Genomic DNA, 72089 nt, shown 5'->3' on the forward strand with positions numbered 1-72089 from the left:
AATAAGCCAAGGCTGCAATGTGCTTGTGCTCTGATAATAAGTAGCATGGAACAACTGTCTTTTCTACAAAACCCTGGGATTTATGTCCAGTCTGCCTGCATCGGAAACTAGAAAATTAACTCATGAAGTCCATCCATCAACACGTGTAGAAAAGGAATCACAGTCTAGAAATGAAATTAGCATGAAATTAGTTAGCTGTAGGACATAAATAGAGGCACTGACATTTTCCTGCATCTTCTCTATCAGATGTCTTTGGAGAACTCACCGTGCCGGGACTGTGGCTGATGGCCCTTGTGATTTATGTCAGCATTTCCTATTCCAGGCAAGTTGTTTGCAAAGTCCTTCAAGTAAAATTAAGAAGAATCAGGGAACACATATAATTCTTCAAGAAAATAATATGATGATGGAAGGCACTGCTTATACAGAATAGCCACTGTGTATCACTGTGGCCTCCAGAACATCACAGCACTGTATTTATTAATCCATTGTTACAGAGATTACGGCAATCTGACATGGAGCTCTAATGAATTTTTGGCACATTTGGAAATTGTGACTGTTGCTGCCCAAAGAGCATCTCAAATCAACCCCTCTTTTACTGCAATTGCCTTTTCATGGTGTTTATCACATTGAGAAATGGACTACATGATATGTAGCTTTAACTACCCTGCATTAGTTGATCACGTACTATGGATGTGTACTGTACAGTGCATAAATCATAGGGGAGCTAGGATATGGGTAACATATAATTTAAACATGTAGGTGATGGTGCCTGGGAACTGGTAGGAAAAGACGTAGACAAATGAAGGCAAAAGTCAAAGCGAATGGTTGGGAGAAGCCAGATATTTGCAACTAGATTAAAACAAATCAATGCAGCACAGTGTTTAGAAAGAGCGCTATTCCACCACTCAAGGCAGTTTTTTTTTATACTTCCCTTTGACCTGCTGAGTGCTACTTCTTCTCTTCTATAATCAGATCCCCTTCAGTTTGAAGATGCACATTTGGGGGCGAAAGTAATTCAGTTCTATGAAGTCTTACTCTTTAAGACAAGCTGCATCTAAGATGAAACAGGACCATAAACTTCATTTGCCTAGCATGTAGACACATAGTGTGAAGTCAGAAGGTATAGGGTCTAGCTTAATACCTGTTACAAACCTGTTTTGAGAACTGGGCTGCCATTTAACTCATCAGTATCTCAGTTTCTTCACCTTCAAAATGGGATAATATAACCAGTCTTTTAAACACATTAATAAGAAGAAAATGATATTTTATATGCTGTCCTAACTAGGACATTTGGGAGGCAAGAGGCAGAAACCTCAAAGATACCTTGCGGAAAAGGGTGTTTGTTTTTAAGACAGACATAGATAGGAATTCAAAATAGCAAAGGAGCAAGCACTAGTTGAGTCAGTAAAGCTAATTTCCCATTCAAAAGTCATGTGGTCTTAGACTTCTGGCATCTCTCTTTCTCTCTGTAAGTCTGTTCCATCCTCTTTCTAACTGTAGAATCTCAGTGAGGTCTTCCCATGTATGTGTGGCCCTCAGTGGCTACTCTGGACTTGAATCTATCTCATGGCCTTTCAGCTGAGCTACTGTGGAAAGTCATCTAGCTTCCCACATCAGGGCCTTTGTATTTACACTTCTTCTTTCCAAAAAATGCTCTTCTCCCAATTCTGCATTGCTTGGTCCCTTCACTTTATTTAAATCTGTTCAAATCTCATCTTTTAAAAAAGCCTTCCCTGACCATTCCAAGTAATATTATACCCTCTGGTAATCTTTTCTCCTTATCTACTTTTATTATCATAATAGTACCATCACTATCTAATATATATATTCATTTTTGTCTGCCCTCCCACTAGAAATGAGCTCAGTGATGCTGGGAATGTCACTGTCTTTACTGCAGTATCAACCTTGCTTAGGACAATGTTTCACACAATAAATATTGATGGAATGTACATTTCCCCCAGATATGTAGTTCCAAATTTCTAAGAGAAGAATTAAAAGGACCCATTTTATTTTTTTCAATAGAAACTGCTCTAGTCAATTTCTGGCCATCCTGAGTTGCCATCCTTGGGTCAGCTGTCCACTTGCTGGTTTATCACACAGGGCTGAGATAGGACCACTTCACATGGTACAGAGCACAGGTGCTTACAGCTTGTGACGGGCAGATCACCCAGGCTGGGGCTAGAGTGGCCCAGTGCTAATGGCACATTGGGCTTCACGAAGCACCAGCTCAGCTCTAATAGAAACAGAGAGGCCATATACCTTTGGGTAGAAATGTCAAGGTCAAGAACTAGGTTGGCACCTCTAGGGACTAGCTCTCTGGCCTCAGTCATAAATTTTCCTTAATTTTAATTTTTTTATCTTTGCTGTATTTTATATTGAAATTTTATGAGCAATTAATAATCATGGGTAATATTTTTTAAATCCCCAAGTCTGCCATTTATATGAGCATATTTATATAGCTTAACTCCTGGAATCCTCATGACCATCCTCAGAGGTTGGTACTGTGATTATCTTCATTTTGATGAACAAATGTGAGAATAGAGAGAAAATAAGTTTCCCGAGATTGCTTACTGAGTAATTAATGATACCAGGATTTCAGCCCAGGGAGTCTGTCTGATTCTACCTCTCCATCCAACAAAACTATTTCAGACATTCATTCCCCTGTGGGGCTTAGCAAGAATTTTTATGTTCTTAGAAATAACATTCTGATATGGTAAACACATACAAATATGCTTCTAAAATGACAAAATATTCTGTGTAGGCTATTCTTGTGAAACAACCATTTAAAATACCTTAAATACACATTTGGGGTCTGTGCAGTTTCACAGACTTAAGATCTAGTATTCTCTATGACCTTTGCATCTGTTTTTATTGATGTACAACAGAAATTTTGTTTTAAATTTTGCCCAAATTGGCATAGTTTCTGATTAAGAAAGTTGCCAAATCTTACAAGGAAATTTCAAGGCCCTAAACTGCTGTGCTCCACTTAATGTTTTCTTTGGATTTTGGCAATGCTCCCTAACTACAAATTTGAGAAAGTATCAGAAACACTTGAAGGTTTATACTGATAACTAAGGGCAACAAAAATTTTGCTGGCTTCCTTGAGCTAGGGTTACAGGAATATAAATACATAAATATAAGACAGATGTTTGAGAAGAAAAGAATTCACCCAATACCCATTACTTAGCATCTTCCATAGGCACAGCACCATGTTAAACACTGGGAGGTATATAATGATGTATAAAGCAACATTCCAAGTTCATGTTGCATATTTTTTTTCTGAATCACAGGAACAAACCTGAAAAGCCAATTATGTGACTGCCCCAAATCCTTTGTAATACCATGCCGTGCAAGCTGTAGCCAGGAGTTCCATCCCTTGTCCTTATATATATAGCTCTCCACCACCGACTGGTAGTACTCATGGGGATTCTCTTTTAAAAAAAAGCTTGAATATTCTCATCACATTAAACAGAAGCACTGAGAATTTATATATCTTTGTATTTTATAGTAAGTGCTGTGTAGGGATGAGAAAAGACTATATTTATAAATATCCCTGGTCTTCTAACTGAGTAGCATGTTTGTTTTAAACATGAACTTTTTAGAATAGGCCTTAATTTGCTCTGTAGAATCTTGATTTCCATTCTTTGGGGAAAGTTTTTCAAGGTTGTCATGGCCCCTGTCCCATCAATCATGTGTGCCTTCACGGATTTCCTTTGTCAGTAGTATGTATCAGTATGATTAATGGTTCAGGGTTCATATTCAGGAATCTGATTGGATAAGTGTCATTTCATTTGTTGGAACTTATAATTCAGAAAACATTGATGAAGTTGTCCAAGAAAAGAGGGCAGTGCAAGTCAGTTTTCTTTATTATGAACAACAAAGCTTGGTCATTTGTTAGTATAAATGGGCTTTGTTCCCAATGTGTTGTTCCCTGCGCCTCTGTTAGGTTAAGGAGGGGCATTAACTGGTAAGTGTCTACACTGTAGCTTTAAGTGGTAGCTTGGTAACATCCAAGAGTGAATATCATGCTGTGGTGAAGGCTTCATCACTGGGAGAATGAGGGTTTATGAGCTCTTCAGTAAAATCCTACTTTTGTTCTGTTTCTAACAGGGAGTAATACTTATTCACTTACTTAAAAAAATGTATTTATGAATTGTAAATTACTTAATTTCTTACTTTTATAAAAAGAGCACTGTTTTTACCAGAATGATTGATGTTTATTATTTAAGATGAAATAGGGAATATCAAATGAGTTTTCAAAAAAGTCCCCTGAAATCTTACTGTCCAAACATGACTCTTGGTCTTAGAGGAAATCTTAAGACAGAGGGACATAGGGACTATAGAGTATTGAAATAGATTCAAGGTCCTTCAGAAAGTTAGTAAATGATAAAAGATGCATTTTAAATATTTGAAGTTTTCCCCCCCATTTTATTGATACAGTTAACTATCTTTTTGAATAAAAACAGCTTGTTCTCAATCTCACTCTTTACATTTATGTAAATTTCAAACATATCAAAACTATATTTTTTAAACAGTTACACTATAAAATGATTATGATAAAATATATTGATATTTTGAAACCTTGGTTTTAGAAGGCTTTTTAAAATGTGTCAGAAACCCAGGAAAAAAAACTAAATTTGACTGAATAAAATAGAAAAATGTTAATGTATTGAAAAACAAACAAAACACCATAATATCATAGTTAAATAGCAAGAAAACAAAATGAGAAGAAATGGAAGACATGATGAAGAGTTAATTTTGCAATATTCTAAAAATGCTTAATATGAGTAATCAATAAAAGTGAGATAGAAACTGCTAGAGGAGTGTACAAAGACAAAAACTTCTTCACAAAAGGGGAAAAATCAAATATATATTTCCTTAGTGTTCAAAGTATTGATAAATATATACTTTACTAGTATTTAAAGAATCCATACTACATACTTTGTAAATATTCTATAAAACTCCTGTACAATCAGAAAATAGAAAGGATTTTATTGTCAATAAGCCAATGAAACTTAATTTTCTCATTTTTCCAGGTTATGTGGTATTTAGCCTTCCTGTAGTCTCTTTGCCTGGAGAAAGGGTCAGATAAGAGCAAGAGTACCATGTACAATTCTACATGTATGTCTAGGAAGAATGTCTTGGAATTTTCTAGATTTTACACAGAAGAGACAATGCTCTATGTTATGTGTTTATAATTTTAATACAGAAATAAATGAATGATCAACACTGTTCAAAATATTTTTGAATACACCCTCATGGATTGATATTTATGCCTCAACCACTATGAAACTCAGACTATTATTAAAAAGAACTTTTCCCTCTTTCTTTACACTGAATTCAGGTTCTTGTAGATCTTTCATAATTTCTGCTTTGAGTTCAGGTGGTGCTGTTTTACTAAAGTTGCAGGTTTCGGTCAAAAAATCCCATAGCAGGTCTCCATTTTCATTGCCATCAATAAAACAGTCAGATATGTCCATGGTGGATAGAAGGTTGTAACATTCATACTTAATTCCTGACTTCTCCAGCATCTGAGTGAGGTCAGAGGATGTTACATACTGGCAGAGGTCATCCCGTGGCAAGCGGGATCCGTACTTTCTCCATAGCTTGTCCCATCCACTGGTTCCTGTATGATACAACAAAGTTCATACTTTCATTTATTCTTCTTTTCATTTCCCTTTTCTGCCAGGCAATACACTAGATGAGTGGAATAGAGCAGTCCAAAAAAATATACTCTTGCCTTTGTATAGCTTAATTCAAGAAGTGCAGGGAGGAGGAAGTTAAATAAATAAGTAAACTAATCATATATCAGGTGGTGCTAAGTACTAGTGACAAATCAAATCAGAGCAAGGAATAGGGAGAGTCAAAGAATTGGATGGATTACTGTTGGATATAAGGTGGTTGCAGAATTGATTATGTGACATTTGAGCAGAGACATGACAGCAAGCCATGAAGAGGGAAGATTATTCCAGGTAGGGAGGAGAGCAGCTGCAAAGTACCTGAGGCAGGAACATGCTTGACATCTTAAGAACTAGCCAGGAAGCCAGTGAGATTGGAACTGAGCGAGCAAGGGGGAAGAACGGAAGGAGAGAAGGTTGGCTGGGTGGAGGTGGACAGAGTGCCTAATCACATGGGGCAAGGTGGAAAGCCATTGCAGTGTTGTCTAATAGAACTTTCTGGACTAGTGGGCATGTTCTATATCTGCACTGTCCAATATGGTAGCCACCAGCCATTTATGATTATAGAGCATTTGAACTCTGGCTAGTGTGACAAAAGAAATGAATTTTAAGTTTTGTTTCATTTTAATTCATTAACATTTAAATTTCAAAAGCCAAATATGGCTTCCATATTGCACAATACAACACCAGAGTGACTTAACCTGATTTACATTTTAATAAGATCACTTTGGTGGCACAGAGAAGAACAGACCTTTGGGGCACAAAGGCAGAAGCAGGGAGAACAGTAAGAAGGCTACTGAGACAACTGGATGACGGATGATGGTAATTTGGGTGTGATGAGGGGGATTGGATTTTTTATATATTGCAGTCCTAGATGCAATGGGATTTGCCAACAATCTGGATATTGGGTGTGAATAAAAGAAGACAGTTAGTGGTGACCCCAAGATTTGGCCTAAGCACCTGAAAACAAAGAATTGCTACTACTGGAAATGGGAAGAATGAGGAAGGAGCAGTTTTAAGTGCATCATCAGGTGTCCAATTTTGGAAAGTGAATTAAGCACCTATTGAACATTCAGATGATGACAGAAGGAAGGTAGTTGTTTATGTTAGTCTTGAGTTCAGAGGAGAGGTTCTAGAGCAAAAATTTAAATGTTAAGAGAGAGCACAGTAAATACAATGATGCTTTACTCACACCAACAATAGGGTGGCTTCTAATGTCTATTCATTTATAAGTTGGATTTGGACTACCAATATATGTTGATTCCTACAAAGTTTGTCCCCAATCTCAGATGTTTTAGCAATGTCTATTATATTTAATTGAAAATCTAGCCCAGCATAGAAGCTAAGAGATGCAGCATCAGAGAGAGAGAGTCACAGGTTAGATTATTCTGCTACTTCACCAATAAGGTGAGGCTTGTTATTTAGTCTCTCAGAACCTCAGTTTTCTCATCTATAAAATGGGGATAGACATACTTACTTTGACTGTAATTGCAAGTACCAAATGAAATCATTTAAGTGAATCATTGCACAATGGCAGATGGATAACAAGTCTTAAAAATAACCGAACATTTTATGGAATGAGTTTGATAATGTATTTCCACTGGTTCTAACCTTGAAACTATGATAAAGCAAACTTGCTCTTCAGAAATCTATGAAAATAACAAATTTAATGAGTATTTATAGACCTCCTAGTACATGCATGTAATAGTGGAATGTTACATACACAGTCAATATTGTGCAGTAATTAAGAGGGTCTCCAAAGGCCAACTGCATGAGTCTGAAGCCGGGCTTTTCCTCTTGCTAGCTTTATGAACCTGTGCCTCAGTTTTGTCATCTATGAAACATGGAGAATAAGAGAATCTATTCACAGAATAGCTGTAAGAAAAAGTAGACGCTAAGAACCATGACTGGCACATAATAAGTATTGTTGAAGTGTTAGGGAATTAAGGTGGACTTGGCCAAAGCAACATAGGAGCTAACATATTTTTTATGAGTTTCCAAGATTAAAAGTGAAGATTTCAAAGGCTTAAACTTTTTGGATTTCCAAACCTCCTTTATGACCTAATGGAAGTAAATGACTCTCCAGAAAAGTACTCAAACAATATATACCCACACAGTTCTGCATGTAACTACGGGATGCTCAAAGCCCCCTGCCCCTCACATGGAGCAGGCTTAAGTTCCCTGACTTAACTCAACAGACGAGACCATGAAAGGGAGTAAATGGTAAATAATAAACAGCCTAGATAACCGGTGTTCCTCTAATATATCAGAAGAGGAAGCAGTAAGTGCAAGATGTGCTCTAGGAGGTAGAATTGGAATGAAGCAGAAAAAAAATGAAGTCTCTGCCCAATGAAGAAAAATGAGGGTCATGAGTATGTATTAAAATATCTTTCATTCCAAAGACAGTGATTGCCCAAATAAGAGTTTGCCTACAAGCAAGATTTTAGAAGAAAATAAATGTTTCAATGGTTGAGGAGAGGCTTTGTTATATCATTATTATTATTTTTAACCTGGCATAAAAAAACCAAATGCTAATTATAGAAAATGTGGTGGTGTCACTGTTCTGTGACTTGGTGCCTTTTCTGAGCTGAGCTATTATACACTTTCTGACTGATACATTATCATAATGGCTCTCGGTGGGCACAACATATGGTGTTACTTTTTTTTTCAGCATGATATAAAGCAGATTCTTTCCCCCCACTGTATTTAAAATAACACAGTATGATTTGCCTCCTTCCTTAGTCAGGTAAGGGGAGGAATGGACTGAAACTTTAGTGGATCTCCTTCTGGCTAATCTCCCTTAACCAGGCAAGCTGCATTTTAATTAGCAATTCTCTCAACTAATTCCTGGTTACTACCTTTGCAGAAAAACGTGCTGCTGACATAATTTTAGGTTAAGCTACTCCTCATTTTAAAAATATACCTCTAATTATTCTTATTTCTCTTCTTTTTTCATCCCCAAATAAAATCTTTTATCTTTATAACTGGGAACTTCTGCTAGCTCTAATTAAATGAATACTTACTGAGCTGCGCAGGTTCTGTAACCGATACGTAGAACACAGAGGAAAGTCTCTCTTCCCTAAGCAACATGTGTTCTAATAGGCTGACCAGTAAATGCTGTCATTTAATTCTGATTTCAATTTTTCTTTTCCTACTTGGTTTCACTTGCCTTCCCTTTATTGTTTTTGTCTGCCTATTTCAGGGTGCACTGTGTGTGTATGTGAATGTGTATCTTCTTTACGAGCGTTTTATTCCAGTTTAGATCTCCAGAACTTTCTATATTCTCTGACTTTATGTCAATCATGTAGAAAGTTTTCACTACAATTTGGCCTTTTTTTGGATGGACATTCAGAACTAGTTGTAGTTTAGATATTATAAGGAGATATAAGAAGCAGTTACTCAGTTCAATTGAAACATATTTGTTGTGTATCTTTTCGGTCAAAGGCTTTGCAAAGATCTGGGACTAAAGATAAGAGGCAGAGCTCCCTGATCTCAAGGAACTCTCCTTAAACTCTCATATGCCTTTGATAAGAAACTTAGCACACTGCCAAAAAAGTGTTTACATGTCTGAATCCTTTGATAGGCAGAGGAAAAGTAGTGATCGTCTTTGTAACCTTCATATCCTAGCAGTGACCATCTATAAGAGCTCAATAAAGGCTGAATGAACCAAATCTATACAATGACTCTCCTATGCAGTCTGCAGGGTACTAAGAGTAGAGGCTGTGTTTTGAATATGGCTGAACAGACATAGTACCTTGGCCAAGAAGGTGCTCTGCATAAATAAATATAGAAACTGACCTCTTACTTCATTATCTTACATTCTAATAAAATGCAAAATGACTGTCCATATGGTACTTAAATAACAGTAATTCAGTCTATGCAGAGAAATAACTCATCATTTCAGTAATAAGTCAGTGTCTGACTAGGATGGATAGATAAGAGCCTTAACTGTGTGGCACATTTAAGATGACCCTTTAGAACAAGATGGTAATCCAGATATACCATTATCTGCTTAGATGCAATACTGACCAGATGAGTGCTCTCAGAAATTTAAGTTAGTGACTAGTTCTAGGCTTGTCTGAATCTGTCCACAACGAGCAATGAGTTTTCTGCATTGCAGTGTATCTAAGGATGACGACATAACCCTGTAGAGAAGGAAATACACAAAAAGGCTTCTTTGTTGCTATGTAATTATGAAGTGAATCTCACTTGAAAAGTGACTGCAAGTAACTAGGTAAAAAAAAGAACCATTTTGGTGTGGGTATTCCACGTTTAAGGGAAATACTCAAGTTTAGAGAATGTTTTCTTTAGGTAAGTATGGAAAATAGGGTTTCAGGAATTACAGTTTGGACTGAGAAGGCAGTTTAGGGCAACAGTTTTTATACAGGGGCAAGGAGGGAAGTGATTGGGCACTTCACATGAGCTGGAAGCTGTTTCACATTGGTTTGTTGTCAACAAACTGGTCTGGCAGACAGGGATTTGAAGTTGATAGCAAATGAAAAAATGACTAATAAAAATGTGGATTGACAATATAAGACAAATATGATTGGGAATTTCTTACGATTAAATTGGTTTTCACTGTTGGAAACTGACCATAATCTATTTTTCTAAAAACTTCCCCATATATTTATATTGGCATTATTAATGCAACAAAGCCCTCTGTTTTAAAAGAAAGTAAGTTACAGCCAGTTCCATACACTGAGGGGGCCTTAGAATTTATCTGAAGGATATATACTGTTGTTAAAGCATGTTCATAGGTGCACAGGTTTATCTACAATAGAGAGGTAGAGCAAAAGGGAGTTAAACTGCTCTGTGTAATAAATAAGGGGGGAGGGAAGGGAGTAGGATCAAGGGAGGTCAGTCTCGACTGAAAAGGAGAAACAATAAAAAAAGGTTGGCTGTGGGTCTCTGATGCTGATTCTGTTTCTGCTGTTCTTCCTCCTTATAGATCTCAACATCTCCTAAAATCAAAGAATGGTGTTTTGGAGAATGAAGGAAGTAGGGTTATGTCCATGGTTGAGGCACAATAGAAGAGATTCAGAAAAGTTAGCTGGAGCACATGCAGGGTTTGGAGATCAACTGAAAGTTGAACTGGTAGCAAAAATTTGGAGTAATAGGACTGGCAACTATTAGGAGCACATAAGCATGACCTCCAGGAATCCTCAGGAGTCATGGGGTGAGGAATGGACTATACAAGTTACCTGGATGAGAGCTTTATAGTCATTTACTCTGAATTTTTAAGCGTTAGGTATGCGTCCACAGCCAGCAATCTGGAGACATTCAGGTTATATACATTAAGTTGATGACAAGATCAACATATTTGAGAATTTTATTTCCTTTTCAAGTAGAATATTTTTTTAATTGCAAAGACAACTATATTGAACAGGTGATATTTTTAAAAATTTTACTTAATTTACTTACTTGATTCTTCCAATAAATAAAGGCAATAAAGCTATCACTTTTAGTCTTAGGAGAGAAGTGGATAGTCCAAAATAAAATACCTAATCCTATTTTCTTCTTTTGCAAATTGGTTATTTAAGAAGAAATGTACACACACGTATATTTCTTCCATAGCTCTATAAATCTTTTAGGAAAAAAGTGAGTATGGTAAAGGAAGGAAGTCATTAGAGTCCCTTTAATAATTCAACAACTGTTATTTGTTGCATTCTTATGTCTAGGAACAGTATCTATTAACAATGTTTTTCTTTTTGGGATTCCTGTCTCCCACGGTATATGCAGTAGTGAAGAATTGTGAATTGCACACTGAAAAAATTAGTAAAATATTTCCACTATCAAACTACAGTGATTGAATAATTTTTGACTCAAAAAACTTTTTTTAAAAAGATAACTTATTTTTTAGGCCTTATTCCATTTATATGATTTTTCCCCACGAATATATATATATACATAGTACATATGAGCCACATTTATTCAGACATGCAATATGATGTAAGTATGATTATCCAGAAATGTCCCAACTAAGACAGACTAACTTCAAACAGTCTAGGAAGTGCCTCAGCATTCTTGGTTCATGTATCAGTGTACATTTCACTGTGCCTGCTTCTGATTTGCACATTTCTTGCCAATAAACCATGGATTATATTCACTTATTCATGATATAGCCAGTAGAATACTATATCCATATACTGACTATCCACTTAGTCAGTTCTCAGGTGCTTATTTCTAACCATGCTACTTTCTAACTTTAGGTTAGCTTTTTCTGATTGGTAGACATACAGAAAACTTTGGACACTCAAATACTTCTGAAATATTTAAGAATTAAAGAAATACAAGTAAGAGTAGATCTGCTATTGATATGAAATATATTCTCAAACATAAACGACTTCTGGATTAATTGCCATTTCTATCTGCAACACCTTTTCTGTATTACTGATACAAATTATCAAGAATAGACTACCCTCAATATTGATAACTAAGTTCATTTTTATATTCCTAAATGCAGTACCAAGTGTTTCACCCAAGTGTCTTAATTTAGAGAGAGGTTAGCAGGAAGCATCCAGTTTACATAAGCCCTTCTAAATGGGAAGACAGAACTTTCCCACGTAAATGAGTATTTTTAACTAAACAGAGATAAATATAGTATATAAAAATGTTCCCTTGGGGAAGAAGTTGTGTACAGGATGTTTCATTTGCCAAACTCTCACATGAATTCAAACTCTGGATTACAGGCAACAACCTGTTTGCCATCCTCAAGCCATTCCTCATATTTAAGGGCAATATAATTTTGTGGCATAGGGTTTTTGAATATTGGGTCTGGTATAAGCTCAGGAAGATAAACATGTTATGTATCTAGAATTAATCTGCCGAGCACTGCATGGACAATCCATAAAGATTGCTGAATGAAAGAAGTAATGAGTTAATGAATTCAACAATGTTAATGTTTAATTTACTAACATGTTTACTTCTGTTCTCTGTATAGTACTTATTGTATCACTGGAAGCAACATGACATGATCAAATGGCTACTTAAGTAAATAAAACAATAGCATCAAACAAAACAAGTGAAACATCTTTGATAATTATTTGGGAAAACCTATAATGAATAATATTCATAATGGCTCTAGAAATGCAAATTTATCAAACATGATGGCATCCCAAATATTTATACCTTTATTTACTTATTAATAAATATACAGTGGAAAGAGACAAACAAGGGACAAAAAGAAGGTAAATAGAAGTATTTACTATTTTTAGTCTCATTAAAATAATTCCTATCAGTTATATTTGTTCTATATTAGATAAACAACAAAGAAAAATTTTCCCAGGAGAAAGAAGTGAATTGATATGTAATTCCTTTAGACCCCTTAAACTGAGAGCTGTTGTGAAGGACTTCCCTAATTCTGTGTTAATTAACTGCTTATGACCAGAAGCCAAGTCAAGAATTTCATAATGAAAATGTAATACACCAGCTGCCTTCAAACACATGCATCCATATATATATGCACCATTGCTGTTTTAAAATTCAGGCTGAATGAAAATAATTTACCTGATACGAGAATAATGAGAATCTTAGCATTAGTAGCTAAGAGACTATGGAAGAATTTCAGGGTAGCTGAGATATCTTTTACATAATACAGCATCTGGAAATGAAGGAAAAGAGAAATGAGACACTTCTGTATGTCAATGTCTTTATTGCTTGAACTAGATACTCACTGGAAAGTTTGACTTTCAAGTTGAGTGGATTTTTACTCTACAAAACATTTAAGAATTTTGAAAATTAAAGACATATGGAAAAAGAGAATAACATGAGAAAATATTCAAGGAAAGGGAAAACTACGGTATTTGTTTAACTAGAGCCAAATAATCTTAAGTTTACTCTTTCGGGCTTCAGAAACACAGACCTTTATAGCGGGAGACATTTAGTTTCCACTCCACATGGGGGCATTAATTCCAAGCTTATACTGTATTTTGTGAATTGTGGTTCTGGGAGAAAATGGTGCTGGAACCATAAAAACAGACCCCATTTCATGGAACGCTGCTTTAAAATTAAGCCCTTTGCACTAGCTTCACCATATGCTCACAGATGCTTTTTTAAAATCACAGAAATTGTGACAGGCTGTGATGTTGACAGATTCTCTAGAAAAATGGACTGGATAAAGCATGAAGTTACATGCATGGTCACAAGGTGGTAGGGGTCAACCCACCCACTTTTAATAACTCAGGGCCATCTCTGGTGAAGTGCAGGGAGAGGTCTTTCCACCTAACACAGATAGAGCGTGGAATTATACACTGGCAGGAAAATTTTCCCTAATGGCTTACATCCCTGGAATCTATCCCTACAGAAACTTCCTGCTTATATCTCATCTTCCATCTTTCTTGATCAAGAACTCAATATTCCACATAAATGTCCATAATAGAATTTATTACATAAAACAAAAATAACTTACACTATGTGCTTCTCACATGAAAGAATGAAATAAAATGGAGTTGCACATGGCCTACACTGCCTTTGACAGTTGACTGTGAATATTCAGTTGAAAGCATGTCACAAGAGTGTTAGGACTCTAAGGAGCAGTGAAGGTACAGAAGCATAATAAAGGAAAATGCAGAGTGAATAAAGAAAGAAGAGGAATAGGATAGTGATGCAGAGGAAGCAGAGAGTTACTCTAAGAAAGGAAGAAAATGAAAGCTTTGAGAGAAATGGCAGAATGATTTCTGCAGTTACAACATTTCTTAATAGGTAAAGAATGGCATCCAGAGCATAAGTGGAGGGATTGGATTTTGATAAAAGGAAGTTTTTGTAATAAGATGAAAGAAGGAGGTGGTGGGCACAGGTGCAGCTGTGTTTGTAAATTTGGAGGGTGAAAGATGGGCTTCCATCTGAGGGTTCTCTTGCTATACAGTATGAAGCGAGGTCATCAGTTGGGAATGAGTGATAGGGCAGGAGTTACATGAAGTGTAAGGAGGAGAAGGAAGTATAAAATCATTGTATCATGACAGGGAAAGCAAGTCTAACAAGAAACATAGGCTTGCTGGGCAATGTAAAGCATTCCCTTGTAGGGTCAGCTGAGAGAGCAGAGATGTAGGTCAGGGGTCAGCTGAGAAAGCAGAGATGTAGGATTGCCTGCATATGCCAATCTTGAAGTCATTTTGTGCTTTGATGTCTTTTCCCTGGGGTGACTGTACATGTAGGCTATAGAAAGAGAGAAGCATCTTGTCGTTAATCATGCAGTATTTCCAAATACACACATCTTCGAACCGAAGCTGACACCCAAAGCCTGTACACCCATATGCTATCCAGAAATACCAGTGATTCCTGGAAATATGTCCCCATACCATCTACTGGATAGTCACTCCTTTTCCAAGAAATATATAGTATTTGACCATGGGAATAAATTTCTCCTGAGGGGCTGACTGAAACCAGTAAATTTGTATTTATCTATCTAAACTGCCCTTTCTGTCACATGCATATGAGCTCAATCATCAAAAGACGGTAAAAGCACTAGGACACAGAGAAACTCTGGGACATTGGTCCATCCACAGCATCAGAGCTGCTGGAAAGCAGACTAGGATATGTTACAATCTGCTCTCCTCAAATCTAACAACCTTCAATTCTACAAAAATTGATTAGGCCAATACTGAAAAAAATCAGTAACTGGAGGTGTTATGAGTAGAGACAACTGGCTTTTTGATGTTACAAAGAATTTCTTAGAATTATCAATATCAACATCTTTATCCAGATAAAGATAATGCTCACTTGTAAAATCAGAAGTCTAATTATCCTTTTTCTTTTTAAAGTTAGAATATTAGGCAATCTTCATACATTATTTCTTAAAAGTCTCCTTTCTGGAAGTGTATAACAGTAAATGTTTCTTACTTGAATCATATGAATAAAGTCCCATTTCTGAACTTCTTTTTTCTCCATCATTCTATTTTGATATTCAGATGATGTCTCCTTATGCCAAGCAAACTTTATGTTCTCGAGGTTTGATGTCTTGGCTACAAGCTCTAAAATACAGAGAAGAGGTGGCACACCATCAATTTTAATTGCAAATGAGGAATCCATTTCCATTTCGAATTTTAATGCAATCAATGTTATATACATAATAGATATAAAGCATATTTTTCTTTTTTATGTAGCACAGGAAGACCATAGAGTTCATCCTGATTTTTTTCTAGTATTAAATGAAATGAGACATAAAATAAAGAGTCAGAAAGAAATAATTATGAGAACGCTGATCAGACATAGGTTACATTTTCTTGGCATTAATGGGTAGTCAACTGGTGAAGCTTATTAGTGGAAAGTTGATGTAAAATAGGTGATAGAATTCTGTAACCTAGGAGTCAGTAAACCATGGTCCATGGCCCACATCTGGCCTACCACCTATTTTTAAATGGACCACAAGATAAAATAATATACTATTCTATTTCCTGACTGTTTTTCCTTCATAATTTTTTATTGAAGTATAGCTGGTAAACAATATTATATTGGTTTCAAGTATACAACATAGTGATTTATCTACATTGTTAAATGCTTACTCCAACTAGTGTACTTACAATCTGTAAACAAAGAAAGATGTTACAGACTATTGACTATATTCTCTATGTGCTTTCATCACTGTGACTAGTTTATATTATGATTGAGATTTTGAGCCTCTTTATTCCCTTCACCTATCGCACCCACTCACCCCAACCCCTCCCCAATGTAACCACCAGTCACTTTTCAGGGTCTAGGAGTTTTTTGCTATTTAATTCATTTTTGTTTTATTTTGTCTTTTGTTTTCACATTTCACATACAAGGGAAATCATGCCTCGGTCTTTCATATCTGGTGCCATTACACTTTTAAATGGTTGAACACAGCCAAAAGAAGAATAATGTTTTGTAAGATTTGAAAATTATATAAAGTTCAAATTTTATTTATAAATAGAGTTTTATTGGAAATACCCATACTCATTAGTTTTTGTATCATCTACAGCTACCTTTATGCTACAATGGTAGAGTTTATTAGTTGTGATACAAATTGTGTGGCCTTGTGAGTCTAAAATATTTACTAGTTGGCCTTTTTCAGAAAAAAGTTTGCTGACTCCTGTTATAACCCATGAAACATAAGCTCTTTAAGCGCAAGGACTCTGTTTAAGTATTTCTGAATGAATTAGTGATTTTTGTTTCCAAACATAAACATCAAAAATAATAACTGATGACCAGGGATGGATGTAGAGTCAGTACAAAAGGAGTCTAATTATTCACTGTTCATATTCTAATATGTTTAGTCATGCCTGCCAAGAAAACAAAATAACCTTACAAAGAACACAGCACCATAATTATGTTGTTAATGATTAAAAGTACAGGTCTGGGATGATAAGCCTTTTGGGACAGGGTGTGACACACAGCACCACGGGTCACAGTTACCTTTGTACTTGGTGATTTGTTCAGCACTTGGTTCGATGACTTCATTGTTGATATGAGCTCCTGGGTATTGAGCTTGCACTTTAGAGAGAATTTGAAGATCAATTTCACCTAGAAGACAAGCATATGGAACAGATCATATCAGTCCACAAAGAAATGATTAAGAATAATTTGAGCTGGTTTATTATCTGTCCTGCTTTTACTAGGAAAGCCCAGAATAAAGACTAATACTCAACTGTTGTCCTGCCATAATGTCTATGAGGCAGAACAGTTTTAAGTAGGAATACTAATGTTATCTGAGAAGGGCTATGACTGATTTTCATTCACTCACAGAGCCTTTATTTAACATCTGTTATCCCATTACATTAAATCTAAGATGTCATTGATTGAAGAACACAATCAACCCTTCTTATTGTATCACTAAGTCAGAAAAAAACATTGTCAATTATAATTTTAAAATTTCATCAACTAGAGATTGTATCCCAGTTTTAAAGATATTAAAATATGAAAAAAATTCACTTTAGAATTGATAAACTAGGCTAGGCTAGAAGCATACAGAAAAACATGTCAGATACAAAATATGTCAAATACAAAAGGAGATACAAAAATATGTCAGACACCTGCCCTCAAAAACATCATGGTGAAGTGGAAGAGGAAGACATGGAAAGAACTCTGGCTGAGTTTGGCCAAAGTGGGAAGAGGGAAGGAGAAAGTGAGGGAGAGGGTAGGAGGAGAGGTCAGAGAGATGGAAAGTTTCATGGAAGGAGATCACTCCTGAGCTCTGTGTCATAGAGTAAATGGAAGGTAGCCCAGAGACTTCTGGGAGAAATGAGCAACTGCAACTACAGAGGACAGGAAGGCTGAGAAATAAAGTTAGGAAGCAAACAGTATATGTGGAACAACCAGCAAGAGTTTTGCAATATTAGGCAAGGCAGGACCTCCAAGAAAGAAGTGATCACAGATAAATGGAGAGGAGATCATGGCAAAATAGATATTTATTCATTAATTCATTCACCAGCTATTAACTGGTTGTTTACTATGTGCCAGGCACTGTACAAGGCTCTAGCAAATGATGGTAAGAAGAACACACAGATACCTTCTCTGATGAAATTTTAGCCTGAAAGTGACTAAATGAGACAGATGTTGGTAATCTATGGGCTTGAGTTCCAAACCTGTCTTCTCCACTTACTAGGTGTATTTGACCTTTGGCAGTTTGCTTTATTTCTGCAAGCTTTATTTTCCTCATCAGAAAAATAGTGATAATAATAGCATATAATTCATTGGTTATGAGGGTTAAATGAGGTAATGCCTATAAAGGACAGTGCAAAATAAAGTTGGTGCCCAATAAGTGCCAGTTATTCATTATTTTTGTTGTCAGAGTCCTCACTGAGTCCCTCTCTTTAAAAATATTTCTTCTCTCCCTGTTGCTGATGTCTCTATCTTAAATTTCACACATTTATACTCTTAGGTTACAATTTTGACTTTCATTAAAATAGACCTCTGTGTTAGCAAGATTAGCAATGAAAATGATGTTGGTCTTTAACATTTTGTTATAAATAACATGAACAGAACCTTTCCAAGGTTAGATATGGCAGGCAGCAAAGACATGAGTCATAAGACTGGGAGATCTGGAAGGAAGGAGATGAGGAAGATAAATCAGCAACAAAAGGTGCTAGACTCGAAGAAGAGGGCAGCCTGATAGAACAGAGAGAGCCCCATAAATGGGAGTAACAGGAATGGGAGCTGGGGGGCTGGGGGCGGAGTGAGAAGAAAGGTGAGAAGGAGGATGAAGGAGCCGGAATGACAGCATTCTCTAGAGCAGCCCCACCAGCAAGGAACCTTTTATTTCTTCCTGAATAATTCTAGCTGCCATTGATTGGCCACCGACTGCTTGTGAAAGACTGTGCTAGGCTCTTTGCTTGGAACATCTCACTTAATCCTGACCACAAGGGTATCTTGAACTCCACAATGTTATTCCCAACCAGATAAGGTGATTTGGGTAACTTGACATTTGGTGTAATTAATATTAATCATTATTTGACATAAATATGTTTAAAGTTTAAGGCACATTTGTCTCTAAAATGTTTGTTCTTCTAACTACTTCATGCTAAGAAATGGGAGGATACCAAATCCTAAAAGGATATAAGGTTTTTTTTTTCTTTTTTTCCTTCTCTATGGTAACTATTTTTGAAGAATAAAAAAATAGCTAAGGTAAAAGGCTGATAAGAAAAGCTGTGAGTTAATGAGAAGTAGATTCCAGCTCCCCTGAGACAGAAGCCAAAATTTCTGTTATTGTCTCTACCAGCCTGGCCATGTATGTTAAACTAAAAAATCATTAATTCTGAAGATCCCAAATCCAGCATTCTGAAACTCAATTGAAATGCAGTAATGTCCCCGCTGTGGCTTGATGAGCTCTTCCTCTCCTAATGGACCCCAATATTTTAGATCTGCTCAAGTGGCAGCATGTATCTAGCACACCTCCAGGGCATGTTCCTATCTTGTCACTTTCCCAGCCAGCAGAATGTTCTCCCACAGTCAGTGCCAGCCAGCGCCCCCTCTTAGGATAGTGGTGGAGGACACGATGTTAGAATTGACACTGAAATGTGGAAACTGTTGGGTCATGTAACAGCCTCTAGAGTGTGAGCCTATGGGTGGACATGAACCATCCATGCATTCACCACTGGATCCCTAGGAGCAATTTGTAAACAAGAGGAGACAATGAATCAATTTCCTCAGGAGTTAGCACATAAAATCCACTTCCGCCTTCCCAAGCCAGGTGACCATGCCTCCTGCTGGACGGGGAGAGTCCCACTTTATGCTCACTGTGCTGGTGTCCCATCTCGTTTTGTTTCTTATCCCACACATTTTTACTGTCAGCAAACCATTATTATTAGAAATTTATTTTTGAAAAGTTTTTTTAATAAATTGACCACTATAATAAAAATTTGTTCAATAAATAAATATTTCCAAAACTATAATTTTAATTTTTACCTTCTCCCTCCAACTCATAGTTTTAAAAGTATCCTGCATTGGACTGTGCTCATAAGGCACTTATTTTCTTTGCTATGTTTGTTATTTATAATAGATTCTAGTGTTTCTTATTGTAAGAGTCAGAGAGAGAGAGAGAGAGAGAGAGGTCTCTCATAAGATAATATATTCCTTGGTCTCATAGTATCTCTCAGAAATAGGATACATGCATTTAAAAAATAAGTTATATGAACCTCTTCCTCAATAAAAGGAGAGGCAACAGAGAGGTAATAGCATCACAGCCTGATCTGAGCACTTAGCATTTAGTTATAATATTTCTTGAACATCACCTATACTATTACTGTCCATCCAAGTTTTGCTCCTTCCTTCATTCTCCTTCTTGGCCCATCTGCAAATTTTTCTATGAAATGTTTGTTTATTTTCTCTTTTCTGTCCCACTAGCAGTACTGTTGTTCAAGTCCAAATTATCTTTCTCTTGGAAAAAATACTGCAATAATATCCTGAAAATTCAGCCCATTTCTGCTGAACTTTGTCTCCCTTAAAGCTGTCACCACAATGAACATCTAAAACCCTGAGCTAAGCAAGCCCATCACTTCCCTACTTAAAATCTTCTGATGATTAATCAACTGGATAAAGTCCAAGCTCCTTAAATGAACATAGACCACTCTGCCTGCTTTCTTATCTTCATCTCTCATTAACTTCATATTTTGAAGCTCTGACTCTGAGAGGCCTGAATTTCTTCCATTTCCACCCTTCTCTCTCCCCATTGACCCCCACATACACCATGCACTTCATGCTTTCTGTCCTTTGCTTATGACTTCTTCTCTTCCAGGAATAATCTGCCCTCACTTCCTCACTCCATCTAACTCCTACCCATCTTGAACTCTTCCACACATGACTAATTATCTTGGTAGTCTTTCCCACAAAGCCTTGAAGTAGGATCAGAATCCTTCAGCCAGAAACTATCCATCAATTGACTGGAGCTGACACAGATAAAGCCTTCTTGTGTTCACTGATCTAAATTATTGCTTTACTTCTCTTGTTTTATTCACTAGAAAAGGCTTGATTCCAATGAGTTTGTTAAGAAGTGTCAAGGACTCTAAAATGCTACATTGAACATCCAGACAGGTTTGATCATCAATCACTGAAAAGCATGTGAGAGGTTATCAGACCCTAAAGTACCATGAGCCAGCAATAAAAGAGACTGAAACAAAAAAAGGGAAGGAGACCATTGGTTCTTTCTCAACTGAATCCTTCTGAGTAGAAGCCATAACGTTATGAATGTGTTTCACTACCAGACATTAAGCACCCTATAAATACTTTTAGAGAACACACAAGCCAAACTAATGTGCCAAGAGATTGGAGGAAAGTAAACTAGAAATGAAGCAGTCAGATAATTCAGAAATTTCTCAGCAAATTCAGGGTAAATGAAAGAAATGCAGATGCCAGCAGCCTGCTTTTATTGTGCATTGTGAAGCCTCCTGGGAATCTTAATTATGAGAGCCGGAAAATAGCATTTAAGGGGAAGAAGGCAATATGTGTTCATGTCAGAGTCAGTCTCCTTTCATGTAAGACCTCTCCTAATTCTGACATTTGTAAATCACTTATTTTTGACATCCTAAGCCTTTAGATACATGAACTCCAACAATTATTTGGGTTAACTAAAGCCTTATGTGGTTCCCCCTAAAGTTTTGGAACAAAATATGCAAAGTTTCCTATGACAAATGGAAAAATTATAATGATTAAACAATTCTATTCCAATACACCATCTTCCTATCTATTCTAATATTTTACTTTTCCCTTTCTTTTTTTCCTTTTTGATGACTAACAAAGCAAATTAATAATTTTGGTGTCTGTGCCATCTTATGATGATATAACTGCTCTTAGTTAATCAATATGTAGAGCTTGAGCAAAGTCAGGAGAATCCAAACATGTCAGAATGTTGCAGTATTTCATGTCAACATACAGTATTTAGAAAGATATACACCAAATTACAATCAGTGGTTATCTCAGGGTGGTTGAATTATAGGTTATTTTTTATTCACTCTTTTTGCTTGTCTGTTATTTAAGATGTTTCTACAAGAGTTTAATTGAATTAATTTTGAAATGACCATTTCCCCATTTCAAAATCCTTTCCTTTACCATCCAAACAAAAAAAAAATCGTCTCTGCTCTAGAATAGGTGTAAGTCTGAATTGATGCTGGCTATTACTTTATGTGTAAATGACTATCCTGAGGCATCTATAGCCAAATATGGGACAATTCACATCACCAACAATTTGGTACTTAGCCTATTGTATTATTTGAACTCTCCACAATAATTTACCTTTTAAGGTTTAAACATCTTTACCATTTTAAGTTTCTAATTAAACATCTTTAAAGAAGGTATTCTTTATAATAAAAGAAATTGCTTTCTCACATATTAGATGCATAGATTTGATTTATAAAGCTCACCTGCATTTTAGTAAATGTTAGTACAGTGAAGACATGACCATAACTTAGATCATGCATGTCTTTACCTGGTGACTTAAAGAATTGGTCTTCTGAGTTGGAAACTTTCCCTTTTGGTTGAGTGCCCCAGTAGGTAAAGAAGCTAACTTGAAACTTATTGCATAAAAATATGGATAGGCAGGTGGATAATGATAGATGTACGAATATATGGTGAGACTGACAGCTACTGGTAAAACAGCTACTTGGATGACTAGAAGAAAAATGTATGTAGTAAAGAAGGGAGGCATGATATGAAAAAGTTTTCTTGGGCATGTGCTGTGCTACAGAAGCATGTTTACAGAGCAAGATGTGAAGATGGGCTAGAAGGAAATCCCTAGCCAAAGTCCTGCCGAGCCACCCTCAGCTGACACACTGTGAAAACCTATTCTTAGGCCACGTCTTTAAGTTGAGCATACATTTCCCATCGCATTATTGGATGTACATGTCTGCCCTCTGAGATCCATTTTTATAAATTCTTACTCTGTGGTTTTGGGTTTCCTGTGGCACTGCCTCTAGGAGGCACCCATTTTATCTGTGTACATTTCAGGTAGACAGAAAGTGGAAGTCTTATGTGTTATGTTTCATCTACCTTAAACTGTCTGGTTGTTATTATAAAATAATAACCCTCATTTGTTACTATTTGGAGACAGAAAGTACAACCTCATGGCATGATTGTTGGAATATCAAATCTTTTATTAATCTCATAATAATTGTAATTATCTCACATCAGACCTAGCCAAATGGCCCCATTCTTTCATTTTTCCCACCAGATTTCCACATAGCTTTAGCAGGATACTGAAACTACTTCTTGATTTCATTTTTTTATCCATAAAAGGAGAAATATAACTCACATTCATTCCTTATACCATAGTGTAACATTTTTTTCCAGCTTTATTGAGATGTAGTTGACATATAACATTGTGTAAATTGAAGGTGTACAAGGTGATGATTTCATACATGTGTATATTGTGAAATGATCACCACAGTAAAGTTAGTTAACACATTCATCACCTCACAAACTACTACTTTTTGTTGTGGTGGTGAGAATATTTAAGACTTAATTTCTTAGCAACTCTCAAATGTATAACCTAGTTTTGTTAAATGTAGTCACCACACTGTACATTAGATCCCCAAAACATTCATCTTACAACTGGATATTTGTACCATTGACCAATATCTCCTCCTTTCCCCTACCCCTCAACCCCTAGTAACCACCAGTCTACTGTTTCTATGAGTTTGGCTTTTTAAAATTCCACATGTAAGTGAGATCATATAGTTTTGTTTTTTCTCTTATTTCACTTGCCCTCAAGGTTCATCCATCTTTCACAAATGGCAGGATTTTCTTCCTTTCTATGGCTTAATAATATTCATATACACACATATATATATACTATATATACATATATATACATATATACAGTATATATATGTATATATATACGCGCACATACTATATATGTACATATATACACACACACTCACATATACACATATATAGTATGTATGTATTTCACCCATGGATAGTCACTTAGCATGTTTCCATGCCTTGGCTATTATTAATTATGCTGCACTGAACATGGGCGCAGTTATTTCTTTGAGATAGTGGTTTCGTTTTCCCTGGGTATATACCCAAATGTGGGATTGGTATATCATGTGGCAGTTCTATTTCTAGATTTTTTGAGGCAACTCCATACTGTTTTCCATAGTGGCTGCACTGCTGTAACTTATTTTTAAAATTCATTTTGTAGATTTCTTTAGTTTCATCTTCCTATGTCAAACAATCTTTAATCATAAAATCAGGAAACTGGTTAATATAATTAATTTACTCAAAAACTTAGTTGCAGTAATTATTTGTTGTTCAGATTTTGGGATAACATAAAGAAAGCACCAAAAATTAATGATCAAAGTCAGGGACAAGTTTAGAAATTTTGTATGCTATAATGCTTTTCTTTTAATCCTGCATCTACTAAGGATCAATAATATGCCAGGAAATGTCCAAAGTATTGGGTTTATGGAGGTATATTTTTCAAAAGTTAATAGGCACATTAAAAGTTGATCAAACTCATTAATATATATCAGAGAGATGACAATTAAAATGCCAATAAGATACCACTTTATGCTTATTGGACTGGCAAAAAAATCAGAAAGCTAGAGAATGCCAGATACTTCCAGAGATACGCAGATACAGAAAATTTCACTGAAATTGGCCAGAATGTAGAGTGACAGCAACCATTATGGAAACTGATTTGGCAATACCTACTGAAATAAAATACATCCACAACCCAGGAGTTCTGGGATTGGAATATACATAATCTAAAGAAGTTTTCATACAAGTCTATAAGAGGATAGTGTACCACAAAATTCACTACAGCTTTCCTTGCCCTGAAATGGGGTTGGAGGCAACCTGTAGGAAAGAAAAATTATAGTAGATGCACAATACTAAATATTCTACACCAGCCAGAATCCATAGATTAGATGTGTATCTAAGAATATAGGTGCACTTTCAGAGTACAGTTGTGAAGAGAGGCATGGAAATGTGCAATACAGATCATACAAAACATATAATAGAGAGAAGAAAAAAATGTACAGATGGCAATGGGAGTCATGTAACACATTTAGTGTGATAAATTATTAAAATACCATGATGGCGTTCTCTACAAAAACAATGAAGGTACAAAGTTATTAGCCGTTGTTAGGGAAGAGGAGAGAGTGAGCCCAGGGCAGAGAGCAGAGAAGACTTTTATGGGGAGATAACCCTTGGGCTAGTCTGTGTGTCCTTCTGTTAACTCACTTCCAGGCTTTGAATCACTTATTTTAGATGGACCCTAAAACTCATAATTATAAGCAATTGGGCAGGTTCTGCATGATATTTATGGTTGAGGTTTTATGATATGAGGGAAAGTCTTGGGCTTTAGGGTACAACTTGTAGCTCTATGTATTACCGGATGATATGCATTATAAACCATCTGAGCTTCAAAATATCTGAAACTCAGAGTCTTCATTTTTAAATGAAGACCCAGAAAGTTGTTAGGAGAATAAAATGTGATAACACATATGATGTGCCTAGTAATGTCCCTGGAAAATCATAGGTCTTTAACAAAGCTTTGTTATTCTATGATTCCTCCTCTATAATATATAATACATAGGCAGTTCATATTATTACAGTATATAAAGGAGGGACCCTTTTATTGGAGAATACTGATCAGTGAAATTTGAGGCTGTCTGGCCACAAATTACTTCAAAAGTTAATCAATTTTATTTTAAGCAAAATTGTTTTCTATTAGTATAGTTTGTGATTTCTTTTTTCTAACCTGTTTACTCCTGTGTGATTTTCTCTCAAACAGAATAGGCTGATTTTTTATTTGGAAAGTTAAATGAAAACTAAATTTGAAAATTTTTCTTCCTTACAAATCTCTTTCCTTTGTACCACCCTGTCCCTCAAATCAGCCATAACTATAGAATGACTTCCTATGTCTCCTTTCTGGGCTGTGATGAGTGTTTCACTTAATTTCACAGTTAGATATTTTTGTGGTTCTAATATCTTGCTTTCATATAAGTCATATTTTAAATGCATCATACCTACATTTAAAGAAGACATATAATTGAGACCCCTGACAGTGGAACTTATAAAAAGTTCAAAAACAAGGAAAAGGGGAGAACCTCATCTTCTAGACAATGAAAGCTCTTTTCTCCATTCTTGAATTTCAAGGATCTATTTAATGAGACAGCAGAAGAATATTGTATTTTCACTTGAAATCCAAGGTAATTTGATTAAAAATGGAAGAAAAATACAAAAAGGAAAAGATAGAAGGTATAGAGAGGGGGCGGAGCCAACATGGCGGCGTGAGGACAGTGGGAATCTCCTCCCAAAAACATATATACTTTTGAAAATACAACAAACACAACAAGCCCTAAAAGAGAGACCAGAAGACGCAGGACAGTGGCCAGACTGCAGCTACACCAGCGAGAACCCAGCGACTGGTGAAAGGGGTAAGATACAAGCCCCGGCCCGGCGGGACCCGAGCGCCCCTCCCCCCAGCTCCCGGCGGGAGAAGAATAGGCAGAGCGGGAGGGAGACAGAGCCCAGGGCTGCCGAACACCCAGCCCCAGCCATCCGGGCCAGAGCACAGACACAGTGCGTGGGTGGAGGGCCCTGGATACTGGGGGAACAGGGCAGTAAGACCTCTGAGCGGGTGCTGAAGCTGATGCCCCTGTGACAAAGAAAAGCGGGGGCTTGTTGAAAGTCTAAAAGGGACAGGGACTTAACAGCTTGACGGAAACAACCCAGGTCACAGTACAGCAGCTGGAAATTACAGGGAAAACCGGGTGCACTAACCCCCTGGGCAACAGCTCTGAGACCCCTCACGGAGGTAAACAGCCAAGCAGCCCCCCCATCCATTAACCCTACAGGCAGGTGCTTCGAAAGCAGAGAAGCAGCCTGAGACAAACTCCGCCCACAGAAAGGGAAATTCCTCCCTTCCGGCCAGGCAAGACACAAAGACCCACTCTACACGCAATTACACAACACAAGCCACTAGGGGTCGCAGTTGCCCCAGTAAAGAAAGGCCAGTAGTAAGTGAAAATTTTGGCCCTCCCAGCTGACAGTCAATAGCACCTGTCAACATGAAAAGGCAAAAAAATATGATCCAGACAAGACTAAACCAGACAGCTTCGGCATCTGCTACATCTTCCCCTGAGAAGGAATCTGGGAGATACATTTAGCCAGTCTTCCTGAAAAAGAATTCAAAACAAAAGTCATAACCATGCTGATGGACTTGCAGAGAAATATGCAAGAACTAAGGAAGGAGAATTCAGAAATAAAACAAGCTCTGGAAGGACTTCAAAACAGAATGGACGAGATGCAAGAGACCATTAATGGACTAGAAAACAGAGAACAGGAACGCAGAGAAGCTGATGCAGAGAGAGATAAAAGGATCTCCAGGAATGAAAGAATTTTAAGAGAGCTGAGTGACCAAACGAAAAGGAACAATATAAGAATCATAGGTATTCCAGAAGAAGTAGAGAGAGAAAAGGGGATAGAAAATGTCTTTGAAGAAATAATTGCTGAAAATTTCCCCAAACTAGGGGAAGAAATGGCCTCTCAGACCACAGAGGTACACAGAACTCCCATGACAAGGGATCCAAGGAGGGCAACATCAAGACACATAATAATTAAAATGGCAAAGATCAAAGACAAGGACAAAGTATTACAGGCAGCCAGAGAGAAAAAAAAGGTTACCTACAAAGGAAAACCCATCAGGCTATCATCAGACTTCTCAACAGAAACCCTACAGGCCAGAAGAGAATGGCATGATATACTTAATGCAATGAAACAGAAGGGCCTCGAACCAAGACTACTGTATCCAGCACAAATATCATTTAAATATGAAGGAGGGATTAAACAATTCCCAGACAAGCAACAGTTGAGGGAATTTGCCTCCCACAAACCACCTCTACAGGGCATCCTACAGGGACTGCTCTAGATGGGAGCACTCCTAAAAAGAGCACACAACAAAACACCCAACATATGAAGAAGGGAGGAGGAGGAATAAGAAGGGAGAGAAATAAAGAATCATCAGACTGTGTTTATAATAGCTCAACAAGCAAGTTAAGTTAGACAGTAAGATAGTAAAGAAGCTAACTCTAAACCTTTGGTAACCACAAACTTAAAGCCTGCAATGGCAATAAATTCATACCTTTCAATAATCACCCTAAATGTAAATGGACTGAATGCACCAATCAAAAGACACAGAGTAATAGAATGGATAAAAAAGCAAGATCCATCCATATGCTGCTTACAAGAGACTCACCTCAAACCCAAAGATGCGCACAGACTTAAAGTCAAGGGATGGAAAAAGATATTTCAAGCAAACAACAGAGAGAAGAAAGCAGGTGTTGCAATTCTGGTATCAGACAAAACAGACTTCAAAATAAAGAAAGTAACAAAAGACAAAGAAGGACATTACATAATGATAAAGGGCTCAGTCCATCAAGAGGACATAACCATTATAAATATATATGCACCCAATACAGGAGCACCAACATACCTGAAACAAATATTAACAGAACTAAAGGAGGAAATAGAATGCAATGCATTCATTCTAGGAGACTTCAACACACCACTCACTCCAAAGGACAGATCCACCAGACAGAAAATAAGTAAGGGCACAGAGGCACTGAACAACACACTAGAACAGATGGACCTAATAGACATCTACAGAACTCTACATCCAAAAGCAACAGGATACACATTCTTCTCAAGTGCACATGGAACATTCTCCAGAATAGACCACATACTAGGACACAAAAAGAGCTTCAGTAAATTCCAAAAGACTGAAATCCTACCAACCAACTTTTCAGACCACAAAGGCATAAAACTAGAAATAAACTGTTCAAAGAAAGCAAAAAGGCTCACAAACACATGGAGGCTAAACAACACGCTCCTAAATAATCAATGGATCAATGACCAAATCAAAATGGAGATCCAGCAATATATGGAAACAAATAACAACAACACTAAGCCCCAACTTCTGTGGGACACAGCAAAAGCAGTCTTAAGAGGAAAGTATATACCAATCCAAGCATATTTAAAAAAGGAAGAACAAGCCCAAATGAACGGTCTAATGTCACAATTATCGAAATTGGAAAAAGAACAAATGAGGCCTAAGGTCAGCAGAAGGAGGGACATAATAAAGATCAGAGAAGAAATAAATAAAATTGAGAAGAATAAAACAATAGCAAAAATCAATGAAAGCAAGAGCTGGTTCATTGAGAAAATAAACAAAATAGATAAGCCTCTAGCCAGACTTATGAAGAGGAAAAGAGAGTCAACACAAATCAACAGTATCAGAAACGAGAAAGGAAAAATCAAGATGGACCCCGCAGAAATACAAAGAATTATTAGAGACTACTATGAAAACCTATATGCTAACAAGCTGGGAAACCTAGGAGAAATGGACAACTTCCTAGAAAAATACAACCTTCCAAGACTGACCCAAAAAGAAACAGAAAATCTAAACAGACCAATTACCAGCAATGAAATTGAAGCGGTAATCAAAAAACTGCCAAAGAACAAAACCCCTGGGCCAGATGGATTTACCTCAGAATTTTATCAGACATACAGGGAAGACATAATACCCATTCTCCTTAAAGTTTTCCAAGAAATAGAAGAGGAGGGGATACTCCCAAACTCATTCTATGAAGCTAACATCACCCTAATACCAAAACCAGGCAAAGACACCACCAGAAAACTGCAGACCAATATCCCCTGATGAACGTAGATGCAAAAATACTCAACAAAATTTTAGCAAACCGAATTCAAAAATACATCAAAACCATCGTACACCATGACCAAGTGGGATTCATCCCAGGGATGCAAGGATGGCACAACATTCAAAAGTCCATCAACATCATCCACCACATCAACAAAAAGAAAGACATAAAGCACATGATCATCTCCATAGATGCAGAAAAAGCATTTGACAAAGTTCAACATCCATTCATGATAAAAACTCTCAGCAAAATGGGAATAGAGGGCAAGTACCTCAACATAATAAAGGCCATCTATGAAAAACCCACAGCCAACATTATATTGAATAGCGAGAAGCTGAAAGCATTTCCGCTGAGATCGGGAACTAGACAGGGATGCCCACTCTCCCCACTGTTATTTAACATAGTACTGGAGGTCCTAGCCATGGCAATCAGACAAAACAAAAAAATACAAGGAATCCAGATTGGCAAAGAAGAAGTCAAACTGTCACTATTTGCAGATGACATGATACTGTACATAAAAAACCCTAAAGACTCCACCCCAGAACTACTAGAACTGATATCGGAATACAGCAAAGTTGCAGGATACAAAATCAACACACAGAAATCTGTGGCTTTCCTATACACCAACAATGAACCAACAGAAAGAGAAATCAGGAAAACAACTCCATTCACAATTACATCAAAAAAAATAAAATACCTAGGAATAAACCTAACCAAAGAAGTGAAAGACTTATACTCTGAAAACTACAATTCACTCTTAAAAGAAATTAAAGGGGACACTAACAGAGGGAAACGCATCCCATGCTCATGGCTAGGAAGAATTAATATCGTCAAAATGGCCATCCTGCCCAAAGCAATATACAGATTTGATGCAATCCCTATGAAACTACCAGCAACATTCTTCAATGAACTGGAACAAATAATTCAAAAATTCATATGGAACCACCAAAGACCCCGAATAGCCAAAGCAATCCTGAGAAAGAAGAATAAAGTAGGGGGGATCTCACTCCCCAACTTCAAGCTCTACTATAAAGCCATAGTAATCAAGACAATTTGGTACTGGCACAAGAGCAGAGCCACAGACCAATGGAACAGACTAGAGAATCCAGACATTAACCCAGACATATATGGTCAATTAATATTTGATAAAGGAGTCATGGACATACAATGGCGAAATGACAGTCTCTTCAACAGATGGTGCTGGCAAAACTGGACAGCTACATGTAGGAGAATGAAACTGGACCATTGTCTAACCCCATATACAAAAGTAAACTCAAAATGGATCAAAGACCTGAATGTAAGTCACGAAATCATTAAACTCTTGGAAGAAAACATGGGCAAAAACCTCTTAGACATAAACATGAATGACCTCTTCTTGAACATATCTCCCCGGGCAAGGAAAACAACAGCAAAAATGAAAAGTGGGACTATATTAAACTGAAAAGCTTCTGTACAGCAAAAGACACCATCAATAGAACAAAAAGGAACCCTACAGTATGGGAGAATATATTTGAAAATGACACATCCGATAAAGGCTTGACGTCCAGAATATATAAAGAGCTCACATGCCTCAACAAACAAAAAACAAATAACCCAATTAAAAAATGGGCAAAGGAACTGAACAGACGGTTCTCCAAAAAAGAAATACAGATGGCCAACAGACACATGAAAAGATGCTCCACATTGCTAATTATCAGAGAAATGGAAATTAAAACTACAGTGAGGTATCACCTCACACCAGTAAGGATGGCTGCCATCCAAAAGACAAACAACAACAAATGTTGGCGAGGCTGTGGAGAAAGGGGAACTCTCCTACACTGCAGGTGGGAATGTAAATTAGTTCAACCATTGTGGAAACCAGTATGGAGGTACATCAAAATGCTCAAAACAGACATACCATTTGACCCAGGAATTGCACTCCTAGGAATTTACCCTAAGAATACAGCAATCAAGTATGAGAAAGACCAATGTACCCCTATGTTTATCGCAGCACTATTTACAATAGCCAAGAATTGGAAGCAACCTAAATGTCCATCTATAGATGAATGGATAAAGAAGATGTGGTACATATACACAATGGAATACCACTCAGCCATAAGAAAAGGGCAAATCCTACCATTTGCAGTAACATGGATGGTGCTGGAGGATATTATGCTCAGTGAAACAAGCCAAGCGGAGAAAGAGAAATACCAAATGATTTCACTCATCTGTGGAATATAAGAACAAAGGAAAAACTGAAGGAACAAAACAGCAGCAGAATCACAGAACTCAAGAATGGACTAACAGGTACCAAAGGGAAAGGGACTGGGGAGGATGGGTGGGTAGGGAGGGATAAGGGGGGGGAGAAAAAGAGGGGTATTAAGATTAGCATCCATAGCGGGGTGGGAGAAAGGGGAGGGCTGTACAACACAGAGAAGACAAGTAGTGATTCTACAACATTTTGCTACGCTGATGGACCGTGACTGTAAAGGAGTATATGGGGGGACCTGGTATAGGGGAGAGCCTAGTAAACAAAGTATTCGTCATGTAAGTGTAGATTAATGATTAAAAAAAAAAAAAAAAAAAGCAGTTCCTGTGTGGTGACCTCCAATGAGTTCTACACAATGATATAAAGGGCATATAAAAGTGTAGGCAAGGGGTCTGTTTGTGTTTATACAGAGGATCAAAGCCTAATTTGGCTACCCCGAAAATGAACTAAGATACGATATGAGAAAGAACTTCCAACATCAGCACTCTCGGGAAGACTCATGACAGAAGATGATCAGCAAAAAAAAAAAAAAAACCCCAACAAAGATCCACGCACTGCCACAGGTGTAGATGCACTCATCCCACCAGTTCCTGGACTTGCCATGGGAATGATGAAGGAGATATCTAAGCTGGCCTGTGCATACAGTAAAAGAACAAATTTGACTGGATCTATACTGTTGGAACTCAACCAAGAATTAGGAGAAGTGCAAATTGTAGCACTCCAAAATCTTACAACCACAGACTATTTTCTGTTAAAAGAACATATGGGATGTGAACAGTCCCCAGGAATGGGCTGTTCTAATTTATCTGAATTCTCTCAGACTGTTCAAGTTCAGTTGGACAATATCCAGCATATCATAGATAAGTTTTCACAAATGCCTAAGGTGCCTAACTGGTTTTCTTGGTTTCACTGGAGATGGCTGGTAATTACAGGTATGCTTTGGTTATGTAACTATATTCCTATTATGTTAATGTGTGCGCACAATTTAATTAGTAGTTTAAAACCTATCCATGCTGAAGTTACTCTACAAGAAGATATGTCAAAGAAATAATCAATCTTCCCAGGTTTTCTTCTGCCTGCTACTTCTATAGCTTTTCTTCTTCCTACCTAATTACAACCTTTAAATAGAACTCATACCACATGTCGAATTTACCGAGTATCATAATTCTTCCAAGTGGTAAAGACACCTCAAGACAAATGCTGGGCATAGAAGCCACAGGGCATAAATATGCAAAGAAGTAAAAAGCTAACCTTTTCAAACAATAAGGCTTCTCTCTCACTTACCAACTTTACATTTCCCTGTATGGCCCCAGAAGATGACTGGTTAGCCAGAGATGGGTAAGATTCCTCAAGGGAGGAACAACCTAAGACAGGCACAGTCGCAGGGGGCCATCTGGTGAGAAAATGGGGAGCAGCAGAGGTGAGGCTTAGAACCTCCCCCCTCATGTTCTGAGAGAAATCTTCTGCATACATGGATGTTTATTGCCCTCGTCTAGCTCGGATTAACACATAGTCTACAGGCACACACCTGATCATCTACATTTGCTCTCTTACAACACTAAACTCTGTTTTCTACCTTTATCTTGTATCTACCTACCACTTCAGCATTTTATTAAAAATAATAATAATAAAGAGAGAAATGTGGTATCCACATATAAATCAAGTTTAAAAATCAAATGAATATTCATATTTGAACTGACTGTTTATAGTTCATAATGCATGAACAAAACCGAAAGCTTCTGTGATGACTGCCCTTGCACTGTTCACCATGTAACTTTTTCACTATGTAAGAATTTGTACTCCATGTAAGAACTTGTTTGTTATGCATCAGAAGATTGGAGACTGACGAAAATTAGGCTTGGGGTGGATTAATGATTGTGCATTGAGTATTGACCCCCCTATACAGAATTTTATTGTTGTTAACAACTATTTGATCAATAAATATGAGAGATGCCCTCACAAAAAAAAAAAAGTACACGCTTCCAACTGTAAAATAAATAAGCTGTAAAATAAATAAGTAACCGAGATGTAATGTATAGCATAAGGAATATAGTCAAAATATTGTAACAACTTGGTATGGTGATAGCTGGTACCTAGAATTATCATGTATATAAATGTTTAATCACTGTGTTGTACACCTGAAACTAATGTAATGTAATACTGTGTGTCAACTACCCTTCAATAAAAAAAAAAAAAAAAAAAGAAGCTATAGAGAGACAAACTGAACTCAAATTTAGTATTCACCAGAATTATCTTATGCAAATTTGTTAATATCTCTGCCCCTTAAATTGTGTATCTGTAAATTAGGTATAATACAGTCTATGCTACAGGGTCGTTGTAAATGTTGGCAGTATTATATGGTGATAATTTACCAAAGTTTAATAAATTGAAGCTATTATGCACTAATTCAGCAAATATTTTTGAGCACCTACTAAAGCAAGATCAAATCACTGGAGATACAGCCCTGAATAAAACATCCAACTTTCATGGATGGAATAAGTCCCATAGAGAAAAACCAAAACAGGAAGAAGGAGAGAAAGCCATGGAGGTGGGCTTGGCGATTTTCTGCTGGATGGTCAAGTACCCTTCATGGAAAAGGTGACAATTAAGAGAAGTTTGAAGGAGACTGGGAATGAGGGAAATAAGAATTGCCTTTCTAAATGGGCAGCTCCATAATAAAATGACAACAATTCGGGAAGACCCTCATCATGTATTTGTGTTGTCTGGCTTGTTCTTTGAACTGAACCTGCATCACATGAAACACAAATTCCAGCTTGTGAATCCTGGGGCTTCCCAAATGAGAAAATCTGCAGGTCAAGAAAGTGCAGGATTAAAGACTGTGGAGATACCCCCTGCCATTTGATTTCTGTCTATTCTTGCTTCATTTGTCATATCAAAATACATGTGAATTCTTCAGATTATCAGCAGGAAAAATTTTATTCTATTACATGTTGTATTAAGATTATTATCTTCCTTGTTCCCTCTACTAGAGTATCAGGCACACACACAAAATTGTTTCTTGGGAGAAAAATTGCCCAGATAACTCTGTTCTTAGTGATGAAAAATAATTTCGGGTATGGGCTTGCAACCAGAGCAAGACAATCTGATATCTCGCTGCAGTACAAAAGATAGAAGATTCTTGACGAGACAAGATCACTTTTCTCTCTCTCTTTCCCCTGGGTGCCTCAGTATTGAGGCAGTTCTGTCAGTATGGAAAGATGAGAGTAGAATATTAAAATAGCTGTAGGGTCTTGGGAAGGGGATATAAATATAAATTCTAAGTCAAAAGGGTATTATCATTTGCTTCCATGCATCTTCTGGCTTTTGGCCCAGGAACAACATACCTGAATGCTTTGCAACTGCAGCAGGCCTAAGAAAAGCCATGCTACCAAAATGTTCCATGAAATATAAACTTAGAGAAATGCCCCAAGGGGTGCTGAATGCAAAGCAGAGAGATACTTGATAAGCTACTCCTAAAAGACTGAATTTTGCCTTAGTTTTTAATTTATAAATTTTAAACATGTAGATAATGACAACTGCTTCAGTACATACATGGAAAGAGGTAAATTCTTTACATAAAATATTGTAATGTTCACAAGTTATATTGTTATCTTTAATGAAGTGCTAACCTTCTTTTACTTTCCTCTTGCCCAAAGCCAGGATTCATTAAAATGAAAGTCCTTGAACTGGCACAGATAGTCCAAGAGAGTCATGTAGCTGGTGTGATTTCAACAATATCAGTGCCCACGTGCTTGTCCTCCCCCACCCACACACCCCCACCACTGCCTCAAATAACTGTAACGATCTCTCATGTGCGCTTCATTCATTCCATCAGCCTGCCATGTTCCTAGTAGTTAAACACAAATGTTGCTGGGGAAAATTATAAGTCATGTATACCCTAGTGTGAGTAGAGTCTTGAGGGCCTGCTGTCCTTGTAAAATGAGAAGCAAGAAATAACTAACCGAAAACGGAATAGACAGCGGACAACCACCATTCTTTTAATCAACATCACCCTCGCCCGCATCCTGATGGCTAACATGTACTCAAATCACGCATGGGAGAATCTCTGGGCTCTGAAGGAAAGCTCTGATAAGTGACAACACAAGTGCAGTTTTTCAAGTATTCGTACAGATATAATTCTATTACCAGTGAGTCAGAAACGGCCAGAGGATAATTGTGGTGAAGTCGCGTATTGCCCCAGGACTCTGAGCATCGGCCGGGTAGGTGACGTTGCTGTCAGGCATCAGTGCCTCTGCTCTTTACCGTCAGCTCTCATCAGCCATGCCATTAAGGTTTTAACTGGGTTTATTTTTCCTGTCCTTTTCCTTTACTAGCTGTGGTATAAATACTCCAGAAAAACTGAGACATAGACAAAGGTATAAAGTAGAAAATAAAACAAATGTCTATCTCACTACTAGAGACAACAGAAGTTAACATTTTGGTTTATTTCCCCCTAAACTCTTTTTTTTTTTAAGCAAATTATTTTTCTTTAGCCCACCTAGATGAGATTATTATGTATGGATTATTTTGATTGTCTCACTTGAGAGTTAAACCATGAATATATCAAAATTTATTTGAATGTGTTATTTGTGGTGGCAACACTGAATACTCTAAATTGGATATGTGGAAAAGTTGATTTAATAATTATCGTCAATACATACAAGTAAAACAAAAGTATAGATTTCCACAAACATAGAAATGTATACATTTATTTGTGGAAATATATAAAACATAGTTACCTATGTAAATATTTTTTTTTACATATAGTTTTATATATAATCTGTTGGTATATAGCTTGTTTTAAATTTTTTGTTGTTACGAAGAGACTGACAACAAACAATGAATTTTTTGGTTAAAATCTTGATTTTTTTATAGTTAATCCAAGAACCGGAATTAATAGTTAGAATGAGACCCTTGATCTTTGGTGACACACAAAATGAAGAAAAAAAATCAGGCCTAAGGACAAGGGTACAAGCTTCTGGGAAAGAATGCAGCTGAATGCCAGGAGCACATTCTTAGAGGTCTCCTTCTCAGAGGCAAGCCCGATCCAATGCTGGAGCCCTTAGAGAGGGGCAGGGGTACAGGCTGCAGGACAGGGGATGTCCAGGGGGCCAGGAGGAGGGGCTGTGGTATGACAGCAGGGAAATGGCTATTCACCGACTACGTCAGTATTTTTACAATCAGCATGACCAGGCCTTTGCCTACTAGAGGAATATCAGAACTGTTCTCGGTACATAATGCCATGTTACTGTCAGGAAAATTTCACTTCACTTGTACATGGAAGCTTCCACATCACTGTAACCTCACGTGGGCTTTGTTCTCAGTAGAAATTTGAACTTTTCTTCAAATTATTAATTATTATCTTATATTTGTATTAAATATGTTATTAGCTAAAGAATCAAATATGTTTTTCATCATTTCTATCAGATTGTTAATAGACAAAGGTACAGAAGGCCCGGGGCATGGATCCCAGTCTCTATAACCCCTAACCCCCCTGTGGCATATATTAGTGGGTTCACTGTCTGTAAAATGAGGTGACAGTAGACTCCCTACACCAGGGTCGTATGAGTGTGTATGGTAAATCGTAGAGTGGTATGTGATAGTGTATGTCAAATGGAAGCCTATTCACTAAATAAGAGACCACATCCCAAACTGGCACAAGAACTGGCAAGATACAAATTTGTCCTTCAGCAAAGTTACAGATAACCACATGCCAAGGACTTTCAAGTACACTGTAAATAATCAAAACTTAATGAATGAAAAACATTCAAATGTTAACAAAATGGAATGTGGATCTGCCATATTGCTTTTTACCTGTATTAGGCCATTACTGCCTTCTTATTAATCCTAAAGCCATACAACTGAGTTTATTTGCTTTTCTAAGTATAGAGTAATTTAATCTGCAAATAATGGTAGTGTCGTTTTCGCTTTGGTCATTATCCCCGTTTCCTGTTTCAAGCCTTATTGAATTAGCCAAAACAATTTTGTTTTCTCTGGTTTTAATGACAGTGGCTCCAGTGTTGTAACATTATGCTTTGTTCTCTCAAATCAGTAATGTTTCTGTCTTTAACAATACGTCCCTGTTCACTGCAAGTTTGAAATACAGTGAGGTATTTTAGTAAAATTACATATGGAGAGTAGTTTTACTTTTTTTTAATAACGTAGTTAGAAATGCCTTTAACAATATTTTGTATCTGAGGCCCCAAACTATGGTTACCCAAAGTGGGCAGTCTTAAATCCTGTAGATTAGTGAATCACTAGAGTCCACATCCTTCTGAGAATGGTGTAGCTGTGAGCATGTTATCCACATGTGAAATAGTTCTTGCCCATTTCAAGTTATAAGCAATTAGAGTTATAAATCAAAAATTATCTGCATGTCTAGAAGTCCCATTTAAATTCCACTTCTTCAGTGTAGCCAAACATAGTGTTAGCCACACCACTCTGGAGAAATACCTACCTCTTTCTTTAAGGTTATTCATAAAACCATGGATTTCCTGGACTGAAAGCATATTTAATGGCTAGATACCCAAGAAATCAGTGCCTGAGTCCCTTCTGTAACATGCCTGAGAAGTGTCTTACCAACCTATAGCAGCATGCTTAGAGCATAGATAACACATTATCTCCCAAGATGAGTGCTTACATTGCTGGACATGTTTGATCATGAAGTAAATTCTAATATTGAACCAAGAAATCTGTCTTTCAACCACTGGCCTTTTGGGGGCAAATATTCTGTAGTTTGGTCAACAGGAAGTATCTGATGATGGCAATAAGCACATCCAAATTCCTTTTTTTCTGGGCAGAATATCCCCCCATTCTGTATATTTTCCCATCATTCCTAATTTGTTGATACAGCCTGTTGCTTACTCTGGCCACTGCGAAACAGTAATCTTTGCTTCCTATCATCTCTCCTGGATACTAAACTGGACATATAGGCCCTTCCAGTTACTGCCCTAATTATGTTTGTTCTACTTCTACCCAGCTAGCTTAGAAAATTAAAGTTCAGTGTTACTTTCACATGTCATTTATGAATGGAGACAAAACTAATAACTTGATAAGATTAGACTTCCAAATAACTGGTCATTACTAAGTACCTAATCAATTCTTTGCCAAGACAATAATTCACGTCTGTTTACTACGGTTTGTTGGACGAGACTAAAGTCAGGAGACCTGGGTTTGGTTCTGCCTTGATGATTCTCAGGTTTCTTATGTGTAGAATGAGGTGTTGATGGTCTCTAAACTCTCTTCTACTTGTTAACCTCTGTAGGAATGCTGTTGTCTCTATGTCGCTTTTCTTTAGTTATAAAACCACCTCACCTCTCTCAATATATGTCAGCAAAATTATTACCAAAAACTATTAGGAGAGGGTTCATACCTACTGTTTTTCATACATGATTTGCTTTAGTGGATTAAAAATTACCTATAAACATATATGATGTTATGTATGTTATGAGAGTTGAATCAGTGCAGAATAGGTTAATAAAAATAGAAGTAGAAAGCTGGATAAAATGAGATTATTTGAATTACAGTCCAGTCTCACACTTATAAAACTTTCTGGCACTTGAACATAAGAACTGAACAATGCAGAAGATAAAATGATTATCCTTTAGGCAGAACCGAGAGCAAGAACACATTGCCCATTACTGCCTTCTGGAACATTTTTCTAGGCATAAATATATGCACTGTAAATTAATATCATTCTCCTTTGCCAAAAAGTATATGGTTTTCTTTCTCTCCATATACTTTCTAGCATTAGGACAACACTCATTATAAGTTGAATAATAAGCTCCATTAGTGGCTTCATTTGGGGAAGCATCAGTGTTGAGGATGGACCAAAAAGCATATTCTATGAGATTTAGAATGTAATACATTTGTTCTCAATATCTAAAAACAACTGCTGAAGTGAACATCACATGAGTACTTTGAGACCTTGAATAAAGCCAATCCCAGCTACTTTGTGTTTCATTAAAGCACAAACTCATACACATGTCCACACACAACTTTGTGCTTCCCAGTTTGGGTGCTCTACAAGCTACATGGTCTGTATTTCTGTTCATGATTTATTTTTCTCCTGATTTTCTCTCTTCTCTTTTTTTACAGGGGAGGGATTCACATAATATCTATGTCATACATTTTCCTTACATCAAACATATAATTTGTGGATAACAGCACTGCTTATCAGTTGTAGACTATTGATGTGGTAGGTTACTCAAAGATAACATCAAGAAGTTTGCCATCGAATTTCCTTTCTTTTGAACAGCTGCAAGCTCTAACTTGACTTCTAAACTGAATTGCCAAGCAACCCTTTTTCAAAAACCTTGCATTCTCTCTTAAACTGTGGAATCTCTCTCTATACAATCACCAAACCTCTATAGGAGAGAAGCAGACCACAAGAAGTGTGCATATACAACCCCTGCTCATGTTTCTGAAAAGAAAACTGAATAGGCCACCAAAGGGTATGAGCATTAAGTTATATAAAAGCAGCAATTTTATTAATGGAGATTTTTAGTGTGTTTATTTATTTTCTTTTTTAATATGTGTTTTCATCATGGTGCAGAAAAGTGGTAGCACCAAGTCTCAATACAGAGAAAATATTTGCACCAAAGATATGCAGAAAATGATCTGCAGGTGTCTAGGCAAATAAGAAGGGAACATCGGGAAAGTGTGACCAGAGACCTGTAAGCTGAGAATGAGGTAGAACCCCGTAAGATGCATTATGACAGCTGAACACAAAGTATAAGACAGAACCAGTAGCCTTTTTTCACCAGGGATTCAGTGACTAACTTGGAAGGATACTCAAGGCACAGAGTGATGCAGAACTCTCCAGCACACTGTACGTGGGGGAAGACCAATCCTCTAAGACAAGGATTGGAAGTTCCTAGTGTATAGTAATATTGTGTTTTGCACAGTGCTTACAGTTTGGCAATGACAGGCTATCAGAGAAGCATTTCCTAACTAGTATGTGAACAATCTAACTAACTGAATAGGGTGTTTTCTCCCCCAAAACACTGCTCTTTCATGCCAGGGACATCTGGACCTAGAGATTTTAAATGAATTACTTTTGATTTCATATACCTTACGTAAGCAGTGAAAGCTAAGTATCTATAGCTTGGAATATCTCTTGGCATTCTTACATTTCTAATCAATTTTGTAAGAAGTGTGGCCTTCAGGGGCCCCCGTATTCTCCCCAAGGCAGACCGTGTTAGTAATACAATGTCAGGGCTCAGTCTGAAGGACTCCAGGGTCACTCCCTTTGTTTTGGTAAGTTCTCAGTATTAGCTCCTGTGTGCACCCATATGTAAGGAATCACTGCGAGGGCCAAATGTTCCTTTCTCTACATAGCTTATAAGCATCTGGATAAATTTACATTAGAAATTCAATTAACTTTACCTTAAAGGGTCAATTAACTTGGCCATGATAGAGATTTGTTTTTAATTATTTTTCTTTGTAGAACTTCTCTTCTTGTCCAAGCACAAATGACACTATAAAATGATAGTCTTATTGCCTGCTGGTTGCCTGAAAAATCATAGGCAAAATACACTGAAACTGATTGTCTTGGTTAAATGAATTCACTTTTATAATCCTTAGGACTTAAAATATCAGTAAGCAGTAATAGAGTATTTTAGCTTAAAACTATTAAGATCATTCATGACAATATCCTTCATTATTTATACTTGTTGGTTTATATTTGTCAAAAATGATTTAAAAAAGTAAATTTATTTTAAGAGTGAGTCCTTATTATATTATATCATAGTGCATTTCAAGTGGAGAAATGATTTTATAAAATCTACCTATCCTATACCATTAGAGGGCTCTTGGTCATCTTTGTGTTAATAATCGGCCGAAATTTGTTTCATTCACATCACAGTTACCACTTGACACTGTGTAACCAGGTGTAATATAGTAATATACTACTTGTTACCAAGCGATTACCACTAGTAAGCCATCACTCCATCAAAACAATCAATCAATAATAAATAAAATATGTGGCTGTTAAAAAATAATATATTTGCTCAGATCTCCAGATGTCTAGCAACTTAAAATCAGGAGGTTGATATGAGGTAATGCTTGCAGATGAATCTTTCTGTTTTATTTTTGAGAAGTGACCAGCCTGTACCTTACAGAAGTACTTAAAATGTGCTCGTCACATTATAAATATCTATATAATTCTCACTACAGTCCTAGAGATATAATTCACTGTTCCCAATATGTTGATGAGCAAACTAAAGCTTATATTTCAGCCAAGGTCATTCAGTTTATTAATGGCAGAGTCAGAAACTACACCCACATTAATCTGCCTTTCCAGACTCCCTATTTCCCCCTAAAATAAAAGCACTGACTCTAATGGTAGTAACACCATGAAATGCTTATAAGAAGGTTTGGGAATGTGCTGAATGCTTAGAGGGCAGCTTTGGAACTCATTCAAAGGCAAAGAATAGTTTTGACTAGTGTAACTCAAAGAGTGGGGCCAAGAGAATATGAGTTACTAGGTCATTAAGAATTTTTTTTCTCTTAGTGATACTTTCTCAGTGAAGGAGGCTGTGCATTGATTTAGCTTCCAAGGTATGCTTCGTCTCCTCCTGGACCAATAACAGTTTGTTTGCAGTCCAGCAACCATACTTTAAATGGAACAAACTTAAGGAATGTCTTATGAAAATTTCCTTTTGTGTGAACAGTTAAATCATTTTGAATAAAAGTTATCTTCAAAATATATCCTGTATGTTTTTCCATTTATAAGAAAAATAAGAATGCCACATCTTATCCACATTTCAGATAGTAATAAGGGCTGGCACCCTGAATACTGCATATCTAAAGGGCATTAATCTCAGTTGAAGTGGCCTTGTTCTTAGTAATTTTAATAAGCTAATCTCTTCCAAAAGCAAAGCAATGTAGCTTTCTTAAAGAATGAACAATATTGCCACCAACAGCATGGTGTTCAGAGTGAAATACAAAATTGAAAAATATGTTCTTACCTGCACCTCCACCAACACTTAGAATCTTAATTTCTGATTTTGTATTTCCAATCCTGAAAAAAAAATTTTTTATGTTGTTTAAGAAAAGGTGCTAGGTGCTTTGTAAAATCTAGTTATCAAGCCTATTTGGAGAAAACAGACTGAAATTACAGTGAACAAAAACTAGGCCAACATGAAAGGTCCCAATAATTTCAGTAGTTATGACGCTATCTTTAGAAATCTTTAGAAATACAGATTCCATTCACTAACAGTCTTGAACTGGGAGACTTTTAAAAACAGCACTATAAACATCACAGAAGAAGGAAATACTATTGTTTAGAGATTGTTTGGAGAATAGGACAGAAAAGCGTGCCTTTGAATCTGGTGATATAATATGCCCTTTGTTATAGATGGGGAAAAGGCTATATGCTGTCTGACTTCTTTCCTTCCTTCTTGCAAACTTCCTTCTAATGAACAAATGTTTATTAAACATTTATTATGTGCCTATCTTAGCCATTGGGAATATAAAAATAAATAAGACACTACTTTGCTCACAAGTGAAAATGTGGAATAACTAAGCCCAGTATTATGGCTCTAGTATTAAAAATAAAGTTGAATTGATGGGCTGGGTAGTAACCTTAGGACTTGCTTTAGAGGGGAGGGAATCAGAAAAAAGTAGGAGTGTACAATGACTTTTAAGTTTCCAGCCTGGATGACTGGGTACAGTGTGGTGCCCAAATGAAAGCTGGATAATACAGTTTGAGGCAAGTTTATGTTTTGTCAGCATTTTTTTAATATAAAATCTGAATTCAATAGACATTTGGATATGCAAGATTTAAGCTCGGTGGGAGTGAGATCAGGGTCAATGATATATTCTGGAGAATTATCATTGTAATTAGTGGTCCAGAGTAGGAGAGTTGATTCCATCACCCAAGCACATTACGAAGAATCAGATGAGCAACACCAACTTTTAAAAGTCATTGGATTATGGGAACATACAAGGAGACTGAAAGGAAAACAGTGAAGCTCAGAGATGGTAGGAGAGTTAGAGAAGGAGAAAGCCATCAGTGGTGTCAAAGGCAGCAGAACATACCAATAAAAGGAAAAAGAGAATCAAGGCCCACTGAATTTGGCAATATGAATACCTTTGATCAAAGTTTCAAAAGAAGGTTGAGAGCAGACGTCAGATGACAGTGGGATTAAAAGTGAACTAGAGGAAGAAAAGTATCTAGAGATTGTTGAAGTATCATGGGGGAAAGAGTGAATGCTAGGGGGAAACAGGAACTGGTGTTTGTGCTTTGGCCTTTCTTTTGGCTGAAGTGAAAGAGCATTCATAATAGGATGGAGACAGAGGTTGAAGCAAGGTTCTTAAGGAAACTGGAAAGGATAGAATCAAGGACACTGATGGATGAGTTGCCTTCCTTATTAGATGAGTTCTAATTATATTTCCACTAATAATCAGGAGTCTTAATACACCTGTCTGTATCTCTGCTCTTAGGTAATTCTTAAAATGCTTTTATCTGTGGGGAGTGCAGAAGCTACAGAGGAGAGCACCCAGGTTGAAATCCCAGCCTACTGATATGTTATCTTGAGCAAATTGTTTAATTTCTCTGAATCTTTATTATCCATGAAATAGGATAATAACCACCTGCCTCACAGAATTGTAATAGTAGTATCTAACTTATGGAGGTGTTATGAGAATTAAATGATTTAATTCATGTAACTCTTTTAGAAATGTGTCTACACATGACAGGCACTCAACATATATTAGAAATTATAATTATCCCCAGCACAGCTAAGTGATTTACATGAATTAACTCACCTAATCTTCACAAATCTTCTGTGAGTTATATACTATTACCCCATTTCATATATTATAATAACTAATAATTATTGGAAAACTTACAGGTTTTTTTAGCAAGGACCTAAATGCTTTACATTAACTATAACAACAAACTTTACCAATTACAGCTATGCATGCTCCCCACCTGACCCTTCAGATAGGGGGTTGAAGAACTCCTCCCAGGGAAGTAGACCATCTTGGTGAATAAACTCATACAAATTGACTCTGAGAATCTCCCAGCAAACAGCTGAGTCTATATCCAATTGCTTCAGTGAACCACCTACCCAACAAACTCTTCCTTTACATAAACAAAGAGGATCTGAACATCTTTTTAGTGCCTCATTAGTTGATTGGATGAACAGTCAAGACTCATGTCATGTTGGAGAACTCCCCTAACATTAGAGAGAGAGACCAAAAGAAACAGAAGAAGGAAGCTCAGAAGAAACATGCAGACAGCAGAGGAAAATTTTAGAATAGACATTAAGAAGATATTACATCTGTGATAAGATGCTATAAAAAAAGGAACATTCTTATAAATTAAAAATATAATAGCAAAATATTAATAGGAGGGTTGAAAGATCAAATTGAAAAAACTGGAAATATGAGAAAATTAGAGAATCAGTTTGGGAAGTCTGGTGTTGGATGGTAGACGTTCCAGAAAGATTTAAAAAAAAGAGGGCAAGGATAATTAAACAATACCAAAATTTTCCTGAAATGAAAGATCGGAATTTCAATTGAAATACCACATGAGTAACCACAAAAGTGTGTGGAAAAGAACCACACTGCAACTCATTATCTGAATATTTCAGAATGCTAAATAGAAGATACTTAAAGCTTCTAAGTAGGGAAAACAAAACAACAAAAATAAAAAGGTCACAAATTAAAGATGAGGAATTTGAATGGCATTAGATTTCTTGACAGAAGCTCTAGTTACTAGAAGACAATGGAAAAATACCTTTAAATTTCCGATAGAAAATCAATTCAGCATAGAGTTTTACACCCAAACTATCTAACAAAGATGAGCATATAGTAAAGGCATTTTTAAATACACTAAGTCTCAAGAAGTTCACATTCCATGCACTCTTTCTTGGGAAGCTCTTAAGGGATTAGCTGAAGAGAAAAAATAATAATAATAATGGCATGAGATACAGATTCAGGGATACTGGAGAGAGAAGAGACTTTCTAGAAGATGAAATAGATTCCCATAGCAATAATTGTATAGCAGGCAAAGAGCAAATTACCAGACTTGGAAAAAAGAATAGAACTCAGGAAAATATGTTCCCATGGGGAAAGATTAACAGATGATTTGATCTATTCGAATAAACTAAGACAGATTAATACTTCTGCTTGGGATGTAAATAGTGACTAAAATCAAAACAATAGTTAACTCTAGGAAAAACAAGAAGTTGTAATGAAAGAAAACATAATTGTATAATGCACTGTTCAAATATGAATAGTATGTTCATAGGCAAAATGGTACAACAGTCAAGTTATTTAACCAAAAAGCTTGACATAAATATATTTACATGATAGGGGAAGAAATGTACATGTTTATTTAGCTCTTTTAATATGGTAAAATTAAGAAAGCAAGGAATACAGTGTTATTTGGAGTTAGGAAGGAAAATTTCATAAGAAACAACTAAATGATTTCAGTGTCGAAAGTGGTTGCTTCTGGAGAGTGAGAGTCTGGGATGGGGGTGGGTAGGGCAAGAAACTGGTACTTTTGCTGGTATATAAGCTTTTTAGAACCATTGGACTTTTAAAAAAAATTGTAGAAAGAAAAATTAAACAGTTTGTTGCCTATTTACAACTTACAAACAATTTTAAGCAGCAATTCAAATGGTACATTAGCTAATTCTCATTCCAAACAAAAGTTTTTTTTTTAATAAATGATACTTTGGTTTGGATCATTATTAATTATATAATACCACTGTAATGCAAATTTAGTTATGCCTTCAAAAGTTCTTCAGTCTTTCACAAATTCTATATGCACTATTTCCAATTAGACTGGATGTACCTTCAAGAGAGCAGTCAACATCCATTATGTCATATCTACCCATGGTGCCTCTTTAAACTGAAGTGACTGGCTGAAGAAAACCAAGGATCTGGTCAAGCTACAGATATGAACAGTTTAGTACTACTAGAGAACTCAGAAATTAACTCATTAACTTTAACTTTGGAAATTAGCAAAAAGACCTGAAAGAGTATATTTGAATTAGTTCCCAGATTACAAATTGTATTTGTTGTCTGCTTTGAGTTTTGCATCATATTCTATCATTTATTTTTAATATATTATATAGTGTTCTATTTTTTAATAAAAACACATTTAAAAGCTGAACCATGAAAAATAGAAAGGGAAACAGAAATTCCATACACATTCAACAATGCCTGCTCTAGTGAGGCAGAGGTACTGTCCTGCTCAAAGAATTTCAGGCCTATAATAGAGAAACACAGCACAAGATAAAATATTAGTTTCCTTTGCTGTTGCAAATTGGTTCCACAGTCACTCATTTCTTCCCAGTTTTCCATCATTATTTCCTGAAACAGAGTAAGTTACAGCCATCCAGCCCCAGATAGGTAATTTGATTATCTTTAGCAAGTGGAATCTGTTTCTCTCATAATGCTTATCAGCTCTGGCACAAATTGAACACATTAATCACCAAAAAAGAGAAGTCTGTGAGAAGGATAGGAGCTAGTGACTTTCACTGATAATGGGAAAATGCCTTTTTTTTTTCTTTTGTATGGCCACATTGCTAATATTAAGTTGAAAGGAAAAGACAAATTTTTTTGGAGAGTGATAACTGTAATAATGGATGGATAAGGAAAATGAATTTAAATGGATATTAGGAGAACTGAGAGGCACCCACCCAATCCTCAGAGGCAAATAGTATTTGGCAATTATTTCTGTTTGATTCTAATGAAAAGAATACTGAATTCTCTGTTTGGGTACTTTTTTTGAAGCGTAAAATTTGGAGGAGGGCTGAAAAATCAGAGCTCAAAGATTTAAGGTTTTTCCCAAATGAACATGGATATGTGCCTTCAAATGGTTAACGCTTATCTCCATGCAGCTGGAAATACTGCAGGAATCGGAGCCTTTGAGGGTTCAAAGCAAACGCCTAAGGAAAGCAACACAGGAGAAGAGGTGCAGGGGGGCGAGGAGGGCCGAGGGGAGCTGCTATCAGTAACTCGGTCTTATCTCCGCACCCCGCCTGCCGGGATGAGCTCGACCCATCTGTCACTGCACAGGACCAGCCCAGCCTTGTCCCTTCGACAAAAAACATCCTTTTTTGTTACCTTGCTATTACGTCTGGCAGCTTGTTGTCCATGAATTCCTGCATGCACTGGTGCTCCGTGGAATTGTCGAGAAACCTCCGAAAAGATTCAATATATCTGCTGTGGTCAGAAAACAAGCTCCTCATGGAAGATGCCATATTTGGTTTTCTGAGGGAAAAGAGGGAGGGAAAGCAGGTTTAACTTCCTCTCCCTTCTCTTGCCAGTTCCTTCTTTAAGCCCTCACCCCCACCAATTTCTATCCAAAAAAAAAAAAAAAAAGGTGGCTTTGAATTTAACATGCCCGAAAGGCAAAGCTCATTACTAAGTCAGTATTTGTACTGGACTTTGCACTGCTACTTTAATCCTTGCACAGTTTTTTAATAAGAAGCCTAGGTAATGAATCCACTCCTAAATCTTGTTTTGAAACTCCCAAAGTTCAGAAAGTTGTTAAAACAGATTACAGTCTAATCACTTCCTGTTTTTTTGTTAGCAGCTGCCAGGAGCAAGTTCCACGTGGGGAAAGTGGCTGTTTAAGAGGCAAAGGCAACAAGCACCGGAATAGACCAGTTACAAGCAGAACCACTTACAGAACCCAGCGGCTGCGGAAGCCTTTGACAAAGTACTGTCCCAACTGACCTGCTTTCTGCGGGAGAGCTTCTTGCCTTCACATCCCACAACTCTTGAACTTTAAATTCATCTGCTCCTTTTCTTCAAATGCTGGTTGATTTGTTATGATTCAGGAAGTTTGTTTAGAATGAACCCTCAGGCAAGAATCAGAGCACTATTAGCTAGAAAGTCTGAGAAGCCTGTGGGGGTCTCCGGGGGGTGGGTGGCTGAGGAAGGAGTCTTCCAGCAGGAATGCAGGACACAGATCAAAGCCCGGTGTGTAGGAAGCCTTCCCTAAGTACTTCTGAACTGTGATCAGAGATACTGGGGTGCATGAGCCTTTCGACACCCAGAGGTGTCACCCCTCAGAAGTCCCAAAGCACTAGAACATCTATATGCTGGGGCCTTTCACCTGAGAAGTGGACTGTAGGAAGGCCACCCTTCATCCAGCATGGGATGTCAGTGGTATCCAATTTATGGAGGAGTTATGAGAATTAAACGAGAATTAAATGAGTTAGTTCATGTACATCTTTTAGAAATGGGTCCACCTAAATTACTGCCTTCCTCTGATTCTGTTCCAAAACTACCCTCTTTAAATATTTAGCACACTCCCAAACCCTCCTGTATGAACATTTCAAGTTCTTACTACTCTGAGAGCCAATGCTTTTTGTCCAAGGGAAGAAGGAAGTCTGGAAAGGCAGATGGATGTGGGTGTAGTTTCCGCCTCTGCCACTAGGGGACTGTGTGATCTCAGCTGAAACAAGTTTCAGTTTGCACATCAGTATAATGGGAACAATGAATTAACCTTTCTTAGGGTTTTAGTAGATGGTAGAGATAACATTTATAAAGTGCTTAGCATATTATTGTTTCTGAGGTACAGGCTGATGCTTTCTGCAGGAATAAAAACATTGTCATTGTATTTATGGCTACTGAAAAATGATTTTCATATTGTCACATGTCATAAAATAGTACTCTTCTTTGAAATTTTTTTCAAACATTTAAAAATAATAAAGGTTTTCCCACAAAAACTGAACAGTCAAAAAATGTAGGAGTTATTCTTAGCTAATGTGCTGCACAGATGGGTGCTGGGCTGGACTGAGGCCCTAGGTGGCAGGCAGCTTTTCTAGCTCCTGGGCCTCCATTCCCACCTGGCTCACCTCCCACCTCTATCCAGCCAGCCTCGCCCTTCTCAGACTGCCTCTCAGGAAGCTCTCTGTTCTTCTTTTCCCATTTTTCACTCTTCTCTCAATTCATATCACTCATTCATGTATGTCTACTGACCAAATATTTAAGTAAGGGTCTACTGTGTGTTCCTCTGCTAAGAAATATCCCTGACCTTATCCTCAAAAGCTCCCACTAAAACCTACCTTTAATTAAAACCCAGTCTTCACCTGAGACCATCATCTGCCTCACCCAAGTTCTTTCCAAGATGCTATAAGCTGCTCTTCCAAAAATGAGTCCCAAGGTTGAAGAATTTACAAAGTACTGTATTTAATAGCATTATCTAGATATTCATAATGCACATTAACATTTTAAAGGTTCATGAAACCTCTGTCATGTTGGGGGGGGAATTTTCTCTACCCCTCAAGGTTCTTCTGGCTGATCTGGATCAGGCTGATGTGAGACAGAGTAACAGGAGGAAAAGATGAGGGGCAATTACACACATACAGTGAATCCACAGGCATGAGATTCCAAAGACAGTGTTAAAAAGGGTTTAAAAACAAAATTCAGTCAGGTACATTTGAAGATCTAATTCTTAACCCATTCATAGATTGGGCAGTAACCCATCTAGCAAGTAAAAAAATGCTCCAAAGAGTTGACAGTTGTATAGACAGGAGGGTGGGACAAAAAGTGATTAGCAAAAGAAGCAGTTAGGGACTGTTTCCAGTAAGCTCTCCCGGCCCTTAGGAGGAGCAGGGGGGCTTATGCAGATAAGCTGACTAGGAAGCCCCAAACTGACTGGTTCAAAATCAGTTCTGCAACTGCAGCTAGGCTGAGCATGAAGCCCCAGTTTGGTGACTTAGACCAGGAGAAGGGACCCCATGCTGAGCCTGTGTCTTTCTTTGAATACCTAACTTAACTGCAGTTTCAACCTCCTCCAGAAATAAAGTCAGGAATTTTCCCCTCAGGATAGATAAGATGATGCCAAATATGTCCTCTCTATCCCCTGAAAGGTGGGGATAATAATAAAACCCTTTTGACCCCAGATGAAGGTGACCTCACCCAAAATCATCCTCTTTTGTATTTATGACATCCTTGTACTGCCATTCAAATCATCTTCCTTTCTGTTGCTAGAGGGGGTGTTGCCTGATTCATGAATTGCTCAGTACAGCCAATTAGATGTTCAAATTTACATGGATGAATTTTGTTTTTTAACAACAGTCAGGGAGAGTGAGGTATATATGTCATCCTGACCTAATCAGAAGGGATGAGGGTTCTGAGACTTCAGAGGAAAAGGGAAGCAATTCACAGAAATATGAAAGTGCTTGGAGAACAAATGTTTGCCCAGCCACACAGAAACAGTGGGACACAAAGAGGACCTTCAACATTCTTAGCCACATTCCCCCTGTCTGCTGACCGTAGTTCATACTTTGATGTAGTTACCTATGATGGCTCTCTTTCTGCAGGAGTTCCTCCTTCTAAATTCTATTTATGCCCTTTGAGGGAGGGGAGTTCGATGTTTCTTTCTGAGTCTTTGGGCCCTGATTGTTTTCAGCTTTGAAATAGTCTGCATGTCACAGTGGCACTTTTGGGGCAGCCTGCCCTTTGTCCCTACAGTTACATGCCCTGTTGAATTACCGACACTCTATGTATCTGTGCCATTTCTCTGATTAGTCTGTAAGCCCCTCAAAAAAATAAAAAATAAAAGAGGAAATTGTGTTGCTTCCAGCATGACTTGCATTTGACTAGAATACTGATTTCAGCAATCACAACTTCCTTCTAAAATTGCAAATAGAATATCTGTTTCATAATTCATAATGTCTGTGAAATGCTCTTGGGGATTAAACTCCTAGTTGGCTGGTTGCTATTACTAAATTTTGAGAATCCTTTTTCCCCTCTTTTTTGAAAATTGGGACAATAACATCATTATTGCTTCTATAATTTTTTTTCAGTACATTTAAATATGATTCTTCTAGGCCTTGAAAGATTGCCTAATTTAGAATTCTTAGGCATTATCTCACCTATTTTGGACTTCTGTTCCATTACCTACCATTTATTAAGCTGTTACTTTGTCAAAGTGCCTTCCACACATCATCTCATGTAATATTCTTAGCCCTCTGGTGATGGAACTACTGATATCATCAAGCAAGACTCAGAGAAAATAAATTGTGCCAGATTATAACTCATTAGAGAAAAGTCTGGATCCAAATTCCTGTTGTTAAATTCCATGGAACATTTTCTAAATTACATCATACTACCTGTCACCACTCTGTACCTTTCCAGCACGAAGATTATTTTCCATGTTAGAAAAGACTGAAACAAAGAAAAAGTAGAGTAATTCTGTATTATCCCTATCTCTTTTTGGGTAAAATTGCAATATTTCCAGAATCTCTCACCTGGCCTTAGTGCATCTCCGTAACAATAGGTGTTTCCAAAAGGTGGACAGAAGCAATCTATCTCTGTATCAATAGGTGATTACAAGGCGGGTAGAAAGGCAGGCGACAAATGAACAAAAGAGAAGAATAAACAGTAGAAAATCCTGAGGCCTTGTTTTATTGCACATAATATTCTTCTGCTTTCTCTGTTTACCCTGGTCTATTGTCTTCCTAATGTTGTTTTTATTGGCCTGGCTTTTTGTTTTTAGTTATGTGTCCCACAGCATAACGTATATATATATGATAATGGTGATGTAATTAAATTATCTTAATCAAATAATTAGAAGAGTCCCATTTTTCTCTTGACAGGAAAGGAGGAGAAGGTATTTTATACAAATTAATGGGCTCACTTTTTATTCTGGTTTATTTGAAATTTAACAGGCAGTTTGACCCATTTGTGGTCTTAAAGGGAGGTTTGAAATACTAGTTCATAAACCTTTAGAGCTCAATTAGATCTGACATGATAGATATTGGGAATCTTAACTTGCAATAGGACATTTAGCTAAGTTTCTCATTAAGTATAGAAACAGGTCACAAAGCAAGAGACCTGAGTGTTATACAAGCTTAGTCTCTTACTAGGTAAATTATGTAACTCCTATAAACTCCCTTCCCCCATCCCTGCTATATATAAATATGGAGAAATATGGTAGACTAGATGATCTTTAATGTTCCTTAAGGTTCTGATTAGTCTTCGTCTTTTAAGAGAGAAATTACTATGGGCTTGTGAAACTAAAAAAAGATACATTTATAGCTAGTAGAGTCACTGTACCCAAAGCCTGTCAATAAATCACAAATGATAACCAGAAGATAGTCCGGGTAAGCAACTCCTTGACTTTATGTAAAATGTCATTGGCCACATTTTGTCAATGTAAGTTGCTTAAGCTCACACAGCTGGTAATGCAACATGTCTTATTGTTTTTGATGGTATAGCTATTTCAGTTGCATTCTATTAACATTTGTTGGTCATAACATTTGTATAACATTTGTGGGTCATAAAAGGTGTATAGTCTTTTATGAAGAGCCTGTTAAAGTCTTTTGTCCATTTTTTAAACTGTATTGTTTGCCTCTTTTCCTATTGATTTATATCAGTTTCTTTATATATATTCTAGATGAGTCTTGTCATGTATATATATATGTAATATATCTTCTCCCAGTCAGTAGTATGGTGTTCATTTTTTGATGATGTCTTTTGAAGAACAGAAATTCAACTCATATTTTTAAAATCCTGACTTAATTTGAAAAACATACTCATTTAATATAATCAGGTCATTAAAAACTAACCACACACCTATAATACTTTTAGCTATTTGTGTGGTGGAACTGGTTATTAGAGTTTCAGGAATTCTGTGATCTGGTTGACATCACAGTAGTAGCTTGAAATCAGCCCTGGTGGGAATATTTACACTGTCGAAATTGGCAAACACTATGAATCAGAGGGTAGATTGTTAAACAACTAACAGAACATCCCTGCTTTTAGCCCTTTAGGGATGATTTGCAAAGCAGCAATGGTGGCCTTGAGCCTTTTTGTAAACTAGTTGAGTTTTGGTAATATAGCAGAAGCCTCCTCTCAGTCTTCAGAATGAACTTCCTGAAAATTTGACCAATCAAACCCTGAAAGTGGTGGCACCATCTTACAGCATCTCTTCACTAATTGGTTTTACCCTTACTGTGATCTAAAGATTGATCTCAACATGGCATCTAGGTCTGCCACTAACTAGTATTACATTGGGTGGGTTATTTGTGTTCCTGAGCCTCATTTTCTTATCTATGAAAGAGGAATAATAGTATCTACCTCACAATCTTTTTTGACAGCATAGTGTCTAGCACATAGTGATCTCTCTGGTGTGAAACAGACTTCTCTGTCATTCATAGGATGAGAAGAGCAATGCTCTATTAGCCAGGTTCCAGTCCAAATAGCAGAAGCCATGTCAAGAGGGCTTTTTAAAGACTGGGAACTAATTGTAAGTCACTGGAAGAGCTGAAAGGGCAAAAGGAGATGATGAGGCAACCCACCAGGAAGCCCTTACCACCTGTAGGGCTGGAGAGATGAAGGCAGAGCATGATGTTACCAAAGCTGTGCAGCCTGACTACCTTAATAAGAGCTAGAACAGCAGAGGGGACACAGCTCCTCTTGGAGATGCTGTAGTTGCTATGATAGCTACAGGGTCAAAGGTGGGCTGCATTCATGAAATCGTAAAGATAGTGTTGAGGTGATTGTGATCACTCTCTATCAGGTCATCAGGAAGATTGGCTTTGTTTTATGAGGAGGGAGTTTAGTTGGAAATTGTTTCTTGGTAATCCATCAGGGTTCAGTAAGCTCATCAGAGAGAACATCAGGGGACTCCCAGCCTCTGAAAGTTTCAAAGTTGGCCATTAGGGAGGCCAGTATGTCCCTTTATCCTCAGACACTCAAATGGAGTTAAGGAGTAAAGCACTGTGTGACCACCGCTCCTATTTCTTGTAACTCTACTTACTAGTTTCCTGTGTGACTTGGAGCAAGTACTTGAATCACTTTGAGCTTCAGTTTCATCATAAAGAACTAGATCTCATCATATCATTTCCAGCTCTAAGATTCTAAGATTACTTGAGTTTAAACCTGTTATTCAGAGACAGGGCTAGTATTTCAGTTTGGAAGCAGGATGTCACCTCAGAAATTTGGCACTCTGTATGCCTCATTCTCTGACTCTTTAGTGTCCCCTCTTCCCTAAATTCAAAGCTATCTTCCATTTTTAAGCACAGATTTATGCCATAAAAATGCACTGACTATTTGGAAAACATAAGGAGATCAGAGTAATTACCCATATGCTCTTAGGCAGTAGAAAATAAAGATCTATTTATCAGTATGGCTAATTACAAACAAAAAGCATGTATATCAGGTTCATTTTTATTATTCCTTATCTAGGCCTTTAAGAGTTTTTGTTGATTCCTATACAACTTGAAGAACTAGCTCCTTTCCCAGGATGTTCTAAAACCAGACATTATACATGCTGTGTCAACCATTTTAAATTGCTAGAAGATGGCTTCCCATCACACAATTGCTGTTAGGTCTCAGCATTATCAGTTCTGAATGCTTTTTGCAGTCAAGTGAAATTTGCAGTCTGTAAACACATGATTAAAAGATGGGACATAATGTATACCAAGTGCATATAAAACCTCTCTATTCTGCTACTCCAAATAAGTACTTCCCTTGGACAGTTCTAGCAGCACTGAAAGTCAGACTTGGGTCAAAGATGGTGAAGATATTGCAAATTAATTTGGTAACTTTAAAATCTGTTTGGGGGAATTCTGAATACACATGTGGGCTATTTTGCCTCAAAACACCATGTCACCAGAAAAAAGAAAAAATAATAATAAAAGAAGAAGGCACAGAGTGATTTTTGCTTCCCATAAATGCCTGCTCTGTTTTAAGTCTGCTTGTAGTTTGGATGCCAAAGAAAATCCTGGTTGGAATTTCAAAGTTGACTTAAAATTTTCCCATAATTTGGCCTTATCAGTAGTCAGATGAACGCTAAAAAACTCACCTGTTTTTCATAATATTGCTGTTAGAATCATTTTCCTAAGGTTCTTTTATCACCTTTTTATCTCTAGTCCGGATAAGAAATGAATATATATTGAAATTTAATTTGATTAGGGAATTCATTTTGTTTAATTTGGTTCTAAAATACATACTGAAGCTGGTATTGAGAAGAGATAGCTCAAACTCCTTAATTGCCTTATCCAGAGAGATTTCCATAGTGAAAATGAAGGGCAAGGGGAAGGTAGATATTGATGATATTTAAGCAAATAATTTTTTATAAAATTCATGGAATGAACCAAAATTATGTATAAAAACTCAAATTTGAATTAGAATTCAAGGCAAGTTCTCAGTGAATGCAGGACCCTGCACATTACAGCTAGATGGCAGACAGAGGGAAGAACAAATGAGCTCCAGCTTTTGAGAAACTTAATTAAAAGTTATATCAAACCTGGGATTTTCCTGAAAGAATTTGTACTTACTTTAATAATGGCTGTTTCTCATTGAGAAGCAATTCTAATTTTATACCAGGGTTGCAATTCAACCTGAAAATGGCCTTTCTATAAGATCTTGTTCATTTTTGCAAGCACAATATATCCCCACTCCCAGGACCTTCTTCTGGCAACCAGACAGGAGAGCATTTGCCAAAACAATGACAGGATGACTGGGAAGATAATTGCTCTTCTTTGAACTTTATTACTATGAACCACATATAATACAAAAGGAATCCAGACCAAGGGCAATGCCGAGATAAGAAGGAAGCCACCTTTACGGTGCAGATGGGGTATCTTCATTTCCAATTTAAAAATTCAGGTAGGGACAGAAAAACAAATGCGTGGTTGCCAGGGGTTAAAGGTCAGGAAAGGGTTGGACTACAAAGCAGCAGCAAGAGGGAGTATTTTTGGAGTGGTGGAACCAGTCTGTATTCTGAGTGTGGTGAAGGCATTTGTCAAAACTCCTTGAACTACAATCCAGAAAGAGGGAGTTTTACTGTACGTACATTTAAAAATAAACACACACACGGTCAACTGTAGCGTTTTTTGGAAGTGTGTCAGGTTTTTTTTAATGTCACATGTGTGCAACAGTAGACCTGGTATTAACTGGTACTTCTTCACTTCCCTAATCACTATTTCAAAGCTCCTTTCCCTCCCACCTCCTTTGTTTCCCCTCTCCCCTCGCATTTGCTATGACTTTGTGATTTCTCTTCTTTTGGGGGAAAAAAAAAAACCTTTAAGTTTTTCATATTATTGATGAAATTTTAATAATTTCATCATATTAATGATGGTGAGGAAACGAATTCAGACCTGGGAAGGAGCATCCTGATGGTGGAGAAAATGATCTGATGGGGAAGCTACACACTGAAAGTTGGTGGGGCTGGGGGGTTCTTTCTTATAAGACCCTGTGAGTCTAAAAGAGGGAGGTAGGGAAGGAATGAAGAAAAGGATATTGAGACAGGGACCCGGCTGTAGTCAGAACAGGGTGAGGGCCTCCAGAAAAAGCAAGGCAAGATATTTACAGTCAGAGCAGTGTAACTACATGCAAGGAAACCCCCTACTAAAACTCTGTGTTAAACATTAAGCTCTAGAGTCATTCTTCAGTGAGATCAGTTGATACTCCCCAGATAAAGGAAAGTAGCCCATGTTTTTATTATGCTAATTGTAATCATGGGTAAGATTCACTTTAGCATGCTAAAAGGGATTTAATATCTCATCAAGGACAATGATCCTAAGGCCACTTTTAACAAGTCCACACCCTAAGCCCTTTATCTGTTCCCAGAAATCCTCAACTGCCTAAAAATCCCCTAGACACCACGCCACCCCAGGCTCTCTTGTCCCCTCCTGGTGTGAGCCAGGAGCTCTATTCTCTCACTGTATCTCTAAGTAAAAGCCTGTACCTTGCTCTCCTACCTTGAGTGTTTGTGAAGCTCATTCTTTGGCTTCGTGAACAAGAACCCTGGCATCAATATCGTAATAATCCTACTTTATATTTGTAAAGTGTGTTATAGTTTACACTAATTTTGAATTAATTTCTTTAATATCCCATTGACCTGCTAACATAGGGAAGGGGTCATTGCCCCCATTTTACAGAAAACCGTGGCCCAGAAAGTGAATTGTCCATGGTTACGGGGCTTGTATGGGAAGAGGCTTCTACTTGAGCATGGATACCTGGTTCTGAGCACTGGCTTCAGTCTACAACTCCCTATAGCCCCTGCCACACAGCCTGTGCTGAGTCCAGAGCTACTGACAGCAGTATCACACCCACCAAAACCCTTTCAGATGGCTGCCCAAAGGCTTTGAGGAGGAAGTGAGCCAGCAGTATCCACTTTGAGCTAGTTTTTTAGGGATGATGTTGCAGCTAATTCTGTGCTGATGGGTTAACTCTTACTCTCTTAATTTGGTCCTGAAAAGCCACAGAAAAAGACAGCTCAGACTGGAACAGGGCTCGCTCAGTCCAAAGCCGACTCAACAAAAAGCAGCATCAAATTGAAAATCCGAACCCAGAAAATTGAACCTGCGAGCTCATCTCCCATGTGTTGGAGGAGAGGAATTTGATCAGTTCAAGGATGAAAATACCAGTAGGTTTTCCTCATGAGGCAGGAAGTGATTAACTAGAAATAAATATTTATTCTGTGCCTTGTTCTACAAATGGTTTGAGAAGGCCAACTAGGAAAGTATAGATCTAGCCCTGTTAACCAAACTCAGTTCAAGAAAGACAGGCCTAAGTACCCCTGAGAAATTTCCTCAGAACACTTTGGTTTTGACAAATTATGTATGCTTTGCTTTCTGCAGTGAATAGTATTTCTCAGTATGTTTCAAAGAATATACAGCAAAGCAGGTGAGCAAATACCCTACTTATCAATAGAGAAAAAGAGACTGCCTTTGACTTGAGGAAAAACATGGAAGAGAGTTGGAGGAACCATTGCAAACCTGATCTGGGCATGTTAGCTGTGGAATGTTACCTGAAAGTCATTTCATCAGAGGGATGGTCCCTGACTCCCATAATCCAGTACTTTCCTCCAGCCTGTTATGTTCTGCTATTTAGATCTTTTTATCCAAAGCACTTGAAAAATCTCTTTATTAGGCTGAAATACTAATGGTGGCAAGCAACTGTGTGTTTGAGCCATGGTTCGATCTGTGTGTAACTCTAGGGCCTCTCACAGTTCCTGAGATGTGATATCAGTTACATTTAGTAAGTGCAGCAGACTTGCATGGATTGCCCATACTTGTGTTCCTGGAAAGCTGTGCTGCCTTCCCTTTACAAGCCAGAGACAGAGTCTGCCTCCTTTCCTTTCTTTCCACGCTTAGACGGTGAGGAGAACATGTCCCAGGTCAGACAGTTCTGGGTACATGGACAGCCCACGAGGGCTGTATGCAGCATGGGGAGAATATAAAGCTACTCTTTCTACTTTAAGGCCAGGGAGAAAATGTTTTCTCTTCTGAAGCTTGGACAGGCTAGAAGGCAACAGTTAAGATGATTATTCAAGGGTTTTGCTCCATTTTGGTATGAGAAACTCAGTTTTGTAAGAAGTAAAGTGTGCAAAACGTTCTGGAAAGAGCACTGAATTTGTAATGAATCCTTTAAGAGTCCTAAAAAATAGAAACTATATCAGAAATCACTGTGGCCAGTGGTTTTCAACCTTTAGTGTGTGTTAGAAACCTGGTAGAGATTGAAGTAAATGTGCAGATGCCTGGACCCCATCTCTAGGGATTTGGATTCAGTTCGTCTCTGTGGCATTCTGTCGTTTAACTTGTCGTCAAAGCTCCCCAGGTGGTTTGTCTGTGCAGCCAGGTCTGAGAGGGATGAATCTGAACTGAAGGTATCGTAGACATTGCTTGCTTGTTTGGCTGCCCAGCACCCGAATCCCAGCTCCGGGCTCAGGGCGTTCTCCTCCTCACCAGGGAGGTGAGGCAGCACCTGGCAGCTTCCCCTGACTCCTTTACAGTGGGAGTAAGGTCGTGAGGCCTTCAGTCAGATGCACCAGCTCCGGACTTTGAATGGGACCCGGAGACCTCAGGACACCAGGTCCCAGGGGCTTCTCTCTGCTTGCAGTGGCAGGGACACCAACAGTGACCTTCTCAGGCAGCCAAGGAAGCGGGCGCACTGCAGCATGAGCTGCAGGGACAGCAGTGTCCTCCCCCATCAGTTCTCAGGCCTCAGGCTTGTTTCTGCAATCCAGTCTTGCTGGAACCCAGCAAGGTTTCTGATGGCAGTAGGTGTGGCTTAAGACAGCAGATCCCATTAGTGTGCTGGAATTACTCGTTTATGTTTTCTTTTGACTCAGTAAGCCCCTGTCTCTCCTGAGTCACTGACTGTCGGGAGACAGTAGGAGCCACGCACTTAAGAAAAGAGGAAGGAAGATCTGGGAAGACACAGCCACTGTGAGAAAGAGTGAAAATGAGAAGCCTGGAACATTTCAGTGAATAAGTTAACAACTGACCTTTTCTGAAGTAACATCATGATAGAGGTGGATAGCTGCTGCTGATCTCGATTCTGAGAGTGAATACTTCTTCTCAGAGCTAATACCCCGTCACCTGTTACTTTTTATCATTTCCCAAGAACAAGAGGTCCGTTTGAAATTTCTTGATATCTTTCTTCATGCCTCTGGCTGCTTGGAAATTCCAACATGCTCTCTACATATTTCCTTCAGAAGCCCCTCATTCAAAAGTTCCTCATGCTGGAAAGCCTTCTAAAACTGTCCCCAAACAGAGATGGTTCTCTCCTGTATGCCACCACTGGTTGCGTTTTGTTTTCATTTTCCTGTATTCTCATCAACTCCTCATTACCCTAGCAGAAGAACGTGTATCAGATCTGTTTACGTGCATGTCAGTATCACTGTATGTTGGCCCTGGGATCGGATACTTTGTCTTTCAATTCTGTATTCCAGATACGTTTTCTGTTGGAAGCTGCTAGAACAGATACTGCCTCTCCCTCTCTCACTCCCAGGAGGATAATTCTGGGACAAAATTGAACAAGCATGTGATAGACCTAGACCCCCGGTTCTATGAGCATTAGGGAATGAAAACGGAGTTTATGTAAATATCTGCATGTCTATAATACCCGGGGACCCTGAGCTTCTAAATATTGTCTTAGGGCCTCACCTGAAATGCATAGGTAGAGTTTGCAGACAAGTGGGTTTTGGCCCTGACTCACAGAGGCTGACTTACAGTTTGGCTTTCTCACCAAGGATCCCTTTACTGGAGATATGTAGACATAATATCTGGAGCCCTTGCATTTCTCTGGAGAGGACTCCACCACCTTTACCGGGGGCATAGCTCCTGATTCCCAGCCAATGCTCTGGAAGCGAGGAAAGAAAGGATGTCCAGGAGGAAACCTAAGGTTAAATATGCAGACCATGGAGGAAACAGATCATCCGAAGAACAGAAGAAAGATTAGAAAGCAAAATAATACTGCAATTAAGGATCTCAAATGGGCAAGAGGTGGTGTTATATCCATAGGACTCAGGCTATGAAAATACAAATTGAAAATACAGTAGGCAAGGTAAATGCAATAGAAAGGTTAGAAGATAAAGTTAAGGATATCTCCTCAAAAATTGAGCTAAATAGAAAAAATAAGTGCTGGAAGGAAGCAGAAGGGGTAGAACCAGAGAAAAGACATCATGAGAAAGATTTGGTGGGAGGGGGCCATGAGCCGAGATGTGCCGGCAGCCTCGAGAAGCTGAAAAAGGCAGGAAAATGGATTCTCCCCTGGTGCCTCCAGAAGGAAGGTGGCCCAGCCAACACCCTGATTTTAGTCCAGTGAGATGCATCTTGCACTTCCAGCGTCCAGAACTAGAAAACAATAAATCCATGTTATTTTTAAGCTCCTAAGTTGATAGTTTTGTTCTAGCAACAACAGAAAACTAAAGAAGACCATATTGCATTTATTATTTATTCCCTTCCTTGGTCTTGCTGTCCTTGTCCCTAATCCCTGACCCACAGAAGTCTGCCCTTCCCACATGATATGGCACTGCTTATTTATTTATTTACTTTATTTTTCAATTTTTTTGGTATAATTAATATACAATTACATGAGCAACATTATGGTTACTAGATTTCCCCCATTATCAAGTCCCCACCACATAACCCATTATAGTCACCGTCTATCAGCATAGTAAGATGTTATAGAATCACTACTTGTCTTCTCTGTGTTATACTGCCTTCCCCACAGCCGCCCTGCCCCCTGACCTTATGCATGCTAATCATAATTCCCCTTTTTCCCCTCATCCCTCCCTTCCCTCCCTTCCTCCCCAGTCCCTTTCCCTTTGGTAACTGTTAGTCCATTCTTGGGTTCTGTGTGTCTGCTGCTGTTTTGTTCCTTTAGTTTTTGCTTGGTTCTTATACTCCACAGATGAGTGAAATCATTTGATAATTGTCTTTCTCCACCTGGCTTATTTCACTGAGCATAATACCCTCTAGCTCCATCCATGTTGTTGCAAGTGGTAGGATTTATTTTCTTCTTATGGCTGAATAATATTCCATTGTGTATATGTACCACATCTTCTTTATCTATTCATCTATTGATGGACACTTAGGTTGCTTCCATTTCTTGACTATTGTAAATAGTGCTGCGATAAACATAGGGGTGCATATATCTTTTTCAAACTGGGCTCCTGCATTCTTAGAGTAAATTCCTAGGAGTGGAATTCCTGGGTCAAATGGTATTTTTATTATTAGTTTTTTGAGGAACCTCTATACTGCTTTCCACAATGGTTGAACTAATTTACATTCCCACCAGTAGTGTAGGAGGGTTCCCCTTTATCCACATCCTTGCCAATATTTGTTGTTGTCTTTTGAATAGTGGCCATCCTAACTCATGAGAGGTGATATATCATTGTGGTTTTAATTTGCATTCCTCTGATGATTAGTGATGTGGAGCATCTTTTCATGTGTCTGTTGGCCATCTGAATTTTTTCTTTGTAGAACTGTCTATTCAGCTACTCTGCCCATTTTTTAATTGGATTGTTTGCTTTTTGTTTGTTGAGGTTTGTGAGCTCTTTATATATTTTGGATGTCAACCCCTTATAAGCGAAGGGCCCCCACCCATAAGATGGCAAAATTCCTGCTTCTCTTCTGGGTCCTTGATTCCCGCCGGCGCCATCTGAACCCCAATCACCCCTTGCCCCCCTAATCCCAGCACCTAGCCAATAGCCACCAGCCCCGTAGAAGTGACAACACAATCACTCCATGCCCCTTCCTATATAACCCAGCACCTTTCCCTAATAAAGCGGAATTCTCCGGTGAATTGCTGCTGTGTGTCGCTCCCTTCCTTTCAATAAGATATGTCATTTCTGAATATATTCTCCCATACTATAGGATGCCTTTTTGTTCTATTGATGCTTTCCTTTGCTGTACAGAAACTTTTTAGTTTGATGAAGTCCCACTTGTTCATTTTTGCTTTTGTTTCCCTTGCCCAGGGAGATATGTTCATGAAGGAGTTGCTCATGTTTATGTCCAAGAGAGTTTTGCCTCTGTTTTCTTCTAAGAGTTTTATGGTTTCATGACTTACATTCAGGTCTTTGATCCATTTTGAGTTTACTTTTGTGTATGGGGTTAGACAGTAATCCAGTTTCATTCTCTTACATGTAGCTGTCCAGTTTTGCCAACACCAGCTATTGAAGAGGCTGTCATTTTCCCATTCTATGTCCATGGCTCCTTTATCATATATTAATTGACCATATATGTTTGGGTTAATGTCTGGAGTCTCTAATCTGTTCCACTGGTCTATGGGTCTGTTCTTATTCCAGTACCAAATTGTCTTGATTACTGTGGCTTTGTAGTAGAGCTTGAAGTTGGTAAGTGAGATCCCCCCTTGCTTTATTCTTCCTTCTCAGGATTGCTTTGGCTATTCAGGGTCTTTTGTGGTTCCATATGAATTTTAGACCTATTTGCTCCTGTTTTTTGAAGAATGCTGTCAGTATTTTGATAGGGATTGCATTGAATCTGTAGATTGCTTTAGGCAGGATGGCCATTTTGACAATATTAATTCTGCCTATCCAAGAGCATGGGATGAATGACAGAGCTCTGCTTTGCTTGGACACCAGCTACCTCTGCCTTCTGCACTTGGACCCATCCTCACTTCTTGGTGGCTTTAAGTCCTGGGACTAAGGAGGTCAGTGAGTTATTCAGACTCTGGCTATCCTCACTCATGACTACATTTAGCTTCTGATAAAGACAGCATTTCCAAGGAGACAGAACCTCCTGAGTTTCTTCAGTATCATCACATGAACAAAAAGGGTTCCATACTGTGTCTTCTTTTCCTTCTGCAGGGCCCAGATGCATTTATTTGACTGTTTTCAACACATGGATGAATCTTAGTTGTTTTGATTGAACTCCCCATGCACAGTGTTTAAACAAAAGTGCTTTCAATTACCCAGCTCGTTTCTGACTGAATCCTTGATGTCAGTCAGAAAAATGTCCTACTGGGGTCCAGTTCTTGCCAATATACAAACAATTAAGGGTGTTTCTTTTAGAGTTGCCAAAGAATGCAAAGACTGCAGAAAACTAGGCTCCTTAGCCAGAGATCTAAGGGGAAAGAAAAGTGTGAGTGGGTCTATCAAGAATGTAAATTATGACAAAGATCTCAAAGAGAACTGCTGAGTGCCAAGAGCTGTTAGTGATGGGGGAGACACCGGGAGATCCTGCAGAGGCAGGAATCTGCAAGAGAGGTCAAGGTCGTTTGAGTTTACCGTGTAAGTCATGTGAGAAGGTGCCTGGCCCAATAGCAGTTTGCCACAATTACCTATTTTCTCTTTGACCAACGACAAAAATGTAATTATACTCAGCATGAAAGGAGGCCTGGTGGGGGGTTAATACCCACAACCTCTCTCTGATCTCCTTTATAGAGCACAAAGAGGTGGCCTGTAAATGTAAACAAAACTTGCAGCCTGGATTTTGCATCAGGCTGGCAAACTCTCATTTTAGGAGAAAACCAAACTGTCAGGGATAAAGAACAGATTTTTCCATCACCTATGATTCTCCAGTATTGTTTTTATTAAAATGAAAATTCCCAAGGTTCTAATGCAGGGCTCAAATATCGATGAAAGTACTGCCTCACCAGCATCAGAACTATAATTGTCTTCTCTTGTCCCTGAACTCAGCACTTGGCTGTTCATTAATTAATAGTGCACCCCACGAGCATTTCCAAACTGTGGGCTTCTAAACAATTCCTCAGTGAGCATAGTTTGCCTGCATAAATATTGCCACTTCTTGCTGTTATAGACTTCTAATTATAATTTTACTCATTTTTTATTTGGCACATCTATATTGGACTTCTAGTGCAATAAGCCACTTTATTAACTGTTGCAGTGGACATAAAGATAAAAAGGATAGAGTCAATACCTCAAGGTACTGAAAGCTGGCCACTAGGGTGACCCCCAGAGGAAGTGTAGAGTATGTGGCTACCACCTTGGAGTTAAAAATACAAACCCCAAATTACTTCCCTCTAAACCTAAGCCTTCTATTTTTACTATCAACAATTTTCCATAATAGCAGATTCAAGAAATGTTTGGGTAATGCTATTAAATTCTATTGGATACTGTGATCAATGATTAACTCTCCTAATAGCCTTATGAGGAAAATTACATGCTTTCCTATTATATGTAACCTGCATTTCCCAAGTTTTCCTGAGACAGTCACAAATGAGGTCAAATAATTGGCTACAACCTACATTTTACTTGATTTTGCTGATACTCCCAGTGAACAACTTCTAGGAACCTGTGTTTTTCCAGTCAAACAAACCATCTTTCATGCAAAATGGACTCGACGCTGTCTACTCTCAGTGGGCCCACACCACTGGCCAAGCAAAGCCTATTCTACAGTTGGGATCCCTGCTCTGCCAAAATGAGGAAATTTGGGCTCGATGTGTCAGCGGGTTATCCAAGGGCACACACTTGTAGGAGACAGGCCTGGATCACACTTTGCACTTCTGATTCCAAGTGCACTATCTTCTCTCCATGTTAGAGCCAGCTGATGTTGTCTAAATACAGAAATCATCCCATATACCCCACTCATGTGTATTAGTACACGCTTTCACAGTCACACAGATTGGTTTCCTCTAGCAGATAAGCTGGAATTGCAGCAGCTGGGTGACAGACTAGGAGAGGGGTGGGTGCCTGAAGGAGGCCTCTCCAGACCATGGGGCTGCATTCCTTGCAGACAGTGAACCACAGGGACTCAGTGTACAGGCCCCAGAAGGGGGCACTGCCAAGCACAGGCTCACTACTCTGAGCTGAGCAAACAGTTAAGATGATTTGATGGACTTACTGTCTAGTAACTAGACCACATAGTTCATCACTACACAGACAAGCATGCAGATGTTAACCTGTTACCCACTCTATGCCCAGCACATCTACTATTGTTCAATTACTTTCATCTATTTCTACACTCTTCACATCAAGCCCTTAAGGTCCTTTGGGACAGAGAATGTCTCTTGCTTCTTGTACTCCCTTACTATCTTGCTCGTAATACATGTTTCATAGATTTTGTTGTTTGAAATTTCAAAGGGAATGGAAGTTCAACAATTAATAACTAAATGGGTCTTCCTTGAATAAGCCCAGTGCCCTTCCTTAGGATCAAATCCCATGTACCTTGTTAACAATGAACAACTCTGCAGCCATTGATATGGTCACTTTAGACTTCCCTCACCTTCTTTGAACATGAGTGGCTGCATTTTATTTTTAGTTTTTACTTTTTGCAGGATTAAGGAAGCCAAACCCTCAGCTTCTTGGAGAAAATGCTGCTCATCTACTGCTGCTAAAATCTCTCCTCTTAAAAGGCCATGACATCAAAAAAGTGAGCACTTGACTGACTTTTTTGTAAGGTAGTGGGTATTCATCTCCCTTACTTCATGCAGGTATTGAGTCACATGTGCCTCCTGTTTGACACCCTCATCTGTCTACTCTTAGCTCCTTCCTCCTCTCTCATCTTCAGGAATTTCACATTGCATAGCAATTCTAGCTGCACCATCCCTTTTACTCTTGACATTTCTTTGAGCTTTAAGTACTCAAGGAGAATTCTGTTTCTGTTTACCAGCTGAATTGGTGTGGGCAGAAGGGCACATACCACACACCATTAGCAGGAACAGTTTATGATCAGTAATTTTAAAGCATTGCACCTCCTCAGGCTCCTAAATACGTCATCCCGGGAGCTGCTGCTTCCTCCCCATCTCCTTCATCATCCGTGTGTCAGATATGCCTTAGGCTTGCTGGGCATCTGCTGTTTACCAGCGGCTCCCTCTCTGCCCCCAGCGCCCTGGAAAAGCCCTCTGAGAACTGAATTATGGAAAACATAGGAGCCCACAGGGAATATAATTCAAAATGTTGCAGTTCCCAGCTTGGCAAAAATAGGCAGCATGTTAACTGAAAGTTTGCTCACTGTGGGCTCTGTTCATAAGCATAATATTCACAATTTAAAAGTAAATAACTCCTTCTGTTCCTGTGGTTTCTAAAGTGCTATGGATAGCTCATAATGGTGGTTTTGTACATTTTGCTTAACCAATCAATGTTTTGAGAGGTAATGGTGGACTGGACATTTTATATCATTCTGGTGATATTTTGATGAATAATGCATGGGCAAGGCAAGGCCATATATGGGAGAGGCAAACACATAACACGGTAATCAGAGCAGAGTGTGCTTAGGACAACTGAGTGCTGTCTGCCGGTAGGAGTGCAGAGGAGGGAGACCGAGAAATTACCTGCAAAGAAAAAATGCCTAAATTGAGGGTTAAAGATTGAATAGTTAGTATCTTGGAGGAGACTGGTAGAAGGAGAAAAATGAATCCTTAATTCTGTTGTTCTCTGACTCATGTATATTATTAGCACACCCTAGGAAATCTATAACTACTGCTCCTGTAGAATTCATTACACCTGGTGATTTCCACGGGCTGCTGCCCCCATATAATTTCTATGCATTTGCTTAATTAAGACACTGTGATAGACTGGGCAGACATTTCCTGGCAATCAATAATCAGCTAGAGGAACTTAGGTCATGAAGCAAAGCTGTGAAAATATGTACTTATATTTATATAAAAAAATAGCCAAATTATTACCTTTTCATGTCAGGATGAAAAAGCACCAAAACGCTGTTCTCGTGGGTTTGTATGAAGGCTTTGCTGCAATCATTGGCCATTGCTTGAGTCGACCTCTAGGCCCTTTTCCCTCTGGGCTCTTAGAGGTTGGGGTATGTGGGGGCTGAGAGTTCCCATCTTCTAATCACATGGTTGGTACCCCTGGAAACCAGCCCTGTCCCTGGGTGGGGTCCAAAAGTCTCCTCATCAACATAGGAAGACACCCATTTCACTTTTCTGGCTCTGAAGTGTCTCTGCAAACTTGATACAGATCACATGTATCTGAGAAATGTATTTTGGTCACCTGAATGACCAAATATGCATTTCACAAAAATCATATTGTAGTTTGTGATTTTAGTAATTTAAGTCTTCTCTCTCTTTTTCTTGATCCAGCTAGATAAACACTGGTCAGATTTGATCTTTTCAAAGAACCATCATTTGAAGTTTCATTGTTTTTCTCCATTGTTTTCTATTTTCTTCCTCACTATTTTTTTTGCCCTAGTCTTTGTTTTTTCATTTCTTCTGCTTGTTTTGGGTTTAGTTTGCTTTTTTCTAATATCTTAACGTGAAATATTAGGTTATTGATTTTTAGACATTTCTTTCTCTTTAACATAGCTGTTTGCAGTTCCTACTTCCTCTAGCCCGCTGACTTCGCCATCCCTCTCATGTTTCGATATGCTGTATTTTCATTTCCTTCGTCTCAAAGTATTTTCTGATTTCTCTTTTGACTTCTTTGATTCTTTGGTTATTTATTTAGGAGTGTGGTGTTTGAATTTCACAAACTTGTGAATTTCTTAAGTTTCTGTTACTGGTTTCTAATTTCTTTCCCTTACTGTCAGAGAACATACTTTGTATTATTTCAATCCTTAAAAATTTTGAGATTTCTTTTTCTGGACTAACATCTGGTCTGTCCTGGGGAATGTTCCTTGGGTAGTTTAAAATAAGTTTTCTATTTTTTCAATAGTGTGCTTTTTAGATGTCTGTTAGGTCTAATTGTTTTATAGTGTTAAGATCTTCTCTTTCCTTGTTGATCTTCTGTCTTATGGCTCCATTCATCATGTATTGATAATGGGATATTGAAGTCTCCAACTATTATTGGTTTTTTTGGTTTGTTTTTGGATTTACAGGGTTTTTATTAATCACTAAATTCTGTGGAGAGCTATTTTAAAAGGAAATACTTCTGCAGAGCTAATGTATAAAAATTTTTTTTTGAAGAACATTATGTTTAATAGGCTCTCCCCTACCCCAAGTCCCCCCCACAAACCCCATTACAGTCACTGTCCATCAGCATAGTAAGATGCTGTAGAATCACTACTTGTCTTCTCTGTGTTGCAAAGCCCTCCTCTTTCCCCCACCCCCCCATATTATACATGCTAATCATAATACCCCCTTTCTTCTTCCCCACCCTTATTCCTCTCTACCCTCCCATTCTCCCCAGTCTCTTTCCCTTTGGTAACTGTTAGTCAATTCTTGGGTTCTGTGATTCTGCTGCTGTTTTGTTCCTTCAGTTTTCTTTTGTTCTTATACTCCACAGATGAGTGAAATCATTTGGTATTTTTCTTTATCTGCTTGGCTTATTTCACTGAGCATAATACCCTCTAGCTCCTTCCATGTTGTTGCAAATGGTAGGATTTGCTTTCTTCCTATGGTTGAATAATATTCCATTGTGTATATGTACCACATCTTCTTTATCCATTCATCTACTGATGGACACTTAGGTTGCTTCCATTTCTTGGCTATTGTAAATAGTGCTGCGATAAACATAGGGGTGCATCTGTCTTTTTCAAACTGGAGTGCTGCATCCTTAGGGTAAATTCCTAGAAGTGGAATTCCTGGGTCAAATGGTAAGTCTATTTTGAGCATTTTGAGGAACCTCCATATTGCTTTCCACAACGGTTGAACTAATTTACATTCCCACCAGCAGTGTAGGAGGGTTACCCTTTCTCCGCAACCTCGTCAACATTTGTTGTTGTTTGTCTTTTGGATGGTGGTCATCCTTACTGGTGTGAGATGATATCTCATTGTGGTTTTAATTTGCATTTCTCTGATAACTAGCGATGTGGAGCATATTTTCATGTGTCTGTTGGTCATCTGAATTTCTTCTTTGGAGAACTATCTGTTCAGCTCTTCTGCCCATTTTTTAATTGGATTATTTGATTTTTGTTTGTTGAGGTGTGTGAGCTCTTTATATATTTTGGATGTCAAGCCTTTATCAGATCTGTCATTTATGAAAATATTCTCCCATGCTGTACGGTACCTTTTTGTTCTATTGATGGTGTCCTTTGCTGTACAGAAGCTTTTCAGCTTGATATAGTCCCACCTGTTCATTTTTGCTTTTGTTTTCCGTGCCTGGAGAGATATATTCATGAAGAAGTCGCTAATGTTCACATCCAAGAGATTTTTGCCTATGTTTTTTTCTAAGAGTTTTATGGTTTCATGACTTACATTCAGGTCTTTGATCCATTTTGAATTTACTTTTGTGTATGGGGTTAGACAGTGATCCACTTTCATTCTCTTGCATGTACCTGTCCAGTTCTGCCAGCACCATCTGTTGAAGAGACTGTCATTTCCCCATTGTATGTCCATGACTCCTATATCGAATATTAATTGACCATATATATTTGGGTTAATGTCTGGAGTCTCTGATCTGTTCCACTGGTCGGTGGCTCTGTTCTTGTGCCAGTACCAAATTGTCTTGATTACTATGGCTTTGTAGCAGAGTTTGAAGTTGGAGAGTAAGATCCCTGCCACTTTATTCTTCTTTCTCAGGACTGCTTTGGCTATTTGGGGTCTTTGGTGTTTCCATATGAATTTTTGAACTATTTGTTCCAGTTCGTTGAAGAATGTTGTTGGTAATTTGATAGGGATTGCATCAAATCTGTATATTGCTTTGGGCAGAATGGCCATTTTGATGATATTAATTCTTCCTAGCCAAGAGCATGAGATGAGTTTCCATTTGTTAGTGTCCCCTTTAATTTCTCTCAAGAGTGTCTTGTAGTTTTCAGGGTATAGGTCTTTCACTTCTTTGGTTAGGTTTATTCCTAGGTATTTTATTATTTTTGATGCAATTGTGAATGGAGTTGTTTTCCTGATTTCTCTTTCTATTGTTTCATTGTTAGTGTATAGGAAAGCCACAGATTTCTGTGTGTTAATTTTGTATCCTGCAACTTTGCTGTATTCCGATATCAGTTCTAGTCGTTTTGGAGTGGAGTCTTTAGGGTTTTTTATGTACAATATCATGTCATCTACAAATAGTGACAGTTTGACTTCTTCTTTTCCAATCTGGATTCCGTGTATTTCTTTGTTTTGTCTAATTGCCATGGCTAGGACCTACAGTACTACGTTGAATAACAGTGGGGAGAGTGGGCATCCCTCTCTTGTTCCCAATCTCAGAGGAAAAGCTTTCAGCTTCTCGCAGTTCACTATGATGTTGGCTGTGGGTTTATCATATATGACCTTTATTATGTTGAGGTACTTGCCCTCTATACCCATTTTGCTGAGAGTTTTTATCATGAATGGATGTTGTATTTTGTTGAATGCTTTTTCAGCATCTATGGAGATGATCATGTGGTTTTTGTCTTTCTTTTTGTTGATGTGGTGGATGATGTTGATGGATTTTCAAATGTTGTACCATCCTTGCATCCCTGGGATGAATCCCACTTGGTTGTGGTGTATGATCCTTTTGATATATTTTTGAATTCGGTTTGCTAATATTTTATTGAGTATTTTTGCATCTACATTCATCAGGGACATTGGTCTGTAATTTTCTTTTTTGGTGGGGTCTTTGCCTGGTTTTGATATTGGGGTGATGTTGGCTTCATAGAATGAGTTTGGGAGTATTCCCTCCTCTTCTATTTTTTGGAAAACTTTAAGGAGAATGGGTATTATATCTTCTCTGTATGTCTGATAAAATTCCAAGGTAAATCCATCTGTCCCAGGGGTTTTGTTCTTGGGTAGTTTTTTGATTACCGCTTCAATTTCTTTGCTGGTAATTGGTTTGTTTGGATTTTGTGTTTCTTCCTTGGTCAGTCTTGGAAGGTTGTATTTTTCTATGAAGTTGTCTATTTCTTCTAGGTTTTCCAGCTTCTTAGCATATAGGTTTTCATAGTAGTCTCTAATAATTCATTGTATTTCTGTGGAGTCTGTCATGATGTTTCCTTTCTCATTTCTGATTCTGTTGATGTGTGTTGATTCTCTTTTTCT

The 72089-nt window shown here is 37.9% G+C and overlaps 1 protein-coding gene across 5 annotated transcripts; it reads right to left on the bottom strand.

The window, feature by feature from the left end:
* Window positions 1–5184: 5184 nt before the first annotated feature.
* Window positions 5185–48901, bottom strand: HNMT (histamine N-methyltransferase). 5 transcript variants are annotated; one of them, XM_036886620.2, is made up of 7 exons: window positions 48744–48901; window positions 48129–48275; window positions 43013–43065; window positions 17049–17156; window positions 15516–15646; window positions 13185–13278; window positions 5185–5626 (listed from the first exon to the last, which is right to left on the bottom strand). In XM_036886620.2, the coding sequence occupies exons 2-7, from the start codon at window positions 48263–48265 to the stop codon at window positions 5271–5273; spliced, it is 879 nt and encodes a 292-aa protein (XP_036742515.2). In that variant the 5' UTR covers window positions 48266–48275; window positions 48744–48901; the 3' UTR covers window positions 5185–5270. The 5 variants fall into 5 exon arrangements, 4 of the variants coding, with proteins under 4 accessions (XP_036742515.2, XP_057361620.1, XP_057361618.1 ...); XM_057505637.1 differs by lacking the exon at window positions 48744–48901 and adding an exon at window positions 48569–48644; XM_057505635.1 differs by lacking the exon at window positions 48744–48901 and adding an exon at window positions 48447–48575.
* Between the last annotated feature and the right edge of the window lie 23188 nt (window positions 48902–72089).

The sequence above is a fragment of the Manis pentadactyla genome, chromosome 8 (assembly GCF_030020395.1).
Source record: "Manis pentadactyla isolate mManPen7 chromosome 8, mManPen7.hap1, whole genome shotgun sequence".
NCBI classification, from domain to species: Eukaryota; Metazoa; Chordata; class Mammalia; order Pholidota; family Manidae; genus Manis; species Manis pentadactyla.

Bases quoted from the DNA above. Each gene is read 5' to 3' on its own strand.
- HNMT (XM_036886620.2), bottom strand. From the start codon at position 48,265: ATGGCATCTTCCATGAGGAGCTTGTTTTCTGACCACAGCAGATATATT. The intron at 17,157-43,012 runs GTAAGAACATAT...CTTGTCTTCTAG, and splicing joins AAGTGTTGGTGGAGGTGCAG to GTGAAATTGATCTTCAAATT. The intron at 15,647-17,048 runs GTAACTGTGACC...TCTGTATTTTAG, and splicing joins ACAAATCACCAAGTACAAAG to AGCTTGTAGCCAAGACATCA.